Source organism: Bombina bombina, chromosome 2, assembly GCF_027579735.1.
Source record: "Bombina bombina isolate aBomBom1 chromosome 2, aBomBom1.pri, whole genome shotgun sequence".
NCBI lineage: Eukaryota > Metazoa > Chordata > Amphibia > Anura > Bombinatoridae > Bombina > Bombina bombina.
The window spans coordinates 1,103,696,876-1,103,768,964 of NC_069500.1; positions in this window are offsets into that span (position 1 = coordinate 1,103,696,876).

Genomic DNA, 72,089 nt, shown 5'->3' on the forward strand with positions numbered 1-72,089 from the left:
TATTGGGATTCTAGGATATTAAATATGATATCCTAGAATAATCCCTGCACCATTAATTCAGCACTAAAAACTGGAGAGGACTCATATGAAAATGAGCAAAAGGAATTGAGTCCGATGCTGCAGTCATGAGACCTAAAACTTCCATGCATATAGCTACTGAAGGAAATAATAGAGACTGAAGGTTCCGACAAGCTGAACCCAATATAAATTGTCTCTTGTCTGTTAGAGACAAAGACATTGATACAATCTATCTGGAAACCTAAAAAAGGTGACCCTAGTCTGAGGAATCAAGGAACTTTTGGTAAAAAGATCCTCCAACCATGTTTTTGAAGAAACAACAGAAGTTGAATAGTATGAGATGACGCAGAACGAAAAGACTGAGCAAGTACCACGATATTGTCCAAAAAAGGAAACACTGAGAACCTTTGAAAAGATTCCTAAAGCTGTCGCTAGGCCAGAAAGGAAGAGCAACAAATTGGTAATGCTTGTCTAAAAAAGAGAATGTCAGAAAATGAAAATAATCTGAATGAAAACAGAATATGAAGATATGCATCTTGTAAGTCTATTGTGGGCAAATAATGCCCTTGCTGAACAAAAGACAGAATAGACCTTATAATCACCATTCTGAAAGATGGTACTCCTACATGACAATTCAAAAGATTTTCTTTCTTTGGGACAATGAATAGTTCTGAATAAAACCCCAGACCCCGTTCCTGAAACGGAACTGGTATGAATACCCCAGATAACTCCAGGTCTGAAACACACTTCAGGAAAGTCTGAGCCTTTACTGGGATAGCTGGAATATGTGAGAGAGAAAAAGACTTCTCACAGGCGGTCTTACTCTGAATCCTATTCTGTACCCCAATCTAAGAAGTTTGGACCGAATTGAACCAAACAACTTTAGAAATAACTTAACCTGCCCCCTACCAGCTACGCTGGAACATGGGCCGCACCTTCATGCGAATTTGGGGGCTGGCTTTGATCTCTTAAATGGCTTGAATTCATTCCATTTTGAAGAAAGCTTCCAATTAGAAACATATTACTTGGGGAAGAATTAGGTTTCTGTTCCTTATTAAGAACAAAAATGTATATAAGCTTAAGATTTACCCTTAGAACTTAATCTTGAAGCAAAAATAACTCCCTTCCCCACAGTAACAGTTGAAAGTATTGAATCCAACTGTTAACCAAATAATTTATTACCTTGGAAGGAAAGAAAATAGAAATCTGGATTTTAGAAATCAAATCAGCATGCCAAGATTTAAGCCACAAAGTTCTTCTAGCTAAAATAGCTAAAAACATAGATTTAACTTCAATTTTGATAATATCAAAAAATGACATCACAAATGCAATTATTAGCATGTTGAATCAAGTTAACAATGCTAAACAAATCATAATCCGATACTTGTTGCGCTAAAGTTTCCAACCAAAAAAGATGAAACAGCTGCATCATCAGCCAAAGAAATTGCAGGCCTAAGAAAAGGACCTGAAAATAAAATAATTTTCCTTAGATAAGATACAAGTTTCCCATCTGAAGGATCTTTAAAATAAATACTATTTTCCATAGGAATAGTAGTACATTTAGCAAGAGTAGAGAGAGCCCCATTAACTTTGGGGATCTTTTCCCAAAACTCCAAACTAACTGCTGACAAAGGATACAATTTAAAACCTTAAAGAAGGAATAAAAGAAGTACCAGGCCTATTCCATTTCCTAGTATCAGGAACTGGAAAAAAAACCTCTGAAGTAACCACAGGAGGTTACTAAACAGAATTTAAATGTTAGCTAGCCTTAAAATCAAGAGGACTAGTCTCCTCAATATCTAATATAATCAACACTTTTTCAACAAAGAACGAATGTAATCCATTTAAAAATAAAAAAGTAGATTTGTTAGTGTCAATATCTGACGAAGGATATTCTGAATCAGATAAATCCACATCAGAGAAGGATAATTCAGTATGTTGTCGGTCATTTGAAAATTCATCAACTAAATGAGAAGTTTAAAAAAGACCTTTATATTTTATTAGAAGGTGGGATGGCAGACAAAGCCTTCAGAATAGAAACAGAAAAATATTCTTATTAATTCCCAGGTCTATCTTATACATTAAATGTTAAAAGAATAGCAATAGACAATGCATTAATATTGATGGACATTGTCTCTGCATGTAAAAGTTTATCATGATAACTTATTACAAACCATAGCTAAAGATAAAAAATTCATAACATTAAAATAAATTAACTTAGCTTTGGTAGGACTGATATCAGTCAGCAGGAATCCAACAGTGTTTTCTGATACATGAACAGTTTTGAGATATCTTGCAAATGTAAGAGAAAAAACAACATATAAAGCAAAATATCAATTTCCTTATATGACAGTTTCAGGAATGGGAAAGAAATGCAAAAACAAAATAAGCCTCTGGAAACCAGAAGCACAAAGAATTGAATTCTTAAATAATGTCAAAGTTTGGCGCCAAGTATGACGCCCATAACTGTCAAAATATTTTTTGCCGCCAAAAACGTCTGCAACAAACACGGGCGTCATAGATGACACAACCACGTGAAAAAACTCTGTGCCAACTAAGACGCCGGAAATGACGAAATGACGTCAATAAAGTCTTGCGCAAAGAAAGACACAATAAATTATAGCATTTTGCGCTCCCGCAAGCCTAACAGCCCGCAATTTAGAAAAGAAAATACATTTGAAAACTTCAGGTAAGAATTTTTTTTTATGCATTTCCCAAATATGAAACTGACAGTCTGCATAAAGGAAATATACTGATAAACCTGAATCATGGCAAATATAAGTACAAACATATATTTAGAACTTTAAATATAAAGTGCCAAACTATAGCTGAGAGTGTCTTAAATAAAGGAGACATACTTACCCAAAGACACTCATCTACATAAAGTAAATAGCCAAACCAGTACTGAAACGAGAATCAGTAGAGGTAATGGTATATAAGAGTATATTGTCGATCTGAAAAGGTAGGTAGGAGATAAATCTCTACGACCGATAACAGAGAACCTATAAAAAAAAGATCCCCGTTAGGATGACCATTGTATTCAATAGGTAATACTCCCTTCACATCCCTCTGTCATTCACTGCACTCTAAGAGGAACCGGGCTTCAAAAAAGCTGAGAAGCGCATATCAACGTAGAAATCTAGCACAAACTTACTTCACCACCTCCATAGGAGGCAAAGTTTGTAAAACTGAATTGTGGGTGTGGTGAGGGGTGTATTTATAGGCACTTTGAGGTTTGGGAAACTTTGCCCCTCCTGGTAGGATTGTATATCCCATACATCACTAGCTCATGGACTCTTGCCAATATGAAAGAAATTAATTTATCAGGTAAGTTCTTACATAAATTATGTTTTTACTTATCCTACTTGGTCTGTAATCACTACAGATGCATGTCTTTCAGGTTGGGGACTATCTGGGGGTCTCTGAGGGGCACAATGGGTTTGGTTTCTTTAGGAGGTTGCAATACATTTTCTATAACTTTCAAAGCTCTTCAGAGTTGAAAAGGGAGTTTTATCTACATTTTGAGACAGACATTGTTATAGCATTGGCCTACATCAATCATCAGTAAGGAACTCTCTCAGTTCCCTAACCGTGAAGAAAATGTTTAAATTTTTCTTTGGTCAGAAACCAATTGTTGTCTGATTTCTGCAATTCGAATTCCAGGAGATAAAAACAAAAAGGAAGCAGATCTGTCCTTGCACCCAGGGGAATGGTCTCTCCATCTTGATATTTTCAATCAAATAGTCTTAAAGAGTGCCAGGAAAAAACATGATCCATACACCAAGAAATAAAGGCCCTCCAGACCTTATGATAAATCTTGTTGGTCAAAAGCTTACTGGCCTGTATCAAAGCCTTAATAACAGAATCATAAAAAACAGATTCTTATTCTTCTCAATCAAACATCTCTGGAGAGAAATAAAAGTGACGTCACTTAAGGGAGCTGGATCGGGACCAACTTTTATGTTTTACCTAAGGTTCTGTCTTCAGTTAATTGTGTTGATGCACATATCTTGGGAAGGCTACAAAAAATGTTTTGGCTGCATTGAAGGTTCCCAAGAGCACAGTAACCCCATAATACTTAAATGGAATAAGTTTGCAACAACTAGGACTCAACTAGGACTCTTCAAAGAGCCAGCTAGCTGGTCAAACTAAGCAATCAAAGGAGAAGGGTCTTGGTAAGAGAGGTGACCAAGAACCCAATGGTCACTCTGGTTGAGCTCCAGAGATCGTGTGTGGAGATCTGAGAAACTTGCAGAAGGATCTGGGCTTTATGGTAGAGTGGCCAGATGAAAGCCTCTCCTCAGTGCAAGATACGTGAAAGCCTGCTTGGAATTTGCAATAAGAGAGCCTAAAGAACTCTCAGACTGTGAGAAACAAGATTCTCTGGCCTGATTAAATTGAAGACCGAACTGTCTAGCCTCAAATCTAATCATCATGTCTTAAGGAAATCTGCTAATCACCTGTGCAATACCATTACAACAATGAAGCATAGTGGTTGTAGCATCATGCTTTGGTGGCGTTTTTTTTATTGGCAGGGATTAGGGGTCTGGTCAAGGGAAAGATATCATTAATGAAAACCTGGTACAGAGTGCACAGGACCTCATACTGGTCTGAAGGTTCATCATCCAACAAGACAACTACCCTAATCACACAGCCAAAAATAACGCTTAGGCTTAGGGATAACTCTGTGAATATTCTTGAATTGCCCAGCCAAAGCTGAGACTTGAACCCAATCAAACATCTCTGGAGAGACCTGAAAATGACTGTCCACTCGAGGTCCCAATCCAACCTGACAGAGCTTGAGAGGGTCTGCAGAGAAGAATGGCAGAAAATCCTCAAATCCAGTTGTGTAAAGCTTGTATCATACCCAAAAAGACTTGAGGCTATAATCACTGCCAAAGGTGCTTCAACTAAGTACTGAGTTAATGGTATGAATACTTATGTTTATGGAATATTTCAGTTTTTCTTTTTAATAAATTTATCCAAAAAAAATATCAAAAAATCTAATCTTTGCTTTTTCATTATGGGGTAAAGAGTGTAGACTGATGTGATTTTTTTTTTATCCAAACCATTTTAGTATAAGGCTGGAACATAACCAAATGAAAATAAATTAAATTAAGGGGTTTGAATACTTTCTGAATGCACTGTATATGTGTATGTTTATTTTTTATATTTTGTAATTTTTGTTTTTTTAAATGTGCTTAAAATGTAATATATGGAATCATAAACAGTTTACCTTCCCTTACACTGGCATACCTAGATTCCCCAGAGGATTCCAGAGCACTAGCCCACCAGGGACGCGGGGTAAGTGCATTCTCCCGCATTAAGACACATGGTCATCATTTACACTATATACATACATAAGGGGTTAAAATAGTGTGCTCTGTCTGAATCATGTAAGTTTAATTTGACTTTACCTTTAATGTGTTAAAAATGGGAAGAAATATGAAGGAACTAATAATTCCTACTTAAAGGGACAGTTAAGTCTAAAACAAAATGTCATGATTTAAATAGGGCATGTAATTTTAAACAACTTTCCATTTTACTTTTATCACCAATTTTGCTTTGTTCTCTTGGTATTCTTAGTTGAAAGCTAAACCTAGGAGGTTCATATGCTAATTTCTTAGACCTTGAAGGTGTAATGCTCGTGGGATATTTCCCTATCAGAACAAACTTGGCCAGTAGTCTTCTTATCCCGGCTTGAAGTGGAATGAGGTAAGCAGTACTCACGGTAGACAGGTTAGTCCTTCATGGCAATAAGATTAAGGCAGAAAGCCAGTAGAATAGTCTGGAACTGGCAGAGGTCCGCAACAAAAGGTACTCCAGCAGTTTAGCAGTTCAGGGGTAAACCAATAGAATGGTCAGGAACAGGCAGAGTTCAGTAACAATAAGGCAATACAGCAATTCAAGGGTTAAGCAACAGAGGGGTCAGACAAGCAGAGTTCGGTAACAATAAGGCAATCAAAGTAACAGCAGTTCAGAATAATAGCACCCAGGGAAGCACAAGACTAACCTATATTTGGGCACTGGAGGTAAGTAACGCAGGTACTTACATAGGCACAGATTCGCGCCAAGAGGACTCTCAGACCGGCATCAGAGGGGAAATGGCGTGCAGCGATAACTTCATCACCGTGCACCCACAGGAACCGCTGCTTCCATAGCAACAGCCATAGCAACAGGATGGAGTGGCGAGAGGAGCCGAGGAGCAGCGTGACACAAGGCCGCCTTTAATCTAAATACATTTTGACAGTTTTTCACCACTAGAGGGCGTTTGTTCATGTGTTTTTTAAATAGATAAAAACACAAAAAGAAATAAAAGAGAGGGCGCTAGAAAGCAAGAGGTAACAACCACATTTATTCTATAGACATTTAATCAAAAAGGAAGTGTATTATATAAATACCAATATTATAAGAGTTAGCTAATCCTATTAAAATAATGGCTGATATAAGAATGAGGGACGTCTCCCCTAAAATACAAAAATACAAATGTAATAGACAATTTATACAAACGGTTAGAAATGAGATACAATTAAGTAAAACCTATTATACCACCTTATATAAAATAAAATCCATATACATCAATATAAAAAATGACATAAATACAATTGGAGCTGAGCAACTCTTAGCTCAAAAGAATGAAAAAAGTCCCAATGTTGTGAAGTTCGTATCTGAGACAAACCTGAACAAGGTATTTGTTACTGTGGCCACATTGTAACAGATAACCCTGTATGAGAATGATGTTGATTCCTCCTTATAGTTACTTTAAATAACAAAATTATGTCCTTTTACGACAAAAGATAAAAACAGCCCACCGGATCAAAATTCTCTCATAGTTAACACCTACTGTTAGTGGAATGCACGGCTCGCCTTCAGGAGATGATAGGAGCAATCTCACTCACCCCTCTTCCTCCAGAGTACGGCTCCAATTTCTGACTTGATGTTCCCAGTTCCGGTGTATGGAGATTTGTCAAAAAGACCCGGCAGGTGCAATGTCCGTTATCCAATATCCAAAACACCCCGCACTTAGCGTGTATCACGCATGGGTACTAGGTACCTAGTGAAGAAAAAAATTATATATGCAGGACAAACAGCTTAGCTTCAACGCGTTTCACCTGTATCACCAGTCTTTTTCAAGATAGCAGCTGCTCCTGGAAACCATGTTTAAATACCTGCTCTTTCTCTTCCATTGGTTGAAAGTCCATCTTAATTGATTCTTAAGGAGGAATTATATATAAGGTGGTATATTGAAACAAATGGCCTTCTTCTTTAATAGGATAATTGATAACATTGAGCTCATGCACGTGAATTTACAGAGGAGTGAGCACTGATTGGCTAAAATGCAAGTCTGTCAAAAGAACTGAAATAAGGGGGCAGTCTGCAGAGACTTAGGTACAAGGTAATTACACAGGTAAACCGTGTATTATTATAACTGTGTTGGTTATGAAAAACTGGGGAATGGGTAATTAAAGGATTATCTATCTTTTAAAACAACAAAAATTCTGGTGTTGATTGTAGGCGGCAGTGTGTAGGTGTGTCCCTGCTTCAGCACACATTTTTTTTTTCTTTTGGTTTCTGACTTTCTGCCTGCCTGCATATTACGTGGTTGACACATAATTGATACCTAGTGGGTCACAGATAATCTTTACAGGAACTGAAACTATTCCTATTGGCGGCACATTGGCTCCTGACTGCATGTGTAGTCTCCTCAATCTGCTCGTGACTGCACGTGTAGTCAGTGAGTGGTACAGCAGTGTGTTTGCAGCGTGGGCAGTCACAGTCGGACTTGCAGAGCTCTGAGGGCAGCAGCTTTAATGCTGAGCTTTAGTCAGAAGTCAGTGTTTTTATTTTTTGCAGCTAGCTCCCAGTAGTGCATTGCTTCTCCTGCTCTTGATATATGGATAGGAAGTGGAAGCTTAAAAATGCTTGATGATGAAATGCGAGTGTCTTTATCTAATATTCCACCAAATATTCAGAAACTGCGTTCATCCCATCAACCTCATACATCCCATTAAAATAGTAAGTAGCTGTTGGTGTTACTTTTTTTAATTCTTGCACATACTTACTGTTACTTGTAAATACATTTTGTTATCATGTCATTTATGTATGTGTCTGTATCTCTTAAAACAAGTTAGTTTAACCTCCTGTTTGCTAGTACAACTAAATTACTGTGTCGCGAAATGATGTAGGTCTACAAAGTGTGTCACCAACATGAAAAGTTTGGAAAGCTCCGGGGTAAAGCATAAACTTGTGTATAAATAGGTTTCACAGGTGACCTGCAACACCACCTCCATTTGGTGGCCTCACCAGATTACAGGTGTGTGACTGGTTTAGGCAAATTGCAGCATTGCTTAGCTTTTTCCTTTCTGTCTAGGGAATGTCAGACAAACACAATTTTTACACAAAGCAACTTGAGGTTCATTTCTCAAGAAATCCCACTTACAGAAAATATAGCACAGGCCTAGAATCAGGAGTGTAGTCAAAACACTCAAATAATGATATAATTTATGCTTACCCGATAAACACATTCATTTTATGGTGGTGAGAGTCCATGAGCCATTATTCCTGGGAATTCCATTCCTGGCCACTTGGAGGAGGTAAAGATTTCCAAAACTCTAAGAGCACTTAAAAACCCTCCCACCTTTCTGGAACCTAGTCTGATGTATAGCCAAGCAAGAAGAAGAAAGGTAGAAAAGGATAAGAGCAAGAAAAAAAGGTGCATAATTGAACTGCCATCAGAAAAAAAAATACAATGAAAAATAATAAAAAAAATCGGCAGGTCTGGTAACCCCGCTTCCCAAGAAGGCCAATCTTAGAAACTGATGATGATTCCTGTGAATAGGGATATGAAGATAAGCACTATTCAAATCTTTTGTGGGCAAAATCTTTCCTTGTTGATCAAGGAGAAAAATAGACCGAATTATCTCCTTCTTGAAAGAAGAAACCCTGAGAAACTTGTCTTTAAATCTAGAACTGGTCTGTACGTTCCCTCCTGGGGAACAATGGAGAGGTTGGAATAAGACTCCTGACCTTGTTCCAATTTTCAACTGGGACTATTACTACCATAGATTCCAGATCTAAGACTGGCTATAAAAAGGCTCTTGACAGTATTGCAAATATTACCCCTTCCACCAGATAAGGCCAAACAAACAGAGGAGCACTATTTGCCCATTAAATAAAGCAGCGGGAAAGGAGCAATGTACACTAAACTGACACAGCTTTGAAACGCAGAGGGGAAAGACCAACGTGCATATAAAATAAACTAAATGTGCTAAAAAAAGCTGACGCGCATGTAATCACTAGGTCAACTTGCACAACTAAACACAACATGCGAGGCTCACAAAGCCGACACGCTCCAAACAATAGTAACGTGAGTGAAAACTAAACACAGTTCGGCAAGAAACCAATACCCTTAATATAACTCAAATATACTCAAAATAACTGATGTGCGCTAAAAATCATAGGGTGTATATAATAAAAATGTAGCTTCCTGCAGCCCAACTCCAATACAGAAAATATAAGAAAAAATGCCTGTCATAATAGTCACCTGGCTATGATGTACAACACTTAGGGCTTGATTTATCAATCAAGAGTGGACAGGGACATACATATTTGACTATTTTGCTCTTGCGTGCAATCCCGACCCTGCTTGCGCACAGCCAATCACGCACGGGCAGGAGCTGTCAATCTCCCCGGTCAGATGAGACCTAAGAGGTGGAGAAGAAGGTAGGGAAGCCGCGGTCTTGTGAGAACTTGCAGTCATTGGGAGAAGGGCTTGATAACCTACATACTTACCTAATAAGCACCCACACTACTGGACTTACCATCTGCAGAAAAAAACTGCTTGCAGTAGATAGCCAATTCCCTGCTGTACACATGACAGAAGAGGATCTGAATATGTGGAATATAATGATGATCCATCAGGAGGCTAGGGATTGGTCCCCATGGCACCTGTGACAGGCCTGTGACTAATTCCCACTGGGTGTAATTGTGCCACTATTCAATACTCTATAAGCTTTCCTCTGTCCAAACAGTAGCCCTCTGAGGGGAAAATGGACCTCAAATCAGTCTGGGGACACCTCTCACAGAAGAACACCTGGAGCACCTCCATTCTTCACCTTCCTCCTGTGGAGGCAAAATTAAGACTAGTTTCCAGTAAGGTAGGAGGGTTTTTAAGTACTCTTGAAGTTTTGGGAATCTTTGCTTCCTCCTAGTTGCCGGGAGTAGAATTCCCAGTAGTAATGGCTTGAGGATTCACACCACCTTTATGAAAGAAAATGAGGATTAGCAACATTGGTTCTTACTAGTTGCAGATAAAGATAAGACAGTAAGGCACGTGGTGTTGCAGCAGCCTAAAGGAGAACACTCAGACTTGATTGCAGAGATAGTCAAGGTATCAAAATATAATGATACATAATGAGGTGATACTTGGCAGCACACACTCACAATATGGAGTCACAAGCTCAGAATGCTACTTTTGGACAAAAGGAAACAGGTTTTACAATTGGACACAGACATGATTGGACACAGACTAGAATATGCAGGTACGTTTTGCTGTGGGGAACCATCACATAGAGACTAAACCAACACAAAGGCTGCTTTCTGCTGTTAAAAACCTGGACATAGATTAATGTGCTGCTGGATAACATATCACAGGCTGCTTGATAGTGAAGATGTGAAGCTGAGGCTGGTAAACTGAAGCAGACAAACAAAAGTTGTACACTATGCTGAATGGAACATCTAAGTGATTGATATATGCTCAGCTGTATCTTAAAGTGATGGTAAACTTTCCCCTTTTTAAAATCAGATGTGGAATGATAGCCATATTTTAGATGGAGTTTAATTAATCAGTTGTAATGAAGGTGCACTATAACTTAATTTCTCATATAGATATGAAATTCAAATATCCCTTGCTCTGCTGCCCACTTCAAAAGTCAATTTTTCTGTGAGCTAAAGATTTGAATTCTTCTCCAGTCAGCGCTCTAGCTACAAAAAAAGTGCCATATGGGAAGAGCGCTGATTGGACAACAATTCAAACCATTAGCTCACAGAAGAATTGACTTTTGAAGTGGGAAGCAGAGCGTGGGGTATTTGAATTTCATAACTATATGAAAAAGTAACTTATAGCACATCTTCGTTACAACTCTTGAATTAAACTCCATCTAATATATCACTAACATTCCCATCTGTTTTTAAAAAGGGGAGAGTTTACCATCACTTTGAGCTCAGAGTGCTCCTTAAGAGAATTGTACGCAGACTGAAGTCATGTGCATGCATTCCTAAGGGATTCATAGAATAAATTAATAGCAGTAGACTACACCAGCAAGTGCATCATGGGCCAGGCCTCCCCTAGTATGGAAAGCCTAAGTATAAGATATCTAGGGTAAGTCTAGAACTGCTTGTAAGGAAAATATTTCTTGCAAATTTACAGTATTCAAGCAATTTAAAAAATTGTAAGTTTTAAATATGTATAAAGTTTCTATTGTTATTTTTATAAAATTAATTAAATAAAAAAAAGCTGTGGAAAGATTTTCACAGTATTTACTGTCTGTGCTTTTTTTTGGGAGATTTTTAAGGGAGTATTTGGGGTTTGTTATTTAAGTATTTTAAGATAAAGTTTCCTGTCATTGAACTTGCATGGTGTTGCTGCTAAACACAATAAATATTGAGATACAAAACAGTTGTACTGTACATGACTCTGCTTACTCACTTCTGCATTTCAAATTGGTTTGTTAGGTGGAAACTCACAGAGATGTTTTATAGGACGTAGCCTCAGCACCTAAACAAGAGTGTTCTTATCAATAGCTATGTTAATATTCTAGTAAATAGCTAGTAAAGACATTTTTGTTGTCTTGCTATGGAATAACATACCAGCCAAGTCTAGACATTTTTAAAACAAAGTAACATCTTGTTTGCTGCATTAGTTTTTCAATAGTCTAACTCCATTCACCGCTTGCTTTATTTTGATTAGCCAATCAGGACTTGATTCTTCAGCGAACAAGACTTACCACAGTCTTGTTAGTATACAGTGCTTGGTTTTGTAGGTATCATGCGTTAAGGACAATTAGAGAAAGATACAGTATGTAGCAGGGTTAGCCATGAGAACTCAGCAGGGCAGTGGTGGCTCTAGAAAGTAGTTATAAGGGGGCACTTCCCTGAGGCCCACCATTGTTTTAGATGGGGCCATAATGGGAGGGTGGGGCTGGGTGATCAGTGAGTGGTGTCTGGCAGTCCTCGGACAAAGTCAGGGTGGTCCAGGGCAGGATTGGGGTTTGAATTGGAGCTGGGGGAGCCTGGGCAGAATGGAGTGTGAAATTGAGGGACAATCATAGTTGAAGAGACTCATGGGGGCAGCCATTATGCTGGGATGGGTTAGTGCCCCCCTGGCAACGCCACTGCTGCAGGGTTCTTTTCCAGTTCTGAGAATAAACAAAAAACTATTTTCAGACCTAAATTACATGAAAAGGGTGCAGAATGAATAATGAAACTACTGTATATTGCAAAAGTGTTTTACTATTTTACTACTAAAAATGCTATACTGAAATCTCAAGCTGTTTATTGTCCCTTTAATCTTATGCTCTGTGTTTCACTCAATAGTATACAATTTCCTATTACTATAACTAGACGTCCTAGTGTTATAATAGAGGAATGGTTTCCTATTACTGGAGTTTCCCTTTTAAGAGAAGTGGTACTTAGTTTGTGGGTTAGCCGAGGATCTTTGGTGGAAAAAAAAAACACTGTTTGTATTATGTCATAGTTTTACTTTGAAGTGATCCATCCCATCTAGCCTGCAAAACTGTGTTGCTATGGCATGAGATGTTAAAAATGTACAGAGGTCAAGGCAGAGCCAGGGAGGCAAAGCTAGTTAAGAATGGAGTGATAAGATAAAGCAGAGAAAGTAAAATCAAATAATGAGAAAACACAAAAGGGCCAAAAGGTGAATAAGACGTGAAAACAGACTGCTTGGAGTTAAATGTTTTATTTTACTGTAAACTTAATTGATATGAAGTTGAAAAAAACAATACCCTGTATATTAAAGGAAGGCTTTGTGCCAAAACAACTCCTTTTTTGACATGAGAGGGTAAAGAGATGAGACAATTTAACAAATTAAAGGGACATAATACTCATATGCTAAATCACTTGAAACTGATGCAGTATAACTGTAAAAAGCTGACAGGAAAATATCACCTGAGCATCTCTATGTAAAAAAGGAAGATATTTTACCTCACAACTTCCTCAGCTCAGCAGAGTAAGTTCTGCGTAAAAAAAGTTATACTTCACCTGCTCCCAGCTGCAGGTAAAAAAAAAAAAAAATTAAGAAATGAACAGCAGCCAATCAGCATCAGCAGTGCTGAGGTCATGAACTCTTACTGTGATCTCATGAGATTTGACTTAACTCTCATGAGATTTCATAGTAAGCTTCCTTTACCTGATTGGTGAAATAATATGAGAGTTCACAAGGCTCATCCTTTCAGCTGTCCCAGGACAGACATACTAAAATGCTGCTTAGAAATCCTTTACAATGGGAGGTGGCTACTGAGGAACTTTTGAGGTAAAATATCTTTCTTTTTTACATAGAGATGTTCAGGAGATATTTTCTAGTCAGCTTTTTACAGCTATGCTGCATCACTTTCAAGTGTTTAAACATTTGGGTATTATGGCCCTTTAAAGTAGCAAACCCTTTTCAATTGTAAATGTCTTTATAATATTTTAACTTTACCAGGAAATTGCAAGTGTATAGTATATGTTGGCTACCCAGGGGGCAGTGTGCTGCTCAAGCACCACATGTAGCGGAACTGCGGAAGAGAATGAGAGTGTTGGACCTGGATGTCACACAGCATTATAGCCAGGCGGAAATGTGACAAACAATGTTCAAATGCATGTGGCAAAGATGGACATCAAATGTTTGTCAAACCTTGTGGCTCCTTGTTGGCACAGCAATGATGTAAAGCAAAACAGACATGGGGCCGATTTATCAAGCCGTTAATCGGCCCCAATGCATCTGTTTCCGAGCGAGTCTTCAGGCTCGCCTGAAAACAGGAGTTAAGAAGCAGCGGTCTTAACAACAAATTACTCACATTTCCTAGACATCACAAATATCAATACAACTTTTTTTGCAAGATGTTCCTCAAAATTGCTTCAACACCTTAAATGGACATAGAGCACAATTTTTTCTTTCATGGTTCGGATAGAACATACAATTTTTAGAAGTAAATTGGAAAGTTGTTTAGAATTGTGTGTCCTATCTAAATCATGAAAGAAATTTTTGAGGTTTCACTGGTGTCTGCTGATAAGAGTCAGTCGTCACTTTAAAGCTGTGGCTGGAATTTAAAAAATCAAAACAAAACATGGTTTAAAAATTCTATAAACGCTGCAGCTTCCAGACTTTGTATTCATAAGAACATATTTCCAAGCTTGACATTTTTTGCATATGTAAATATATTTTGAATTGCACATTTTCTGCTTGTTCATAATTTGTATGGTGCATGGGAAGGAATTAACATGACTTGTAAGCCTGTTGACCAGTCAGTCTATATTAATTCAGTTAGTTCCTTACTCAATTTTATATGCAATGTTTCTGTGGTATTAAGATGCAGTTTGATTTTAAATGATTTGACAGTTTGTGTATATCCTCAGCTTTTGCTTCTTGCTTGGAACAAATCTGAGATGACCCATTTAATTTGGACCTGAATCTGACTGCATTGTCCTGACATAGATTATTATATTTATTTGTCATATGCTTTAGACCTCAGAAGACATATTCCCCTCTATGGTTTGTTGTGAAAGGCTAGAAGATGGCTAGGCTATACAAAATGTGTGATATATAAAATTATGATATAATAATAATAATAAAGCTGCCACAAGTTAAAATTAAACTTGCATATAATAGACAGATCATGTAATTTTAAGACACTTTTAAATTCCCTTCTATTTCCAAATATGCTTTGTTCAATTAGTTTCCCTTGTTGAAAAAAAAAAATATGCACATATCCTGCACTAGTGGGAGCTAGCTGCTGATTGGTGCCTACATACATTTGTCTCTTGTGATTGGCTAACTAGATGTATTCATCTAGCTGCCAGTAGTGCAATGTTGTTCCTTCAGCAAAGGATAACATGATAATGAAACAAATTTTATTAAAAAAAAAGTAAATTGGAAAGCTGTTTAAAATTGTTCAATCTAAATCATGAAAGACAATTTTGGGGTTTTGTCCCTTTAATCTCCTGGAGGAATGCAGTTGCAGAAGGAAACTGCACATTGTAAAGCTTTGCTGGAAATCTAACACTGTACATATAAACCCCATGGGCTAAATTCATAAATGCTTGAGGGACATCATCATAAAGGAAAGTTCATATTTGAAATGAATTTGATTATCTTTTCCAGTGTTTTGTTAAAAGGTGTTCCTGTTATCAACATCTAACGTTGCATTTAGTGCCCAGTACAGCACGTTCCACACATCAAACAAGAATCTCTAGCAACACAGAGAAACAATAATTACAACAGCAACACGGTGCAAATATGTTTGTAAAACAGGTTTGCAGAATTAAATATTAACAGGTCTGTTTTATTAGGTTAAAAAGCAAGCGAAAGAGGTGTCTTAGAAGCCCTGCAGACCCTGAACGTTCCTGGGGGGATTCTCAGGGCATGATTGTTTTTTTTTCATATTCTTGTATCTAAACCTTAGATAAGCATGCAGTATTAATTAAAGATGAGGGGTTACAAATGTTTATGAAGTCCTCATTTTTTTAGCTGCATGTTTTTTTTTCAGAAAGAGATATTAGTTTCAATAATGAATTTTATTGAATCTAGCACATTTTTTCTGGGCTATCCAACCACTTTCTCAAGTTAAAGGAACAGTCTTTTTAAAGAAAATTTGTTTAAAAAGATAGATAATCCCTTTATTTACCCATTCCCCGGTTTTGCACAACCAACACTGTTATATTAAAATACTTTTTACCTCTGTGAGTACCTTGTATCTAAGCCTCTGCAGACTGCCCACTTATTTCCGTTCTTTTGTCAGACTTGCATTTTAGCCAATCAGTGCCCTCTCATAAGTAACTCCTATATCATGTCCGCCGCACATTGATGCATGCCGACAGCATTGTGAACTGCTTGTGCAATGCCATCCCCTGCAGATTTGCGGCCAATCGGCTGCTAACAGAGGGTGTCAATCAGCAAGATTGTATAGGATCGGGCAGATTGATGTCTGTGGCCTCAGAGCAGGCGGACCAGTTATGGAGCAGCGGTCTTTAGAACGCTGCTTCATAACTGCTGTTTCCGGTCAGCCTGAAGGCTCAAGCGGAAACAGGGGCATCAAGCTCCATTCAGAGCTTGATAATTCGGGACCCATGAGTCTAAGCACAATGCTATCTGTATGGCAAACATGAACACCCTATAGCTGTAACAAAAATGTAAAAAAAATGTAAAAATGCAATCAGATAAGAGGTGACATCCAAGAAATTAGTATATGAGCCTACCAGGTTTAGCTTTCATCAACTAAGAGAACAAAGAAAACGTAATAATAAAAGTAAATGGGTAAATTGTTTAAAATTGCATGCCCTATCTGAATCATGAAAGTTTCATTTTGACTAGAATGGTACAAAGTTGGAGCAGTTAAAAACTTAAGTAAGAGGTGTCTCCAACTAGCAGAAAACTAATGGACTAAGGAATAATGTACTGTAATTTGTTTTACTTTCAATATGTTCCCAACATTCTGTTTTCAGACACTGTTCTTTGAGAAACTGGAGGGGGGCAGAGACAAAGATTTACTACTAAAGGAGGCTAGGTGAAATCTGAAGATGGAGACCTTATTTCCTATTGGTCTCAAGGACCCTGTAGGGGGCGCTAGAGTGTTATTGGATGCTCCAAAAGAATATAACAAAGTTAATGAGATATAGTCACCAATAAATATCACAGTCCTTGGTGGATGAACAGAATAAATATGAAGTAGTGGGAAGTGGAATCCACAGGAATAATCCAAAAGACAAGAGGCAGCACTCAATCTTCACCGTAAAATGGTTGACAGCTCTGAAAACAAGACAAGGAAAGAGGCGCCGTATGTGTGAATCAATCAACAGCAGGAGGGGAGTACAAACAAGTGCAGGGTACTCACATTCTGTAGCGGCACTCCAATGTGCCAATAGATGCAGGCTGGTTTTCACAGCAGACCAGCTAGTTGTACAATGCAGGATCAGGAAACCCTGGAGGCATTTTATGGCAAAGAGGCCCACCCCCCCTTCGCTTACCATTTCTTATGTAGCCTTTTACTAAACATGGCAAGTATAATAATTGTTTAAAGTGACACTAAAGTCAAAATGAAACTTTCATGATTCAGACAGAGCATGCCATTTTAAACAACTTTTATATTTACACTTTTTGGCCTCTAGTTATGAAGCCGTCTACTTACCTGCATTCGCCGGCCCAATACGTTCGCCTAAGCTCGCCTACCATCGCCGCCGCGGACCTGAATACGTTCGCCAAAGTTATCAAAAAAGCTGTCAAGAAGCCGCACACCAAGTACGGAGAGATGAGCAGAGGACTGTTGTTAACTGACAGTCATCGATCTCGCTGCTCATCGGCTTGTTCGCAGCTTTTTTGATAGCCTGTCACTAAGCACCCACACTAAACAACACTGTTTTACCCCCTAAACCGCCGATACCGGAGCCCCCTGCACCTAAATAAAGTTATTACCCCCTAAACCGCCGCTCCTGGACCCCGCAGCATCTATAATAAATGTATTAACCCCTAAACCGCCACTCCTGGACCCCGCCGCCACCTACATTATACCTATTAACCCCTATCCTGCCCCCCACTACACTGCCGCCACCTATATTCAAGTTATTAACCCCTATCCTGCGGATCCCGGACTCCGCCGCAACGAAATAATTGTTTAACCCCTAAACCGCCGCACCCGGAGCCCACCGCCACCTATATTAAAGTTATTAACCCCTATCCTGCCCCCCACTATACCCCCGCAACCTATATTAAACTTATTAACCCCTAAACCTAAGTCTAACACTAACACCCCCTAACTTTAATATTATTTTAATAAATCTAAATAAAACTTACTATTATTAACTAAATTATGCCCATTTAAAACTAAATACTTACCTATAAAATAAACCCTAAGATAGCTACAATATAACTAATAGTTACACTGTAGCTAGCTTAGGGTTTATTTTTATTTTACAGGCAACTTTGTGTTTATTTTAACTAGGTACAATAGTTATTAAATAGTTATTAACTATTTAATAACTACCTAGCTAAAATACTTACAAAATTACCTGTAAAATAAATCCTAACCTAAGTTACAATTAAACCTAACACTACACTATCATTAAATTAATTAAATAAATTAACTACAATTACCTAAAATTAAATTAAATTAAATAAACTAAAATATAGTACAAAAACAAACAAACACTAAATTACAGAAAATAAAAAAGAATTACAAGAAGTTTAAACTAATTACACCTAATCTAAGCCCCCTAATAAAATAATAAAGCCCCCCAAAATAAAAAAATGCCCTACCCTATTCTAAATTACAAAGTAACCAGCTCTTTTACCAGCCCTTAAAAGGGCTTTTTGCGGGGCATTGCCCCAAAGTAATCAGCTCTTTTACCTGTAAAAAAAAATACAACCCCCCCAACATTAAAACCCACCACCCACATACCCCTACTCTAACCCACCCAAACCCCCCTTAAAAAACCTAACACTAACCCCCTTAAGATCTCCCTACCTTGAGTCATCTTCACCCAGCCGAACCGAATTCTTCATCCAAGTGGCGCAGAAGAGGTCCTCCATCCATCAGAGGTCTTCATCCAGGCGGCGTCTTCAATCTACATCCATCTGGAGCGGAGTGGAGCCATCTTCCAAGGAGCCGACACGGAGCCATCCTCTTCAACCGACGACTGAACGACGAATGAAGGTTCCTTTAAGGGACGTCATCCAAGATAGCGTCCCTCGAATTCCGATTGGCTGATAGGATTCTATCAGCCAATCGGAATTAAGGTAGGAAAAATCTGATTGGCTGATTCAATCAGCCAATCAGATTGAAGTTCAATCCGATTGGCTGATCCAATCAGCCAATCTGATTGAGCTTGCATTCTATTGGCTGATCGGAACAGCCAATAGAATGCAAGCTCAATCCAATTGGCTGATTGGATCAGCCAATCGAATTGAACTTCAATCTGATTGGCTGATTGAGTCAGCCAATCAGATTTTTCCTACCTTAATTCTGATTGGCTGATAGAATCCTATCAGCCAATCGGAATTCGAGGGGCGCCATCTTGGATGATGGGTTAGCGAACACCAGACCAGAGACTGCAGCAGCAGGAGACATGGCAAGAGATTCTGTTAACCTGATTCCTAAAACAGAATAAAAATAAGATAAATAGATAGATATACCTTCATCCCCTTAGGTAACATGCACTTCAGTAAAGTTCCCATAGATTAGCTAATCGCCCCAGTGGTGCATTTAGCTTTTGTACTGTGTTAGGCTACTCCCAAAACCCTCAACTGCAACTATTTTACCTCACATTTGCCACATAGATAACAGAACTGGAGGCATGAGGTGCAAAAAAACCCGAAAAACAGGAATCACTGATATGTAAGAAAGAAGAATATTTATACAAACAAATTTCAGAAAACATAGGAACATGAAGCCATAATGTTCTACAACTACCCCTCAAAATGTGCTGCCCCATAAATCCTGTTGACTTAGGCTCAGGCCTAGATAGTCTTGACCAAAATATGCCTCTGCTATAACCAAGCACAAAACAAGTTTTAAACATGTAAAGATCTTTTTCATTTGTTGTTACTCCTTTATTTGATTTCATTATTAATCTTTACCCCATTTGTATTAGAAAATGTACAGTACTTTGTTTCCTTAAAAAAAAGAATCTGTGCTTAATACACATTACATACAGGGGTACCATACACATACAGGGGTAATCATTGTGTGCATATAACTTACATACAGTATTTCTCCCACAGTATATAGCTAAAATACTATGAAACATAAAATGGGTAAAGACACCTACCCCTATTCATCATGCCTGCCTCAACCCACATTCCCAGCTAGCTCTATTTAATGCTTCTGCTGTGTAGGTCTGAAAATGGTTTAGTATAATGCATGGCCATGATGGCCTGTTAACGACTCAGAGCAAGGTCTCTTATGTGGCTGTTCAGATTAAAGTGCTTGGATGTCACTGAATTACACAATACTTACTGACTATTCATTATCAGTGCAAACAAATGATCATGCCAGTAAGATTGCACAATTAATATGATGTATTCATAGAAGTACATACATGGTTATACCGTAACCCAGCTGAACTTACTTTAAAATCACCAGGTCCCAGGGAGCAACAGGAAAGAATCGGAATCCGGTAATAGAGGGAGCGGCAACAAGACAGCTTAAACTATATGCTATCCTGTGCGAAACCGCGTCATGTCACATGACGTCACATGAGTGCTGCACCTAATGAAGCCCGCTATCGACAAAAAGGTTTGAATATGGGCTTTATTAGGTGCAGCACTGAAGCTGTGGCCGCCAAGAAAGAGAGATAATCATACATGCGACCGCTCTGAATGTGACATCGCAAAGACGTGGCTCCGAGTCTGCACACAATGCTTCGTCTACCCTAGAGGTTAAATAACCTCTTGATTGCCGTACGCACATGGGAGGCTGGGAGCCTAAGGGGTAGGGTATGGTGGCCATGGCTGCACTGGGCTGTTATTTTGGGGAAGGTTCAATTCTTGTTGTGCGGCGGTGCCTGTGCAGGGCAGCCGTGGGGCTAAGATAACTGGTCCTGGCCCACCGGGCATTTGCCCGGTTTGCACGACACTCAGTCCGGGCCTGCCTGGAGGAGCGGCGTCCACAGGTAGCATAGAATACTGCACTCAGCAATGAGAGTGTATAGTTAAAAATAAGTTTAATACAAAATTAAAACAGTATTAAAAACAACAATACTGTTTTAATACTGTTTTAATTTTGTATTAAACTTATTTTTAACTATACACTCTCATTGCTGAGTGCATTATTCTACGCTACCTGTGGATTCCGCTCCTCCAGTGTTTCCTGATCCTGCCTTGTACAGCTAGCTGGTCTGCTGTGAAAACCAGCCTGCATCTATTGGCACATTGGAGTGCCGCTACAGAATGTGAGTACCCTGCACTTGTTTGTACTCCCCTCCTGCTGTTGATTGATTCACAAATACGGCACCTCTTTCCTTGTCTTGTTTTCAGAAATAAAGATTAAGAAGTGTATAAGCACACAGAGTTCAATGCATGGCTCCTGTGAGATTGTCTCCTAAAACTGGAAGAAAAATAAAGGATTTTATGCAGGCAAAAAAATACGTAGCTTTTTGGAAATAGGATGTACCCAGTCTTAAAAATATAAGGATATATGTAAAAGCAAATAGTGGCAATTTAAATAAGTTTGCTTATCTTCAGAGAATTTCACAGTATAGAATCAGAGCCCCATGACTGGCCATAAGGCATACAGGGCAAATGCCTGGTGGGCCAGGCTCTTATGTAGGCCATGCTGCTATATGCCACCCTCTCAATATGGGTAACAGTAGGAAAGTTCCTCTCAATATATGGGTAACAGTAGGAAAGTTCCTCTCAATATATGGGTAACAGTAGGCTACTGTTACAATCTGCCTATTTTGTAAAGCAGAAAGTACATTTTCTGTCTGACTGTTTAGTAGAGGTTCTGCAGGACAAGAGATTTGGTCTAAAATGGCGACCTAGCTGACAGAGGTCTAACTGATGTGGGCTGCTCTGTCTTTAAAAGCCTGGGCCTATTTTTAATACCAGTCCAGTCCTGGACCCATGATCTTAAAAATGGTGTATTAGAAAAGTAAAATGTATGAAACCCAGTAGAGAATAATTTATAAATGTACTTTTTGCAATCTCAAAAATTATTTCTTAATTCTAAAGAGAAAAAAAAAAGAGGCTAAATGCAAAAAAGTGTCATTGGGTAAAATTTTAAATAGTAAGACATATATCTAGTTCTGTGTGTGCAGTTATTTTAAACCTTGATACCTGTTATTGAAATAGCTATCAAACTCTGTGCCTTCCTGCTGCTGACTACTGTACCATGGGATAAAAATTGCATGCAGCGGGTGGTTGGTTCAATATGGTTGTTGTTGTTTTTTTCTTGATCTGCTTTATCCTGCTTTAACAAGTATACATTTGACATACATTCTCTAAAAGTGATGGAGTATTTAGCACAGGACTGGTTGCGTTCACCCTTGTCTAGGAGTGTCCCGAGTGGATAATAATCGCTCAATAAAAGTCCCCTGCAAAGATCTATGGTTTAAACAAATAGTCTATGGGACCAAATCTGAATGGTGTGAAAGTAAATATAATCTTGATTGGTGGATTGGAATCCCTGACCTGGCTGTCATTTCACTTGTCCTCTAATGTAAACAAATGTTTGTTACCATAGAAACCTGTAACCATGACTTTAATGAAAGAGTAGAAAATCACATCAATATTTTTCTTGATTTTAAAGTTTGATATGTAAAATCAGGAAAACTTGTTTCAAGATGAAAAGGACAAAACTGCTTGTACTCTTAATTAAATAAAGCAGAATGTCAAGAGAATTAATTAAAAAAAAAAGTTTTTCAATATATACAGCATGGACAGCTCTCAACAAATACTTTCCCAGGACTAAGTAAACTTTGCTAACTTTTGTGCCTGCTGTATTCACAGATTTGTATTTCTATAGCATCCATGGAAAAATGTCCTGTGTTCACACAGATGGTTTGAAAAGGCCTTTTTTATTTCATGAATGAGACTGGAATTCGCTCTTCATAAGTTCAGGCTAGTACTAAATGAAGGTTGATTGTCCACATTATGTAATGTGTTTTTTTTTAAGTTTGTTTCTGGCATAATGCAAAGAGATATTCTTAACATTGCTAAACTGTTGCCTGTTTGTGAGGATACTGTGTCGTACATACCTGAAAATTCCTTTTCGATTAGCATGAACAAGAAAGGATGATGCCCTGCTCATAAAATTTTGATGTTATTGCTAGCTGTTATGTTTGCCTTGTAAACTTATTTTTTATTTGATTAAATGTATAAATATTTCCATAAGTCTCATATTGGCTTTAAAATATATAAATATTTCAATAAAATGTTAGACAAGCCAGTGGGATTAAATGCCCTATTCTGGTGCCGTGGGTGAGAATAACCAATAGCATAACTATAACTTGTTTAAGATAAACTTACAAATTCTTCTGCAACCTTAGAAATAATCACACTTCAACCAGAGTGGGTAAAAGACCCACAGGTCCCGTTTATTGTAGAAAAGAAGAACTCAATGGCAACTTCATAATAACTTAACAGGGGGCAGCAATCAGGTATTATAAAAATCACAGTAACCCCTGTGCCAGCCCTGGGTCATGCCAGTGATGCAGGAGTCAAGCGGAGCTCAGCTACCATGCAAATGATGACTTAGGGAGTTCTCGGCACTAGGCAATATGGACAGCGGATACTCAGACGCACATCTAAGGATATCACCCCTGCCCAAAATTAGTCATCACTCAACCTCTTCTTATCCTGCACCACAGGCCCAGACCAACCGCCTGCACTGAGGTGCTGATCCACCACTCCAGGCCAGTAGGGCCAGGGTCAGCTAGTCGCACAGCATGCTGAATGCCTGGGGACTTGAAAATTACAGTCCTCAGACTCACAGAACTGGGTTGCATAACTCTCATCAAGCCTCGGACTCCTACTGAGGACCACCCTAGTGATGGCTTAGACTAACGATTGCTGCTTGCAAATACAGGGTGGGAAGAAAGGGAAAGCTTCAATGATCCAAACAGAAAGAGAGATTGGACTTTCTGCTCAGCTCGTAAAAAGGTAAGTCTAACCCCTCCTAGATAATAGCAACATTGTTGCACACACACCTCTCCCACTCAATAGTCATGTCCTTATCCCTTATGTACATTTTAGGCAATTTGCCTTACATTATCTAAATGTTTGTTCTTTGGGACACCAATGGCATACTTTTGTAATATTGCAGGGGTTAGATTAATGTAATCTACTGAAATAAAGATTAAGAGAAAGGGTACGGATCCTGTAGGGGGCGCTAGAGTGTTATTGGATGCTCCAAAAGAATATAACAAAGTTAATGAGATATAGTCACCAATAAATATCACAGTCCTTGGTGGATGAACAGAATAAATATGAAGTAGTGGGAAGTGGAATCCACAGGAATAATCCAAAAGACAGGAGGCAGCACTCAATCTTCACCGTAAAATCATCGACAGCTCTGAAAACAAGACAAGGAAAGGGGCGCCGTATGTGTGAATCAATAAACAGCAGGAGGGGAGTACAAACAGTGCAGGGTACTCACTTTCTGTAGCGGCACTCCAATGTGCCAATAGATGCAGGCTGGTTTTCACAGCAGACCAGCTAGTTGTACAATGCAGGATCAGGAAACCCTGGAGGAGCGGCGTCCACAGGTATCGTAGAATAATGCACTCTCAGCAATGAGAGTGTATAGTTAAAAATAAGTTTAATACAGAAATAAAACAGTATTAAAAAAAACAATACTGTTTTAATACTGTTTTATTTTTGTATTAAACTTATTTTTAACTATACACTCTCATTGCTGAGTGCATTATTCTACGCTACCTGTGGATGCCGCTACTCCAGGGTTTCCTGATCCTGCCTTGTACAGCTAGCTGGTCTGCTGTGAAAACCAGCCTGCATCTATTGGCACATTGGAGTGCCGCTACAGAATGTGAGTACCCTGCACTTGTTTGTACTCCACTCCTGCTGTTGATTGATTCACACATACGGCACCTCTTTCCTTGTCTTGTTTTCAGAAATAAAGATTAAGAAGTGTATAAGCACACAGAGTTCAATGGCTCCTGTGAGATTGTCTCCTACAACTGGAAGAAAAATAAAGGATGTTATGCACTCAAAAAAATACGTAGCTTTTTGGAAATAGGATGTACCCAGTCTTAAAAATATAAGGATATATGTAAAAGCAAATAGTGGCAATTTAAATAAGTTTGCTTATCTTCATAGAATTTCACAGTACAGAATCAGAGCCCCATGACTGGCCATAAGGCATACAGGGCAAATGCCTGGTGGGCTAGGCTCTTATGTGGGCCATGCTGCTATATGCCACCCTCTCAATATGGGTAACAGTAGGAAAGTTCCTCTCAATATATGGGTAACAGTAGGTTACGGTTACAATCTGCCTATTTTGTAAAGCAGAAAGTACATTTTCTGTCTGACTGTTTAGTAGAGGTTCTGCAGGACAAGAGAATCGATTTGGTCTAAAATGGCGACCTAGCTGACAGAGGTCTAACTGATGTGGGCTGCTCTGTCTTTAAAAGCCTGGGCCTATTTTTTACTACCAGTCCAGTCCTGGACCCATGATCTTAAAAATGGTGTATTAGAAAAGTAAAATGTATGAAACCCAGTAGAGAATAATTTTTACAAACAAGGGCAAATACATGAGGTCATGAATTTAAATTAATTATAATATGATATTTCTATAATTATAAGATACTTATCTGTCTCTCCTTCTTTGTGAAACATGTACTGTTTTACATTAAACTTTGTGAGGCTTTATCATATTAATAATGGGATATTTAGAGGGTGATTTAAGATTTAAAGGGGTATTCCAAAGTGTTTGACTTTATTTTTGTCAGAGAAATGCACATGTAGATGGTCATGTTATAATATCTGATGGGTCAAAATTATGCTATTTTACATCAACCAGGCCAAATGAAGAGTTATGTGGCCAATCAGTTAAAAGAGAAGGCTATCATCTTTCCTTTGTGTACTCTTGTGTGTGTGTTGGTTTGATGCGCAGACTTTACTCTATCTACTCGAGTAAATATTTGCCATCTGTATGGAGCATCATGTGCTAATCTAATTTGAAAGAGATAATCATTTATCAAATAAGGAATATCATGTTTCTATAGGTTGAAGGTAAGCAGAGTGCACCCGAGATACCTCCCGGAACACTTCTAAAGCACAAAAACTGGATGATCAATGAATACTGCTAATGTGATAAGGTAAATTGTAGTCCTGTGAGATAGGTAAGTAAAATAGGCTCAATATGACATGGTTTAGCCAAACGATACATTTGTATTATTTATTTCATATATATCAATTAAAAACACCATTAACCCCTTCCCCTACCAGGAATTTCAGAGAAGAACTTGCCCAAAATACAAGAGAATTTTTACAATTTTTGCTATTACTCCAATTAAACAGAAATAGAGTGTAGTTGTGTTTTTTTTATATTTACCTAAACAACTATATATTTTTTTAAGGTAGAGAACCCAAGGTATTGATTTAGGCCCATTTTGGTATATTTCACTGCCAAATGCGATCATATAAAAAAAATTGATAACTTTTTCACAAACTTTGGGTTTCTCACTGACATTAACTTACATAACCTTGTGCAATCATGACCTAAATTATTGTAAAAGCTTCTCTGGGATCCCCTTTGTTCAGAAATAGACATATGGTTTTTGCCATTGTTTTTTGGTAATTAGAATGCCACTAATTGCAGCTGTGCACCACATTTTCATTATTCCTGGCAGTAAAAAAGTTAATCAGATAGTTTATAATGTTAATTTTAGCTGTACTGTAAAGATAATAATTATTAGCTGTCTCCAGGCTCACATATCCAGTTGACCGCTGGTAAGCATGTTTTTTGTATAGGGTATTAGCGGACAAGGTCTGCGGTCCATCACAAGCATTTGGTCATCTTGTGGGATTTGTATAACTTTATGTAGAGATCGCTACACTGTTTTATGGGCTGTGTTCTGTTAACCTTATTTTGTAAAGGAGTCACATTTCCTGGGCTGTTCTCTTTTCTTCAATGGGCTTTTCTATCAGTATTGCTATATGTGTATATACTGTATGTCTGTAAATACATAAATACACATACAAATACAAGAATACATATGTACACACATGTAAACATATATACATACATATTTAGACATGTATATGTATGTGTCTCTATGTAAAAGCCCCTTTCCTGCCTTTTTCCTCCCTAATACCTGAGACATCTAACATCTTTGAGCCCTTATAACTTTTTTCTGCAAAATGTTTTAATATTTTTTTAGATAGTGTTATTATGAGTGTAAATGTACTTTTAAATGTATTTTTGATGTGTTTAGTGACACTTTTTTTGTTTCGTGTAACAGTTAACCACAGCTCTGAGGTCACGGTAATCATTCTAGTGCAAATCGCAATTGTGCTCACGTGTTTGCATTTACGTTCAACTTGTAATACAAGCGCTCCTTCCAACGCATGCAAACAGCCGCGATAACCCCGATATCACTCGCGCAAAACAGTTACCACACCAATAATCGTTATCTGGCCCTTTATTGTCAATTTTATATCGGTGCCTAATTGTCCTCAGCAGAAGAGATTAGGGTTGCCCTCCCTTATTTTACTTTGTTGCTCCTGTGTAAAACCCAAGTTACTGATAAAGACAACACACACAAATCTGTGAGTAATTTTAACCTTTCTGCCTTTCTTTTCCTTTGTCTTATCCCACCATGACTTGACAAGTCAGCTGCTGCTTCCAAAGGATAGTGTGAAGTATTATTATTATCATTTATTTGTATAGCGCCGCCAAATTCCATAGCGCTGGGTACAGTGATAGGGGTATACAATGACAAGGATTGTGATAAAATACAAAACATAACGAAACAAATCTAGTACAGAAGGAAGAGGGCCCTGCTCCAGAGAGCTCACAGTCTACAGGTTTAGGGTGTAGAGACATAAGGTTGGGGGTAGCTTGTCACATCGGATGTAGTTGCAGCATGTCCCCTTATATGCTCTGGCACCCCCCTGGGGAGGCCGCCACACACCACTGGTCTAAATCCACTTATATAAGGTAATCACTGAATTATGTATGCCTGAGGTAAAAAGAGTGCATGCCACCTGCTTCCTCCACAGATAGCTTTTCAAGGTGACCCTGTCATACAATCTTATTCGTAGTCCTTTGTTTATTAAAGGAGCATCAATACCTAAAGAGCGAACAAGGGGTATCGCTAATACGAGACATTGGTGCAAATGTCTGATCCTAGAGAAAGCAGTCTACCTTATAACGACACCCACATATTGCTTGAAATTACAAAATCAGACAACCTAAGCTAACTCAGGCACCTGACGATTTAACAAATGGCTTCTGCAATGTCATGACAAGAAATTAATTTGTTATAATCTTTCTTTTAAGTCCAGACCTTTTTTTGCCAATGTTTGCTCCTTAACCAGAGTGGCGTCAGAAAAAGTCTCTCAATGAGATAACAAATCTGTTAAAAGCACTTAAGGTTCATTAATCTGAATAAAGGATTTCTTAAAATCTGTTGTACGTTTTACAGATGATGGGCTAAAATGTTACCTGCGAAGTACTGCGTCTTTATTTTCAAATCCCAAGTACAATACATTTGAACTATAATTAACCTTTGTAAATAAAGTGCCATCTTATTCTGCATAATGATATACAGGACAGCAAAGATACTTTACACTTCAAAGGGACTTTGTAATGAGAAATAAAGCATTTCCTTTTTAAACATAAAAACCCTTAATACCTGATGCAAATTTCTTACACTTGTAAATCGTAATCAGGAATTATGTAAACCAGCAGCAAAAGGAAGCCGACAACTTTTGTCAGTTCCATTTTCCATTTTTCTTTGGCTTGTTGAAGAGACTGAGGTTGGCGGCTTTTTCCAACAAAACACTGGGATATTATAATGAATTTATTTACACAATGCACGGAACAGTATGTCATGTTTTACTGATGGAGGTTTTCATAAATTAATTATAAAGAACTGAGATATTCATTTGCATTGTATCTTAAAGGAACATAAAACCCCATTTTTAAAAATGATTTAAATAGAGCACAAAATTTAAAAGAACTTTCTAATTTACTTCTATTATCAATTTGTCTTAGTTTACTATTATCCTTTGTTGAAAAGCAGGGCTGCAATTTCAGGAGTGTGCACGTGTCTGTAGCACTTTAGCAGCAGTTTTGGGTAAAGAGGTAGTTTAGCATCCTAAATTCAGAAGGTACCACATCCCGCCGTGCGGGGCGGGGGATTGGAACAGAGCGATCTACTCCACATTTACATAAACACATTACCTTTATCCCACCATGGGGGGGGAATGGTTAGGTTCCCAGCGGCAGGTGCGGCGCCCGGGAATGACATTGGAACACAGCGATCAACTCCACATTTACCTAAACATGTTAAATTTTTACTGTTCCAATATCGTTCCCGGGTGCTGCAACCACTACTGGGAACCTATACATGGTCCCCCCCACGGTGGGATGTGGTACCTTCCGAATTTGGGGACGCTAAACTACCCCTTTACCCAGTTTTGCAACAATGTTATACATTAGCAAGAGCACTAGATGGCAGCACTATTTCCTGTCATGTAGTACTTCAGGCATGTACACACTACCTAGCTAGATATATCTTCAACAATGAATAACATAAGAATTAAGCAAATTTGATAATAAAAGTAAATAGGAATTTTTCTGGGTTTCATGTCCCTTTAATTCAGCTCGTTTTTATCACTTCTGCAAATAAAAAGCAAGATGCACACAGCCCTTATTTACTGCAATATTAAAGATGCTAACTATGTTCAAATTGACCTACTAGTAAAGTAGAAGTGCAGTATGTAGTAGTAAATACAATTAAAATGATTCATTCAATTACTGATTATTAGATTGTAACACTAATTGGTAGGACTGAGAAAGAGCTACAACATAATGATATGCACAAACAGGAAGGCAAATATCCAGGTCAGAAATGTTATTTTGTTTATATGTGATAAGATAACATGACTTGATGTGGATAAATAATAGAAACTAATTTTTCATTTGGACAAGTTTTTTTTTTTTTGTGTGAAGAGCTAGCAAAAGCAATCACCTCCATCTTTCAATGGGTTGAAGGAACACACACTCTCCATCAAAGTTTATTTGGAGAAGGAAGGGTGGAATAAAAGTCACACAACCATTAATCATAAACTATTTATACCAACTGTGTCTGGCCTTTTTAAATTGGTAAACACATTTTAGAATTCTGATATTGTACTCAATAAATGTATTATGTATATGAAAGAGTAGCATTTCTGAGCAGCATTTTTATTACTAAAAGCTCATTAAATATACATTCAAATCAATACTACTTTATTAGTTGCATAGTTCCTGATGCTGTTCACTGGCTGATAAAGACACCTCTCACAGCCGTATTAGTGGAGACACCCCTGCAAGTCTGACATGAAAAACATTGGAATGTTGCTTTTAACAATAACATAAACTTCCACATACACTTCTATATACCTATAAACTTCAGACAAGCAATGTTTTAGCAATGCATACAAAATATTTTCTGTGGTAGAAATGGCCCACGGTAAATATCTTCACAAATACAGATATATACTAATAAAACTCTTTAAAAGAAGAAAACAACGAAGTGGCAGCTGATTAAAAAATCGCACAGGAAGAAGTGACACATTATTACAATCAAATGCTTTGTTATAGAATCATACAAGGAAGTGCTGCAAGTGAGGGCCAGTTAAAAGAATGAATTGATATAAAATACTCCTGTTGTTTATTTAATTTCAAATATAAGCGTCATATTTATTAGAGGGAAAAATAATAAAGCTGTCTAATCTGTTTGGTGCATGGTTTGCTACGTCATTTTATTGTACTGAGAGTCAATATCTAATGAATATAGTAGCAACAAGGAATATATAATTTCCGTTACCGTTTACAGGTTGTTGTTTTTTATTCGAATGACAAACAGGCTCTTGAATGACTATATATATATATATATATATATATATATATATATATATATATATATATATATATATATATATATATATATATATATATATATATATATATATATATATATATATATATATAAGAACAAAAGATAACTTGCACTCACTGGACTTTTGACAAAATATTTTTTACTTAGCAAAGATAATTAGTGACGTTTCGAGGACAGTGTGTCCCCTTCCTCAGACAGTGATTGCATCAAACAATAGTGAATTTATACATTTCAACAAACAAACCCTCCCCCCAATTAGCACAAAAAAACGCCAAATTGGTTGTCATGGTGACCTCTGAGTCACAAAATAAACACCATAGTGTTAATCTCATATTAGAGTGTAATGTGAGCCATCCTAGCTCATAAATAACTTGTGACAGTGCAAAACTTAATGAAGACATTATAAAACCAATAAAAGACTTTAGGTAGCACTGGACCCTAATGTGGAGCATACATATCACAGCTAAAAGAAAAGACCTCAAATGCACTTAATCAGAATACTGCTTATTATCAACAGAATATCACACCGAGCGTGCATTAGGTTTAGTTAGTGGTGACAGATACCAACATACCAGACAGGGGATCAGACAGATCGTTGTAAACCGCATCACGGCACTTGTACACAACGCTGGGAGAGGAGAGAAATCCGGAACTGCATCGGCCGCTCACGTGGGAGCCGATGCGCCAATCACCAGGGTTGTGGTCTGTTGCCAAGGTAACGGATCACCACGACCAAGATCTAGAGCAGAGGGAGTCATAAGCAACAATAATTAATAGTGGTATTAGGGACACAGAGTGTCTGCATTAGTTACTACATGACCCTGGCCAATATGTATAAAATAGATCACTTAAGATCTTTACAAAACATCGCGCAAACACATGGGGGTTATCAACCAATAGCAACAATAGTTAATAGTGGTATTAGGGACATAAAGTGTCTGCATTAGTTACTACATGACCCTGGCCAATATATATATATATTAGATCACTTTAGATCTTTACAAAACATCGCGCAATCACATGGGGGTTATCAACCAATAGCAGGTATTATATTATATATCGCCATGGCGACGATAACAAACGGTGATAGGGCAACTTCACCCTACTAATTGTATCACCAAACAATTGATAATCAAAATCTATCGGGCCAACTATAGATCGTATTATAGACATGACTGGAACTAATAGATATAGCACATGTGTTGGGAAAAATAAAGTGGCTCCTGCAAAAAAAGGAAAGAAAAGGGAGAAGAGAATAGACAAACATTGATAGTCAGAATAAAAAGAGAAAAGACAAAAAACACAAAACAAACCAACAACCAAAAAAAGCAAAAAAATCCAAAATAAGACAAAAATAAAATAAAATAAGACAAAAATAAAACAAAAAATAAAACAAAAAATTAAATAGAATAGAACGTGGTAGGATGTCTCTAGTGTTGTGGACTCAAAGTCAAATAGCCTGATACTGTATGTGAGGCTCATAAGGTTAGCCACATAAACAAGGAATAGCAAGTCATTAAAGAAAGCAGTGCCAATCAAACATAGTGTTGAGTCCATGGGGTTGCAGGGTATTCAACCGAAAAATCCATTTGGCCTCGATCTGCAAAAGGAGTGTATCCCTATCACCCCCCCGCCTCAATGGGGGGACGTGATCAATTAGGGTGAATCTCAGATCCTGAAGTCCATGTCCCTTTTCCACAAAATGCCTGGCCACAGGCTGGTCACTAGAGCCCTTTTTCAGTGCAATTCTGATGGATGACCTGTGATTCGCAAAGCGGGTTCTGGCGTCATCAGTGGTTTTACCCACATAAAAACGTCCACAGCTACAATTTAATAGATAGACCACATGAGTAGTAGTGCACGTCAACACATGCCTGATCTTGAATCGTTGATTTCAATGGGGGTGTCCAAAGGTAGCCCCGGGATCATATCATTGCAGGTGGTGCACCCCAAGCATCCCGGTTTCTTTCTCTGTGACAACCAGGTCTCAGGTGTATAACAGTGGGTTGGGTCAGTAAGCATAAGGAGATCCTTCAAATTTTTATCACGTTTATATCCCACTCTGGGATGCTGCCAGCCATTGAATGGAAGTGATGGGTCACCTTGTACAATGTGCCAGTGTTCCCTCAATTATTTACCCAATGCTCTCGTTGATGGACTGTATACGGTAGTGAAAGTCATTCGCTGCTCCTCTTTTTGTCCAGATGGAGTCGGTGTCGGGGTTTCATTTCCCACTGCCGTTCTGCTCTGCTTGATGAGGTGTGGATTGTAGCCTCTTTGGATAAAACGTTGCTGCATTTCGTTAAGTTGTTGATCTCTTCTGGTCACATCACTGTTGTTCCTCACAGCCCGATGCAGTTGTGCTTTCGGGATTGCTTTCAGAAGTGCTGTTGGGTGGTTGCTGGTGGCATGTAGAATAGAATTTCTATCCGTGGGTTTTCTAAACAGAGAGGTACCCAAATTCCCACTCTCTGTTTTGAAGATGTTTAGATCCAAGAACTCAATACTTGCAGAATCATATTTCAGTTTGAATTTTACTGGATTTGTAAGTGAGTTCAAATAATCAAACCATGCTTCTAACTCATCAACTGTACCACTCCAAACGATCAGCAAATCGTCTATATATCGTTTGTAATATAATATTTCAGTTTTCTGATATATCTCCATTATAGATAGTTCATAATGCTCCATATAGATGTTAGCTAATGAGGGGGCCACGTTTGATCCCATGGCCGTACCTGATATTTGTTGATGGTACTTACCCTCAAACCTGAAGTAGTTTAGACATAGGCTCAAATCCAGTAGTTTGATGATGAAGTCCCTAGGGATACTTATCCAAAGCATTAGACACATGCTGTTTCCCCGCCTCATGCGGGATGATTGTATATAGACTGTTCACGTCTGCTGTGGCAAGAGTATAAGGCTCTTCAAACTTGATGGTTTTTAGTTCTTCAATCAGCTGTGTTGAATCCCTTAGGTAGGACCTCATATTTCTCACAATTGGCTGCAAAAGATGATCAACAAAAATTGCTAGCCTGGAGGTAATCGAGTTACGTGCAGAGACAATTGGCCTCCCCGGAGGCTTCTCCAAATCCTTATGAATTTTGGGGAGCGTGTACAGTATTGGACAGATTGGATGTTCAATCTCCAAAAAACCGGCTGTATCTTCATCAATCCACCCCTCATTTAGCCCTTCTTGTACAACCTGATGTATCAAGCTTTGAAAGTTTTTGGTGGGATCTCTGGAGAGTGGCTGGTACGTCTCAATGTCACTCAATTGGTGGTTAATCTAATCACTGTAGTATTTGTAATTCATTACTACAACCGCACCACCCTTATCTGCGGTGCGGATCACAATGTCAGGGTCCTTGGACAATGTTGTAATGGCCGTTCTCTCTTGTGTGGTTAGGTTGGTATGGTATTTGTTAGACTCATATCCTCTCAGATCCTGAGAGACCAATCTCATAAATGTCTTGATACTGGCATTATTGCTGGCAGGATCAAATGAGCTTTTTTTCTTGAACTTATGTCTGTCTCCATCAGCAGTATGCTCTTTAAAGAATTCTTTTAGTCTCATCGACCGCTGAAATTTTTGACAGTCAATATAATTAGAGAACTCATCACCCTTACTCGAAGGCACAAAGCTCAAGCCTCTATTTAACACACTTTTTTTAAGCCATGGATAAAACTCTATCACTGATGTTTACTACTAGGTCCACAGCGGGACCAACAGTGGTTATTGTCTGGTTGGTAGTGGTGGTTTTCTCTCTCCAGCCCCCCCTCCGTACATGGGGCCTCTTCCTCTTCTTCGTTGGCCGGCTCTGGTGGTAACCCCTTGAAAAACCTGTTGACCAGGTAATTGCCCGCCACTTGCTCCACTCTGGCCCTGTGGTGTTTCTGTATCTGATCCAGAGCTACTGTCCACTGTTTGGAGAGACTGTTTCGTATAGAATCTCTGTCTTCTACGTCTCTGGGGGAATGGTCTTCTATTCTCACCACCACTTAACCATCTATATACGGTTTTATCCTTGTGGTCCTCAGTTACTGTTTGTAATTTCCTATTTTTGAATTGCACCAGAGTATCTTTGTATTCCTTGATCTGAGAGGCTAGTTTATAGAGCCATTGTTCAGAAGAGTCTTCAATCATCACAGTTATCTTATCTCTCTCCCATTCCTGGATTTCTCCTTTAATTTTATCAAGTTGACTCCTCACCTCCTCTGTAACCAACAGGATGAGATCAAGGGAACACTATATGTATATGTATATATACAGTATCTCACAAAAGTGAGTACACCCCTCACATTTTTGCAAATATTTTATTATATCTTTTCATGTGACAACACTGAAGAAATGACACTTTGCTACAATGTAAAGTAGTGAGTGTATAGCCTGTATAACAGTGTGAATTTGCTGTCCCCTCAAAATAACTCAACACACAGCCCTTTATGTCTAAATCGTTGGCAACAAAAGTGAGTACACCCCTAAGTGGAAATGACCAAATTGTGCCCAATTAGCCATTTTCCCTCCCCGGTGTCATGTGACTCGTTAGTTAGTGTTAGAAGGTCTCAGGTGTGAATGGGGAGCAGGTGTGAAATTTGGTGTTATCGCTCTCACACTCTCTCATACTGGTCACTGGAAGTTCAACATGGCACCTCATGTCAAATAACTCTCTGAGGATCTGAAAAAAAGAATTGTTACTCTAAATAAACATGGCCTAGGTTATAAGAAGATTTCCAAGACCCTGAAACTGAGCTGCAGCACGGTGGGCAAGACCATATAGCGGTTTCACACGACAGGTTCCACTCAGAACAGGCCTCACCATGGTCAACCAAAGAAGTTGAGTGCACATGCTCAACGTCATATCCAGAGGTTTTCTTTGGGAAATAGACGTATGAGTGCTGCCAGCATTGCTGCAGAGGTTGAAGGGGTGGGGGGTCAGCCTGTCAGTGCTCTGACCATACACCACACACTGCATCAAATTGGTCTGCATGTCTGTCGTCCCAGAAGGAAGCCTCTTCTAAAGATGATGCACAAGAATGCCCGTAAACAGTTTGCTGAAAACAAGAAGACTAAGGACATGGATTACTGGAACCATGTCCTGTGGTCCAATGAGACAAAGATAAACTTATTTGGTTCAGATGGTGTGTGGCGGCAACCAATCCAGGTGAGGAGTACAAAGACAAGTGTGTCTTGCCTACAATCAAGCATGGTGGTGGGAGTGTCATGGTCTGGGACTGCATGCGTGCTGCTGGCACTAGGGAGCTGCAGTTCATTGAGGGAAACATGAATGCCCACATGTACTCTGACATACTGAAGCAGAGAATGATCCCCTCCCTTTGGAGACTGGGCCGCAGGGCAGTATTCCAACATGATAACGACCCCAAACACACCTCCAAGATGACCACTGCCTTGCTAAAGAAGCTGAGGGTAAAGGTGATGGACTGGCCAAGCATGTCTCCGGACATAAACCCTATTTAGCATCTGTGGGGCATCCTCAAATGGAAGGTGGGGGAGCTCAAGATCCACCAGTTCCGTGATCTCGTCATGGAGGAGTGGAAGAGGACTCCAGTGGCAACCTGTGAAGCTCTGGTGAACTCCATGCCCAAGAGGGTTAAGGCAGTGCTGGAAAATAATGGTGGCCACATAAAATATTGACACTTTGGGCCCAATTTGGACATTTCCACTTAGGGGTGTACTCCACTTTTGTTGCCAACGGTTTAGACATTAATGGCTTTGTATTGAGTTATTTTGAGGGGACAGCAAATTTACACTGTTATACAGGCTGTACACTCACTACTTTACATTGTAGCAACGTGTCATTTCTTCAGTGTTGTCACAAGAAAAGATATAATAAAATATTTACAAAAATGTGAGGGGTGTACTCACTTTTGTGAGATACTGTATATATATATACAGTTGTGCTCATAAGTTTACATAACCTGGCAGAATTTATTATTTCTTGGTCATTTTGCAGAGAAAATGAATGATAACACAAAAACTTTTCTTTCACTCATGGTTAGTGTTTGGCTGAACCCATTTATTATCAACCAATTGTGTTTACTCTTTTTAAATCATAATGACAACAGAAACTACCCAAATGACCCTGATCAAAAGTTTACATACCCTGGTGATTTTGGCCTGATAACTTACACACAAGTTGACACAAATGGGTTTGAATGGATATTAAAGGTAACCATCCTCACCTGTGATCTGTTTGCTTGTAATTAGTGTGTGTGTATAAAAGGTCAATACGTTTCTGGACTCCTGACAGACCCTTGCATCTTTCATCCAGTGCTGCACTGACGTTTCTGGATTCTGAGTCATGGGGAAAGCAAAAAAATTGTCAAAGGATCTGCGGGAAAAGTTAGTTGAATTGTATAAAACAGGAGAGGGATATAAAAAGATATCCAAGGAATTGAGAATGCAATCTTCAAACTCTAATCAAGAAGTGGAAAATGAGGGGTTCTGTTGAAACCAAACCATGGTCAGGTAGACCAACTAAAATTTCAGCCACAACTGCCAGGAAAATTGTTCAGGATGCAAAGACAAACCCACAAATAACTTCAGGTGAAATACAGGACTCTCTGAAAACATGTGGTGTGGATGTTTCAAGATGCACAATAGGGAGGCACTTGAAGAAAGATGTGCTGCATGGTTGAGTCACCAGAAGAAAGCCATTACTTCGCAAATGCCACAAAGTATCCCACTTATAATACGCCAAACAGCACAGAGACAAGCCTCAAACCTTCTGGCACAAAGTCATTTGGAGTGATGAGACCAAAATTGAGCTTTTTGGTCACAACCATAAGCGCTACATTTGGAGAGGAGTCAACAAGGCCTATGATGAAAGGTACACCATTCCTACTGTGAAACACGGAGGTAGATCACTGATGTTTTGAGGATGTGTGAGCTACAAAGGCACAGGAAACTTGGTCAGAAATAGATGGCAAGATGAATGCAGTATGTTATCAAACAGAACCCCTCATTTTCCACTTCTTGATTAGAGTTTGAACACTGCTGATTTGCATTCTCAATTCTTTGGATATCTTTTTATATCCCTTTCCTGTTTTATACAGTTCAACTACCTTTTCCCGCGGATCCATTGACAATTCTTTTGCTTTCCCCATGACTCAGAATCCAGAAACGTCAGGGCAGTACTAAATTAAAGATGCAAGGGTCCGTCAGGAGTCCAGAAAGTCATTGACCTTTTATACACACACAATAATTACAAGCAAACAGATCACAGGTGAGGATGGTTAACTTTAATAGCCATTTAAACCCCTTTGTGTCAACTTGTGTGCATGTTATCAGGCCAAAATCACCAGGGTATGTAAACTTTTGATCAGGGTCATTTGGGGAAGTTTCTGCTGTCATTGTGATTTAAAAAGAGTAAACACAGTTGATTGATAATAAATGGCTTCAGCCAAACACTAACCATGAGTGAAAGAAAAGTTTTTGTGTTATCATTCATATTCTCTGAAAAATGGCCAAGAAATCATAAATTCTGCCAGGGTATGTAAACTTATGAGCACAACTGTATATATATATATATATATATATATATATATATATATATATATATATATATATATATATATATATATATATATATATATATATATATATATATATATATATATATGTGTGTGTGTGTGTGTATCTTGATTCACTGCTTAGGACCCTCCAATGAGAAAGATCTATAAATTTAATTTAATTTGTTAAAGGAGCAGCAAAGCACAACAGGAAGCTAACTGAACACATTGGTAAGCAAATAAGAAAAGGCATGTATGTGCAGCAACCAATCAGCAGATAGCTTCCAGCATCTGAGCCTACCTAGGTATGCTTTTCAACAAAATATACCAATAGAATTAAGCAAATTAGATAGAAGCAAGTTGTTTAAAATTGTATGTTTTATCTGAATCATGCAGGAAAAATTTGGCTTTCATGTCCCTTTAATTCATCAGTTGTAATGGAGTTGCATTATAATTTACATTTTAATATTTATATCAAATTCAAGTATCCCGTGCTCTGCCGCCCACTTAAAAAGTAAAATTTTCTGTGAGCTAAAGGTTTGAATTGTTCTTCAATCAGAGCTACAACAGAAGTGCCATATGTGGAGAGCCCTGATTGGACAACAATTCAAACCATTAGCTCACAGAAAAAATTACTTTTGAAGTTGGCGGCGGAGCGTGGAAATTTTTAATTTCATGACTATATTAAAAAGTAGGTTATAGCACATCTTCATTACAAATGATGAATTAAACCCCATCTAAAATACCACTAACACCCCAGATCTGTTTTTATAAAGGGAAAAGTTTACCATCACTTTAAATCCCAGTTTGGTGATTCATTAGTGTTAATGATTGAAGAGCTTTTTCACACATTAAAACATTCCCATGGGATAACAGACATTGAAGATATTTTTCCCTTTAAAGGTTCTTAGTGAATCTAGATTGCCGAATCTAAAACTACTTTGCAGAGAAAGCCAAAAATAATCTAACAGGTTATATGTTCAAACCAAATGTAATGAATAGTCAAAAGATGAAGTGCATGAACTCATATACATGTATGTGATTATAAAATAGTTATCTATCTATTTATCTATCTATGTGGCAAATGAATAGGTTTAAGGCCTGTGCTAATCGGTTCTAAACCTAAGATATTTGCTGGAAGCCCTTACTGAGCGAGATAAGGTAACATATAAATCTGTATGGAATTAGAATATTAATCACAAAGCAAGTGGTTTGACTTTCTGCATGTCTTCTTGTTTATTCGTTTATTTTCTCTGGAACGGATATATTAAGGGCAACATACCTGCTTGTATAGACTTGATTGTTACGGGTGTGCTCACAGGAATAGCAAAAAGTATTTCAGTTAATTGCTGTACCACTCCCTTCAGAGATTTGGCTGAATGTGCATTTGTATGAAACAGCCAACATCAGCAACTGAACATGTACAGTATAGGATGTACCCCTCCCATAACTAATAACTAAAAATATCTTAACACACTGACAGCAAGGCTATATGTACATACACAGACACACTTCATTACAATAAACAGAAATATCAGTCATAAGCCTTACTTCTTCTGTAAGGCTCCCATATTTAGGTAGTTTTCCTGTAAAACTAGCCTGCTGCAGTATAGCACCATATAACCACTAGAAAATACTTAGATACCAAACTTAAAGGAGCAGTAAATACAGTAGTTTTGCATAATCAACACATGCATGATAACAACACAATGTAATAGCACTTTGTCTGAACTTCAAATGAGTAGTATTTTTTTTTCTGACAAATTTCAGTTATGTTTATTCCAATCACAAATGCATATGTCTATATTCAGGACTTCTTGCACATGCTCAGTAGGAGCTGGTGACTCAAAAAATGTAAATATAAAAAGACTTTGCACATTTTGTTAATGGAAGTAAATTGGAAAGTTATTTACAATTGCAGCTCTATCTGAATCATGAAAGTTTAATTTTTAAGTTGAATGTCCATTGAATGCTAAGATGTAGTGAAAATGTTCAGCTCCATTCATCTCAAAGGCTATAAGCATATCCATAACAGTTATAACCAGGCATAGTTTGGAAACATGATGATACGTTTTAGTTTTTAGTCTGACATTCCTTAACCTCTCAGCAATTCTATAACATTGTATTTTGTTGATTGTATATCTGCTAACTTTCAACATGTTTTGAAAGGATGAATGTGTCAGAACATACTCCCAGATGTGGCCATGGTCACTGGAAAAGAGGTGAGAGGGCAGTGACTTTGTATGAAGCACCTTGTGACCCAGTATTGAGCTACAACCCATGATTTGAAGAACCCTGTTTAACGAAATTGAAGAATGTTGTGTACATTACAAACAATTATCAGCAGATTTCTGTAAACTACTGATTCTGGTGATGAAAAATAATCTGTGCATTTGTTTATACAAATTTCAAATTTGCTTTTTTTTTTGTGCTTCCAAACCTAGAAATTGCAAAAATGCAGAGAGCCCAGATACAAGGGGAGGAGGTGGCTGAAGAAACACATGGGAGAGAGTTTGGTGACAACAAGGAGACAGAAATAATTAGAGGGCTTGAGCTGTTGCAGAGAGGTGGCAGATGATCTAATGATGCAGACGTGATAATGTAGAAAAAGTGACAAAAGGCTATTAGAGGTTAGGGTTATATGAAACTGTGTGTAGATAAAGTCTATTCAGATATGATTAATATAGAGAGAGAAGCAACAAGTTCAATGAAACTGTGCCTGTAAATAACAAGACTGTAGAATTCAAGGAGCTACTAACAGGGGGGGGGGGGTTCAAGACCTTGAAAATTTGTGGGTACTAACAAAGGTCACCTAAAGGCTAAGGGACATATTTATCAAGCTCGGTATGGAGCTTTATGCCCCTTGTTTGCGGCGAGCCTTCTAAAGACCGCTGCTCCATAACTTGTCCGCCTGCTCTAAGGCCGCGGACAGAAATCAACCCGATCGAATACGGGTTGATTGACACCCCCTGCTAGCGGACAATTGGCTGCAAATCTGCAGGGGGCGGCACTGCACCAGCAGTTCACAAGAACTGCTGGTGCAATGATAAATGCTGACAGCATATGCTGTCGGCATTTATCGATGTGCGGCGGACATGATACGCTACTTCGTATCATGTCTGCTCGCACAATGATAAATATGCCCCAAAGTATCTGGAATGGTTGGTGGTGCTTGGGGGTGGGTCATCATTTTCAAATATTTTTTTTTTTAACATTTAAAAAAAAAAAAAATTGAATACAAGGAGTCATTTACCTAACAAAACAACATTTGTGACAAAGCAAGGCGTAAAATTGGAAACAAAAAGCACAAATATAAAGTTAATGAAATAGACTTACCTAAGTAACATTGAGGATTTGGGTAGTCCTAAGTATGGCTATATCAAAGTTGTTGTTGAAAAAGTTCCTTCTTTGTGAGAAAGAAAGGATGGGAAGTCCAAACGTCTTGTTTTTTTCTTTTTATTTAAATTCCCACAATTTAAACATCTTCCTCTAGCTACCAGACATGGAAAGAAAAGGCACCATTTTGCACAGTTGTGAAAGTTAACACCTATTAGAATTGGGGATGCTACAGTACTAATTAGGGGATGCTTAGCAACCCCTCAGATCTTCACTGGATAAGGAAAAACAAGATGCTTAAGATGCAGAAAGGTAGACATGTAAGGAATATGTTTATTATTAGGTGACAAAACATTACACAGTTCTATGACATTAGGTATAAAAATTACATAGTACGAGAATTGAAAGACATTAATGGGGTATGAAACATTATCGACTAGATTTAGAGTTTTGTCGGTAAAGACCCGCGTAGCTAAAGCTGCTTTTTTTCCCAGCGCACCCTTTAAACAACGCTGGTATTGAGAGTTGTCTGAGGGGCTGCGTTAGGCTCAGAAAAGGGAGCATTGAGGCTTATTTAGCTCCACTTCAACCCTCAATACCAGCATTGCTTATGGTAGCGGTAAGCTGAAAAAACGTGCTTGTGCACGATTTCCCCATAGGAAACAATGGGGCAGTTTGGGCTGAAAAAAAACCTAACACCTGCAAAAAAGCAGCGTTCAGCTCCTAACGCAGCCCCATTGTTTCCTATGGGGAAACACTCTCCAAGTCTGCACCTAACACTCTAACATGAACCCCGAGTCTAAACACCCCTAACCTTACACTTATTAACCCCTAATCTGCCGCCCCCGCTATCGCTGACACCTGCTGTATATTATTAACCCCTAATCTGCCGCTCCGTACACCGCCGCAACCTACATTATCCCTATGAACCCCTAATCTGCTGCCCCTAACATCGCCGACACCTATATTATATTTATTAAACCCTACTCTGCCCCCCCCAACGTCGCCGCCACCTTTCCTACACTTATTAACCCCTAATCTGCCGACCGGACCTTGTCGCCACTATAATAAATGTATTAACCCCTAAACTGCCCCACTCCCGCCTCGCAAACACTAGAATAAATATTATTAACCCCCTAATCTGCCCTCCCTAATATCGCCGCCACCTACCTACAATTATTAACCCCTAATCTCCTGCCGGCACCATCGCCGCTACTATAATAAAATTAATAACCCCTAAACCTAACTCTAACCCTAACACCCCCCTAACATAAATATAATTTAAAATAAACGAAATAATATTCCTAAAATTAAATAAAATAATCCTATTTAAAACTAAATACTTACCTAGAAAATAAACCCTAATATAGCTACAATATAATTAATAATTACATTGTAGCTATTTTAGGATTTATATTTATTTTACAGGCGACTTTGTATTTATTTTAACTAGGTACATTAGTTATTAAATAGTTAATAACTATTTAATAGCTACCTAGTTAAAATAAGTACAAAATTACCTGTAAAATAAATCCTAACCTAAGTTACAAATACACCTAACACTACACTATCATTAAATTAATTAAATAAATTACCTACAATTAGCTAACTTAAAATACAATAAAATAAACTATTCTATAATACAAAAACAAACAAACACTAAATTACAAAAAATAAAAAAGAATTACAAGAAGTTTAAACTAATTACACCTAATCTAAGCCCCCTAATAAAATAAAAAATCCCCCAAAATAAAAAAATGCCCTACCCTATTCTAAACTACCAAAGTAATCAGCTCTTTTACCAGCCCTTAAAAGGGCTTTTTGCGGGGCATTGCCCCAAAGTAATCAGCTCTTTTACCTGAAAATAAAAATACAATACCCCCCCAACATTACAACCCACCACCCACATACCCCTACTCTAACCCACCCAAACACCCCTTAAAAAACCTATCGCTAACCCCCTGAAGATCATCCTACCTTGAGTCGCCGAATTCTTCATCCAAGGTGCGCAGAGGAGGTCCTTCATCCGGTAGAAGTCTTCATCCAAGCGGGGCAAGAAGAGGTCCTCCATCCGGTAGAAGTGTTCATCCAGGCGGCGTCTTCAATCTTCATCCATCCGGAGCGGAGCCATCTTCAAAGGAGCCGACGCGGAGCCATCCTCTTCAACCGACGACTTCCTGACGAATGAAGGTTCCTTTAAGGGACGTCATCCAAGATGGGGTCCCTTCAATTCCGATTGGCTGATAGGATTCTATCAGCCAATCGGAATTAAGGTAGAAACAAATCTGATTGGCTGATGCAATCAGCCAATCAGATTGAAGTTCAATCCGATTGGCTGATCCAATCAGCCAATTGTATTGAGCTTGCATTCTATTGGCCGATCGGAACAGCCAATGGAATGCAAGCTCAATACGATTGGCTGATTGGATCAGCCAATCGGATTGAACTTCAATCTGATTGGCTGATTGCATCAGCCAATCAGATTTTTTCTACCTTAATTCTGATTGGCTGATAGAATCCTATCAGCCAATCGGAATTGAAGGGACGCCATCTTGGATGACGTCCCTTAAAGGAACCTTCATTCGTCGGGAAGTTGTCGGTTGAAGAGGATGGCTCCGCGTTGGCTCCTTTGAAGATGGCTCTGCTCCGCTCCGGATGGATGAAGATTGAAGACGCCGCCTGGATGAACACTTCTACCGGATGGAGGACCTCTTCTTGCCCCGCTTGGATGAAGACTTCTACCGGATGAAGGACCTCCTCTGCGCACCTTGGATGAAGAATTCGGCTCGGCTGGGTGAAGACAACTCAAGGTTGGATGATCTTCAGGGGGTTAGCGATAGGTTTTTTAAGGGGGGTTTGAAGCCCTTTTAAGGGCTGGTAAAAGAGCTGATTACTTTGGTAGTTTAGAATAGAGTAGGGCATTTTTTTATTTTGGGGGGATTTTTTATTTTATTATGGGGCTTAGATTAGGTGTAATTAGTTTAAACCTCTTGTAATTCTTTTTTATTTTTTGTAATTTAGTGTTTGTTTTTTTTTGTATTATAGAATAGTTTATTTTATTGTATTTTAAGTTAGCTAATTAGGTAATTTATTTAATTAGTTAAATGATAGTGTAGTGTTAGGTGTACTTGTAACTTAGGTTAGGATTTATTTTACAGGTAATTTTGTACTTATTTTAACTAGGTAGCTATTAAATAGTTATTAACTATTTAATAGCTATTGTACCTAGTTAAAATAAATACAAAGTTGCCTGTAAAATAAATATAAATCCTAAAATAGCTACAATGTAATTATTAATTGTATTGTAGCTATATTAGGGTTTATTTTCTAGGTAAGTATTTCGTTTTAAATAGGATTATTTTATTTTAGGAATATTATTTTGTTTATTTTAAATTATATTTATGTTAGGGTTAGAGTTAGGTTTAGGGGTTAATAATTTTATTATAGTAGCGACGACGGTGCGGGCGGGAGATTAGGGGTTAATAATTGTAGGTAGGTGGCGGCGATGTTAGGGAGGGCAGATTAGGGGGTTAATAATATTTATTCTAGTGTTTGTGAGGTGGGAGTTTAGGGGTTAATACATTTATTATAGTGGCGGCGAGGTCCGGTCGGCAGATTAGGGGTTAATAAGTGTAGGTAAGGTGGCCGCGACGTTGGGGGGGCAGATTAGGGGTTAATAAATATAATATAGGTGTCGTCGATGTTAGGGGCAGCAGATTAGGGGTTCATAGGGATAATGTAGGTGGCGGCGGTGTCCGGTCGGCAGATTAGGGGTTTTAAATTTTTTATTAGAGTGGCGACGATGTGGGGGGGCCTCGGTTTAGGGGTACATAGGTAGTTTATGGGTGTTAGTGTACTTTGTAGCACAGTAGTTAAGAGCTTTATATTCTGGCGTTAGCCCATAAAGCTCTTAAAGGGCCACTAAACCCAAAAACTTTCTTTCATGATTCAGATAGAACATACAAATTTAAACAACATTACAATTTACTTCTTCTATTTATTTTGCTTCATTTTTTAGATATCCTTAGTTGAAGAAAAAGCAATGCACTTGGTGAGCCAATCACACGAGGCTTCTATGTGCAGCAACCAATCAGCAGCTACTGAGCATATCTAGATATGCTTTTCAGCAAAGAATATCAAGAGAATAAAACAAATTAGATAATAGAAGTAAATTAGAAAGATGTATAAAACTGCATTCTCTTTCTAAATCATGAAAGAAAAAATGTGGGTTTCATGTCCCTTTAACTACTGACTTTTTTTTTGCGGCTAGAGTCTTGTCGGTAGAGGCTCTACCGCTCCCTTCTTCCAAGACTCCAAATACCAGCGTTAGGCAGATCCCATTGAAAAGATAGGATACGCAATTGGCGTAAGGGGATCTGCGTTAGCCTGGAGTCACGGTGAGGAAGTGAGCGTTAGACCCTTTCCTGGCTGACCAGGGCCGCCACTAGAAATTTTGGGGCCCCTGACTCAACCATTGATCAGGGCCCCCCCCTCCCCTCCTTTGACATGTGCATTTTTTGACCAAGTGACTAAAACGTATATGCACTTTATTCTTAATTGTCAATTTAAACTTGGAAATGTTGTAAAGGTAGTAACATACACACACAGACAGACAAAAAAAGGAGATTTAGAAAACAAAATATGGAGTTCTGATTATCTTTTTGTAAAGGAAGATGACAACTAAATTATGACAACAGCATGCAGTGGCTGAAAGGAAGGGCCCTGAACTGCCTAAACAATAATTTAAAGGTTAAATGGTGGAGTGGTTACTTCCGGAAAGATCTTGTTAGTCTCAAAGTCTCATACTCACCTTGCTGACTTATTATTACTGCATAATTTCTGATATTTATATATATATATATATATATATATATATATATATACATATACAGGTAGCCCTCAGTTTACGCCGGGGTTAGGTTCCAGAAGGAATGGTTGTAAATCGAAACCATTGTAAATTGAAACCCAGTTTATAATAAAAGTCAATGGGAAGTGAGGGAGTTAGGTTCCAGGCCCCTCTCAAAATTGTCATAAGTAACACCTAATACATTATTTTTAAAGCTTTGAAATGAAGACTTTAAATGCTAAACAGCATTATAAACCTAATAAATTAATCACACAACACAGAATATATTATTAAACTAAGTTAAATGAACAAAAACATTTTCTAAACAGCATTATAAACCTAATAAAATAATCACACAACACAGACTTCACTTGCATTTTTCTGCAAACAGTTCTTTCTATGCATTCCAATCTGGACTGATTTATAGACAGGAAGATCTTGTTCCTTTGAAATCTGCTCGATAGCTCAGGTCTGGTTAAACTGATTAATTTCAGCTTGCTTGGCTTTGCTGCAACACAAGCGGACAGCTCCACCTACTGGCTATTTTAATAAATGCACTGCTTCTCAATGCTTTTCAATAGCAGTCACATATGACTGGAAAAAAAGGTTGTTATTCTGAAACGGTGTAAATTGAACGTTTGTAAAACGAGGGCCATCTGTATATATGTATATATATATATTTATGTATTTTTTTTTTACTTTATGGCTAACATTACTCCAATCCCACAGAGGATACTTTTCTCACAGTAGAAATACTTATCCATTACTTGCCTCATCTACTACTTACATCTTGGACCTTTCAGTGGCTTATTGAACTATAATTCTCCCTTCAGTATTATTAACACTCCATTTTTGACCCCAATACTAACAATCCTTATGTATGTTAGGTGTGTCAGTATTTTATTATTTTGTAGATATTTGTTAGTGCTTAGTTCCCAAAATCATTATTTTCTCTTCTACCCTTGACCTAATAGGATTTTAATTCCTCTTTGAGAAAAATATCAACATTAAAGGGATATGACTCTCAAAAAAAATATCGGTGGTAGTTGTCTCTATCAGCTAATGAGCAGTAGAGACTCAGTTGTACGTAATTGTGCACTTCTTGTAAGTTTAAATTGAAACAGATTTTACATAATCTTTTTTTATGCCAATTTTTTTTAACATGTTAAACTGCTGATCTTCAGTATATTTGCATTGAATAGTACATCCATTCAAATGATCTCATTCCACCACCCAGACAGTTATTTAAAATGTTGCACCCATTGGTTTGGCCCACTCAGGTACCACTTGGCACAAAACCAGCAACTAACCACTTTCCATTTTGTGCTCTAATTTGTAGCTTTTATCCTTTATTGACACTCATTTAATAAACTAACCATTTTTTTTAAAATCTACATATAGCCAAAGGCACAATAAAATTACAAATGCATTATGTAGGAAAGGTTTAATCCGTAACAGAGTAACTGAAGAAGATAATATCTCAATAACCCCATTACATGCCTATTCTACAAGAAAAAACGGGGGTCTTTTAAATTCCTGGTAATTGATTACAGTTACAAATAATTTGAACATGGAACTTTGAAAATGCTGGTAGTGGATTAAGGTTACAAATAATTCTAGCAGGGCATTTCAAGGTGATGTTAATGGCTTAGTGTTAAGGAAATAATAGAATTATATAAATACCTTTGTCTGGTTAAAAATAGTTGATGCTTTTGTAATAATGAAAATGACCTGAAGATGGTAATGGAACTAGTGAACATCTTCAGTGCATCCTTATGTGCCACAAGATAAGTGGAATAATAAGTGTGTGTGTATGTATCATATTTGCTAAGTAAATTTAGTGTTTGAAAGAAAAGAGAAATTCACAAAAGAATTTTAACTTGTGCACCTTAAGAATACTGTTTTTTTTATAGTGCATTTGGAAGAGCAGCTTTGAAAAATCTTTTAAAAATACTAAGTAAAACCTGTTTAAAGGGACATAACACCCTAAGATTGTAACATAAAATGTTCAATTACGTGTTGCAAAAAAACACTAAGGGCCCCATTTACACTGCTCATGCAAGGCCAGTGACATGTGTGCAGGGGCTGTCAATAACCTCAGGTGGCCATGTCCGGGGTGATTTTAATCTTTTAAGAACTAGCATACAGGTTATGAAGCAGCAGTCTAATTAAAAAACGTCTTTATGTCACATTAGGCCCATACAAATTACTGCAACATTTCGGGCCTGAATAGCCCTTAATCATGCATTATTAAGGGATTTTCAGGCCTGAAATGTTGCAGTGATTTATATGTGCCTGATAATGAAATAAAGAAGGTTTTTAAATAATAGTACTGCTATGATTTTAGGGGAGTAAGCAGAGCCCCCATTTTACATTGTTACCTGGCTTCCGATAAGCTTCTTTAGAGCTCGCTTACATTGAGCCGTAATTCTGTTTGTGTGCACATGCAAACCGATAAATTTGCTGTCGGAAGCAATGTCGTTCACCTGCCCGTTATAATTCAATTTCAGCAACCGGACTCCAGCTGTTCGAAAACATTATTGTGTCCCATACAAAGTATAGGAAGCCGCTAATCTTTAAATTATACCCGGTTTCCAATGTCTGTGCAAACCGTTACTACACTTTCGGAGGCTGCCGATACACTAAAAAAAATTACACCCAGCTCAGCTAGGTGTAAAACAGGATAAAGGAGCTCTTTGAGACCTTTTTCCCATTGAAATCTAACCCGACACTTTAAAACCCCTCTAATCGCCATCCCCCCCCACATTGCAACTTATAATAAATGTATTAACAACTAAACCGCCATGCCCCCACATTGCAAAGTACCTATTTAAACTATTAACCCCTAATCCGCCATCCCCCCACATCACAATTTATAATAAATGTATTAATCTCTAAACCGCCATGCCCCACAACGCAAACTATCTATTAAATCTATTAACCCCTAATCCGCAATGCCCCCACAATGCAAACTATCTATTAAATCTATTAAGCCCTAATCCGCCATGCCCCCACAATGCAAACTATCTATTAAATCTATCAACCCTCTAATCCGCCATGCCCCCACAACGCAAACTATCTATTAAATCTATTAACCCCTAATAGTTCAAATCAGCCAATAGGATTTCAGTAGCTCTCATCCTTTTGGCTGATTTGAATTTGAAGAATCAAATCAGTCAATAGGAATGCAAGAGACACCATATTTAATCGCGTACCTTAAATTCACTATTCAGTTTACGTTGGCGATCGTACGAAGAGGATCCTCCACACTCCATGGTGCTGCGGTTGCCGATCTTCAGTTCCTGGATGAAGATAGAAGAGGTTGCTGCTTGGAAGAAGACTTCACCGCTTTTTTTTAATTTTTTTTTTTTTTTAGTTTTTAGATTAGGGATTTTGGGCAATTGAAAAAGAACTGAATGCCATTTTAAGGACAGTAAAAGAGCTGATTGCTCTTTCAAGGGCAATGCCCATACAAATGCCCCTTTAGGACCAATAAGTAGTTTAGGAATTTTTAGTATTAGGTTTTTTTTATTTTGGGGGGTTTGGTGGGTTGGGGGTTTTACTGTTGGGGAACTTAGTTTTTTTTAAATGTAAAAGAGCTGTTTAACTTAGGGCAATGCCCTACAAAAGGCCCTTTTAAGGGCTATTGGTAGTTTAGTATTAGATAAGGGGGTGTTTTTATTTTGGGGGGCTTTTTTATTTTCATAGGGATTAGGTTTAATTTTTTTATTTTTGATAATTTTGTTTATTATTTTATGTAATATTAGACTTTTTTTATTTTCTGTAATTTTAGCTTAATTTAAACTAACGGCTAGATTACGAGTTGTGCGTTAGGGAAAAAAGGAAAGCGTTAAGAGGTCCTAACGCTGCTTTTTTATGCCCGCTGGTATTATGAGTCTTGCAGGTTTAGGGGCACCGCACACTTCTTTGACCTTACCGCAAAACGACTTACGTAAACTTTGTAAAGTCTTTTTTCTATGGGACTTCCATAGCGCCGGTATTACGAGTCTGTCCTGGGAGGCCAAAAAGTGAGCGTTATACCCTACCCTGTCAGGATCCCTAACGCATTTAAAAGTCAGTAGTTAAGAGTTTTATGGTACAACGCCATAACATAAAACTCATAACTAAAGTGCTAAAAAGTACACTAACACCCATAAACTACCTATTAACCCCTAAACCGAGGCCCTCCCTCATCGCAAACACTATAATAAAAAAAAAATGTAACCCCTAATCTGTCGCTCCGGACACTGCCGCCACCTACATTATATTTATGAACCCCTAATCTGCTGCCCCCAACATCGCCGACACCTACATTATATTTATTAACCCCTAATCTGCTGCCCAATGTCGCCGCAACCTACCTACACTTTTAACCCCTAATCTGCCGCCCCCAACGTCACCGCCACTATAATAAACATATTAACCCCTAAACCGCCGCACTCTCGCCTCTCAAACATTAGTTAAATATTATTAACCCCTAATCTGCCGGCCCTAACATCTCCGCCACCTACCTACATTTATTAACTCCTAATCTGCCGCCCCCAACGTCGCCGCCACTATATTAAAGTTATTAACCCCTAAACCTAAGTCTAACCCTAAACCTAACACCCACTAACTTAAATATAATTTAAATAAATCTAAATAAATATTCCTATCATTAACTAAATAATTCCTATTTAAAACTAAATACCTACCTATAAAATAAACCCTAAGCTTGCTACAATATAACTAATAGTTACATTGTAGCTATCTTAGGGTTTATTTTTATTTTACAGGCAAGTTTGTATTTATTTTAACTAGGTACAATAGTTATTAAATAGTTATTAACTATTTAATAACTACCTAGTTAAAATAAAGACAAAATTTACCTGTAAAATAAAACCTAACCTAAGTTACACTAACACCTAACACTACAATATAATTAAATAAATTAAATTAAATACAATTACCTAAATTAAATTAAATTAGCTAAAGTACAAAAACAAACAAACACTAAATTACAGAAAATAATAAACAAATTACAGATATTTAAACTAATTACACCTAATCTAATAGCCCTATTAAAATAAAAAAGCCCTCCCAAAATAAAAAAAAACACTAGCCTAAACTAAACTACCAATAGCCCTTAAAATGGCCTTTTGTGGGGCATTGCCCCAAAGTAATCAGCTCTTTTACCTGTAAACCCCCCAAATAAAATACTATCTAAAAAAAACTAAGCTCCCCATTGCCCTGAAAAGGGCATTTGGATGTGCATTGCCCTTAAAAGGGCAGTTAACTATTTTGCCGCCCAAACCCTAACCTAAAAATAAAACCCACCCAATACACCCTTAAAAAACCTAACACTAACCCCCTGAAGATCGACTTACCGGGAGACGTCTTCATCCAAGCTGGGCCGAAGTCCTCAACGAAGCCGGGAGAAGTCTTCATCCAAGCCGGGCGAAGAGGTCCTCCAGATGGGCAGAAGTCTTCATCCAGACGGCATCTTCTATCTTCATCCATCCGACACGGAGCGGGTCCATCTTCAAGACATCCGACGCGGATCATCCTCTTCATCCGGAGTCTTTTTACTGAATGAAGGTACCTTTAAGTGACGTCATCCAAGATGGTGTCCCTTAGATTCCGATTGGCTGATAGAATTCTATCAGCCAATCGGAATTAAGGTAGAAAAAATCCTATTGGTTGATGCAATCAGCCAATAGGATTGAAGTTCAATCCTATTGGCTGATCCAATCAGCCAATAGGATTGAGCTCACATTCTATTGGCTGATTGGAACAGCCAAAAGAATGCGAGCTCAATCCTATTGGCTGATTGGATCAGCCAATAGGATTGAACTTCAATCCTAAATAGGATTTTTTCTACCTTAATTCCGATTGGCTGATAGAATTCTATCAGCCAATCGGAATCTAAGGGACGCCATCTTGGATGACGTCACTTAAAGGTACCTTCATAAAATCAACCCAATGCACCCTTAAAAAAACCTAACACTAACCCCCTGAAGATCGATTTACCGGGAGACGTCTTCATCCAAGCCAGGCCGAAGTCCTCAATGAAGCCGGGAGAAGTCTTCATCCAAGCCGGGCGAAGTGGTCCTCCAGACTGGCAGAAGTCTTCATCCAGAGGGCATCTTCTATCTTCATCCATCCTACTGGCTGATCCAATCAGCCAATAGGATTAAGCTTGCATTTTATTGGCTAATTGGAACAGCCAATAGAATGCGAGCTCAATCCTATTTGCTGATTGGATCAGCCAATAGGATTGAACTTCAATCCTATTGGCTGATTGCATCAGCCAATAGGATTTTTTCTACCTTAATTCCGATTGGCTGATAGAATTCTATCAGCCAATTGGAATCTAAGGGACGCCATATTGGACCTTCATTCAGTAAGAAGACTCCGGATGAAGAGGATGCTCAGTGTCGGATGTCTTGAAGATGGACCCGCACCGCGCCGGATGGATGAAGATCGAAGATGCCGTCTGGATGAAGACTTCTGCCCGTCTGGAGGACCACTTCGCCCGGCTTGGATGAAGACTTCTCCCGGCTTCATTGAGGACTTCAGCCCGGCTTGGATGAAGACGTCTCCTAGTAAGTCGATCTTCAGGGGGTTAGTGTTAGGTTTTTTTTAAGGGTGTATTGGGTGGGTTTTATTTTTAGGTTAGGGTTTGGGTGGCAAAAGAGCTAACTGCCCTTTTAAGGGCAATGCCCATCCAAATGCCCTTTTCAGGGCAATGGGGAGCTTAGGTTTTTTTGATAGTATTTTATTTGGGGAGTTGGTTGTGTGGGTGGTGGGTTTTACTGTTGGGGGGTTGTTTGTATTTTTTTTACAGGTAAAATAGCTGATTACTTTGGGGCAATGCCCAGCAAAAGGCAATTTTAAGGGCTATTGGTAGTTTAGTTTAGGCTAGGGTTTTTTTTTTTTTTTTTTTTTTGGGGGGGGGCTTTTTTATTTTAATAGGGCTATTAGATTAGGTGTAATTAATTTTAATATCTGTTATTTGTTTATTATTTTCTGTAATTTAGTGGGGGTTTTTGTACTTTATTTAGGTAATTGTATTTAATTTAGTTAATTTATTTAATTATATTGTAGTGTTAGGTGTTAGTGTAACTTAGGTTAGGTTTTATTTTACAGGTAAATTTATCTTTATTTTAACTAAGTAGTTATTAAATAGTTAATAACTATTTAATAACTATTGTACCTAGTTAAAATAAATACAAACTTGCCTGTAAAATAAAAAATAAACCCTAAAATACTGTAGCTACACTGTAACTATTAGTTATATTGTAGCTAGCTTAGGGTTTATTTTATAGGTAAGTATTTAGTTTTAAATAGGAATTATTTAGTTAATGATAGGAATATTTATTTAGATTTATTTAAATTATATTTGTTAGTGGGTGTTAGGTTTAGGGTTAGACTTAGGTTTAGGGGTTAATAACTTTAATATAGTGGTGGCGGCGTTGGGGGCGGCAGATTAGGGGTTAATAAATGTAGGTAGGTGGCTGCGATGTTAGGGCCGGCAGATTAGGGGTTAATAATATTTAACTAATGTTTGCGAGGCGGGAGTGCAGCGGTTTATGGGTTAATATGTTTATTATAGTGGCGGCGAAGTTGGGGGCGGCAGATTAGGGGTTAAAAAGTGTAGGTAGGTTGCGGCGACATTGGGGGAGGCAGATTAGGGGTTAATAAATATAATGTAGGTATCGGCGATGTTGGGGGCAGCAGATTAGGGGTTCATAACTATAATGTAGGTGGCGGCGGTGTCCGGAGCGGCAGATTAGGGGTTAATAAATATAATGCAGGTGTCGGCGATGTCGGGGGTGGCAGATTAGGGGTTAATAAGTGTAAGATTAGGGGTGTTTAGACTCAGAGTTCATGTTAGGGTGTTAGGTGTAGACATAACTTTTATTTCCCCATAGGAATCAATGGGGCTGCGTTACTGAGTTTTACGCTGCTTTTTTGCAGGTGTTAGACTTTTTCTCAGCCTGCTCTCCCCGTTGATTCCTATGGGGAAATTGTGCACGAGCACGTACGACCAGCTCACCGCTGAGTTAAGCAGCGCTGGTATTGGAGTGCGGTAATGAGCAAAATTTTGCTCAACGCTCACTTCTTGTCTTTTAACAACGGGTTTCTGAAAACTCGTAATACCAGCGCTGCAGGTAAGTGAGCGGTGAGACAAAACTGCTCGTTAGCACCGCATAGCCTCTAATGCAAAACTCGTAATCTAGGTGTTAGTTTTTTTTAAATTAAGTAATGTTAGGTTTTTTATTTTAATTGTAATTTAGGATTATTTTAATTTATGTAATGGGGTTAATTTAGGGGGTGTTAGGTTAGAAGGATTATTTTTTACTTATTTGCGTTGTGGGGTTTGGCGGTTTAGGGGTTTATAGATGTATTAGGTTAATTGAGATGTGGGTTAATGGCGGGTTAGGGGTTAATAGTTTAAATAGATAGTTTGTGTTGTGGGGGCATTGCGGATTAGGGGTTAGTAGTTTAAATAGCTAGATTGCGTTGTGGGGGGTGGCGGTTTAGGGGTTAATAACATTGATAGATACTTTGCGGTATGGGGGATGGTGGATTAGGGGTTAATACATTAGTTATTGCGGTGGGGGGGTTGCAGTTGGGAGGTAGATATTGCGCATGCATTAGGTGTTTGATTTTATTTTAACAGCGAGCGACGGGTAAAATATACGGCGCCGCACTTATATGCGGCGCCGTATATGCAATCAAGTGTAGTGTAAGGTCGGGTTACCATAGTAGCCTATTATTGTTTTAGAAATCCGGATAGAAGCGTTAGCACAATGCTAACTTACACCTACATGAAAAGAGCGACCGCTCGCAAAGCGGAAACCTTTTCAATGGAATCCTGGTACTAAAATGGAGCCGTAAATTACTTTTAGCTGTCGGTCACTTCGGTAGAAAATGGACAACAGAATATCAGTGGCGCCGGAGGCTGACTGTATGTGCAATAGTCGGAAAGTGTGTGAATAACTCGTTATTTAACTATAATAAATGTAAAAGATAGGAAGAGTTTATATCAGCCAATCAAGAGATAATATATTACTCTAGGGTGATAGTACTAGTAATCCATAATGGCTAGCTAGTGAAAATTATTGAATGTACTTGATACAGATGTTTATGCAATAACGTATAAATCAATATATTCATAATATATAAACATTTAATAAATGGTTCACAATAAATTTAAAATAAGCATTCACAATAAATTTAAAATAAGCATTCACACCGGTGTCAATAAAAAATTGGCTCAATATAAATAAAATAAAATAAATATATCAGCAAATAAAAATGCTTAAAGTAATTCTTGTTGTTGTTACAATTGATTAAAGACTCTGCTACGAATTTGTTGCAAACTCAGTTGCGGTTAGTAAAATGTCCCAATGATTGAATTCAGCAACATAAATTGGGATTCAATACTGTCTCACAAATCTGTGAATTTCTTGAGTGAGCTTGTTGCAGTCATTCAAATGTCTCTTTAAATCCAATGGAAACTTTTAAGTTAGGAGAGGTTTACTTGATAAAAAATTGTGCAAGTTTAAGTCTGTGTCAAACTTTTAGCCGTGTAAAATAAAATGTGTAATCTTCGGTATATACACCAATTAGCTGTGTATTGCTTGCTTCATCTGTTTGTTACAAAGTGGCACTGCTTATGATATGAATCAGTGTGCATGCGCATTGTCACTTCTTTCAGGCGATGACCATAATTGTGAAGGATTAAAGCTTCAGTGGAACATGTGAAAAAAATGCTCCACAGAACAAATTAGTATCACTACCTGCACAAAATCATTGCTCTGTATGGTGCAAAAGGGGATAAAGAAATCATTGCTACACCTTCTGACACACATGGGGGCATATTTAACAATGTGCGAGCGGATATGATACGAAGTAGAGTATCATGTCCGCTGCACATCGATAAATGCCGACAGCATACGCTGTCGACATTTATCATTGCACCATCAGTTCTTGGGAACTGCTGGTGCAATGCCACCCCCTGCAGATTGGCCGCTAGGCTAGCAGGGGGTGTCAATCAACCCGATTGTATTTGATCGGGTTGATTTCTGTCCGCCGCCTCAGAACAGGCATACAAGTTATGGAGCTGAGGTCTTTAGACCGCTGCTTCATAACTTCTGTTTTCGGCAAGCCCAGAAACAAAGGGCCTCAAGCGCCATACCGAGCTTGATAAATATGCCCCATGGGCTCAAATGATTGTTCTATGTGTGATTAGCGTAACAAAATTATTGTTGTATCTAATACTGTCACTAAAGGGAATAAATCACTGATTTGTGTTACTGTTGTAAAGGGTTATATGACTGCTCTTTTAGCTATCAGGTGAGTGTGAATAACTAACAATTTCACTAGACAATACACCTATTTAATTATGATCAGCAAAAAGGGATAAGGCAGCGACAAAGACAAAAAGACAGGTAGAGAGAAAGACACAGAAGCCAAAAAGAGAAATAGATAAGACTGGCAAATACTTATATAGAAACATTTTTTTGTTTTTAAAAAAAGCATAGGGGCTAATCACAATGCTGTGCTTATTTTCATTAGATGACAATTTCTGAGCATCAAGCGGTATAGTCACTGTGTTCCTCCAGTGATCACAATCATAAAATGCTTCTGCCATTAATAGACCTGTAGCTCCAGATTGTTACCTCTCAAACACAACACAAAATCATTACCTGCATAATTAATCTCCCAATTTCAGATTCCAAATATCAAATCTACATGATTAATGGCAAACAAAATGGCAGTTTGGGGGTTGTGATTACATCACAGGTTGAAAGGCCCGTGTGTTGAATGATCCCTTTAAATAGAGTGAAGTGATGCTAATGGGTAATGTGTGCAAGTAACCAAAACCATAGAGTTGTGTGTATTTTTAAGAGAAAAGAAGCATTATCGATTGCTGGGTTATGGATTTGGCTATTTTTTATCAGTGAAAAAGTGATTATTATTACATTTTCAAAAGGACATTAAACACCTTGTAATTACAAGACATTTCTGTTGTGTTCATATAAAATAACATATCAGCCAAGTCTAAAACAAATTAACATAATTTTTTGCTACAATTATTTTTCAATAGCCAAACTGGCACATGTCAACTATAGGACTGTGATTGGCACATGCGACGTATAGGACTGTGATTGGCACATGTGATGTATAGGATTGTGACTGGCACATGTGAAGTATAGGACTGTGACTGGCACATGTGAATTATAGGATTGTGACTGGCACATGTGAATTATAGGATTGTGACTGGCACATGTGAAGTACAGGATTGCAGTGATGTGCAGTCACTAAAGGCAGGTGAGGCAGGGCTTCACCTCTCATGGGCAAAAATATATTTTTTTTTATTGGCTTTTAAAAAAAAAAAATGCAATTTTTTTTCCCCAGCATTTTTTTTTCACAGCTACATGTTGTGCAATGGAGAGGCACAAGCAGGTCTGCCCACCATTACACAACATGGTGTGCCACCTACTGGATAAAAGTGGTTAAGATCATTGCATGGCCCATAAGTGCTTATTTGAGGCAGTCCTATTTGGGCTGACCCAATCCAGTGAGAGGCATTAGTAAGTGGAACTTAGGGATGGGGCTGGATGTTAAATCAAATAAAACAAAACAAAAACGGAAAAAAACAACTTTAATTTATTTTGTGGCTGTCATGTGAAGCTGCCATCTTTGCTAAAGTGAAAAAGAGAGTTCAGTACTTCCCCTCCAAGTGCAGTGGAATGTGCCACTGTCACTTCCTTACAGAGCAGGAAGAGATGCAGACTTGCAGTGTTTTAGCCACATTTTATTGAAGTAAGTGCTGCAGCCTTAGATTTTACTGAAAGGGATTCTGTTAGTGAAAATTATAATTTAATTAATGTGGTTTAGTGTTTTTTTGTTTTTTTTACTCTTTTACAGCAGTTTAAGGATCGTTTTTGTATTTTGTTTACTCAAACTTTACACCTTAGCAGCTTGCCTCTGTACTCCACACTAGTTTATAGTCTCACTTTCTGAACTCTCTGTAGCTCTGCTGTTTTATTACTTAAAAATGCAGTGGTTCCTCTCCCCTCCCCCCTTGTGTGTGTGTCTCTCTCTCTCTCTCTCTCTCTCTCTATCTATCTATCCATCTCTCTCCTTATGTGTCGTTCTCCCCCATGGTCTCTTTCTCTCTCTGTCTCTCTTCCTCCCCCTCTGACTCTCTCATCCCTTATGTGTCTCTCTAACCCTCTGTGTGTGATTGTGTCTCTCTCTCTTTCTCTAACCCTCTGTGTGTGATTGTGTCTCTCTCTCTTTCTCTAACCATCTGTGTGTGATTGTGTCTCTCTCTCTTTCTCTCTCTCTAACCCTCTGTGTGTGATTGTGTGTCTCTCTCTCTCTTTCTCTCTCTCTCTAACCCTCTGTGTGTGATTGTCTCTCTCTCTCTCTTTCTCTAACCCTCTGTGTGTGATTGTGTCTCTCTCTCTTTCTCGCTCTCTCTCTCTAACCCTCTGTGTCTGATTGTGTCTCTCTCTCTTTCTCTCTCTCTAACCCTATGTGTGTGATTGTGTCTCTCTCTCTCTTTCTCTCTCTCTCTCTAACCCTCTGTGTGTGATTGTGTTTCTCTCTCTCTCTCTCCCTCTCTCTCTCTCTCTCTCTGTCTCTCTCTCTCTCTAACCCTCTGTGTATGACTGTGTCTCTCTCTCTCTCTTTCTCTCTCTTTAACCCTCTGTGTGTGATTATGTCTCTCTCTCTCTCTTTCTCTAACCCTCTGTGTGTGATTGTGTCTCTCTCTCTTTCTCTAACTTTCTGTGTGTGATTGTGTCTCTCTCTTTCTCTCTCTAACCCTCTGTGTGTGATTGTGTGTCTCTCTCTCTTTCTCTCTCTCTCTCTCTCTAACCCTCTGTGTGTGATTGTGTGTCTCTCTCTCTCTCTCTAACCCTCTGTGTGTGATTCTGTCTCTCTCTCTTTCTCTCTCTCTCTAACCCACTGTGTGTGATTGTGTTTCTCTCTCTTTCTCTCTCTCTCTAACCCTATGTTTGTGATTGTGTCTCTCTCTTTCTCTCTCTCTCTAACCCTCTGTGTGTAATTGTTTCTCTCTCTCTCTCTCTCTCTCGAACCCTCTGTGTATGATTGTGTCTCTCTCTCTTTCTCTCTCTCTCTAACCCTCTGTGTGTGATTGTGTCTCTCTCTCTTTATCTCTCTCTCTAACCATCTGTGTGGGATTGTGTCTCTCTCTTTCTCTCTCTCTCTAACCCTCTGTGTGTGATTGTCTCTCTCTCTTTCTCTCTCTAACCCTCGGTGTGTGATTGTGTCTCTCTCTCTTTCTCTCTCTCTCTAACCCTCTGTGTATGATTGTGTCTCTCTCTCTCTTTCTCTCTCTTTAACTCTCTGTGTGTGATTATGTCTCTCTCTCTCTTTCTCTCTCTCTCTCTCTAACCCTCTGTGTGTGATTGTGTCTCTCTCTCTTTCTCTCTCACCCTCTGTGTATGATTGTGTCTCTCTCTCTCTCGCTCTCTTTCTCTCACTAACCCTCTGTGTGTGATTGTGTCTCTCTTTCTCTCTCTCTAACCCTTTGTGTGTGGTTGTGTCTCTCTTTCTCTAACCCTCTGTATGTGATTGTGTCTCTCTCTCTCTCTTTCTAACCCTGTGTGTGATTGTGTCTCTCTCTCTCTTTCTCTCTCTCTAACCCTCTGTGTATGATTGTGTCTCTCTCTCTTTCTCTCTCTCTAACCCTCTGTGTGTGATTGTGTCTCTCTCTCTCTCTTTCTCTCTCTCTCTCTCTCTCTCTCTCTCTCTCTCTCTCTCTAACCCTCTGTGTATGATTGTGTGTCTCTCTCTCTTTCTCTCTCTTTCTCTAACCCTCTGTATGTGATTGTGTCTATTTCTCTCTTTCTCTCTCTCTAACCCTCTGTGTGTGATTGTGTCTCTCTCCCTTTCTCTCTCTCTAACCCTCTGTGTGTGATTGTGTCTATCTCTCTCTCTTTCTCTCTCTCTCTAACCCTCTGTGTGTGATTGTGTCTCTTTCTCTCACTCTAACCCTCTGTGTATGATTGTCTCTCTCTCTCTCTCTCTCTCTCTCTCTCTCTCTCTTTCTATCTCTCTCTAACCCTGTGTGTGTGATTGTGTCTCTCTTTCTCTCTCTCTAACCCTCTGTGTGTGATTGTGTCTCTCTTTCTCTCTCTCTCTAACCCTCTGTGTGTGATTGTGTCTCTCTCTCTTTCTCTCTCTCTAACCCTCTGTGTGTGATTGTGTGTCTCTCTCTAACCCTCTGTGTGTGATTCTGTCTCTCTCTCTCTTTCTCTCTCTCTCTAACCCACTGTGTGTGATTGTGTTTCTCTCTCTTTCTCTCTCTCTCTAACCCTATGTTTGTGATTGTGTCTCTCTCTTTCTCTCTCTCTCTAACCCTCTGTGTGTGATTCTCTCTCTCTCTCTCTCTCGAACCCTCTGTGTATGATTGTGTCTCTCTCTCTTTCTCTCTCTCTCTAACCCTCTGTGTGTGATTGTGTCTCTCTCTCTTTATCTCTCTCTCTAACCCTCTGTGTGGGATTGTGTCTCTCTCTTTCTCTCTCTCTCTAACCCTCTGTGTGTGATTGTCTCTCTCTCTTTCTCTCTCTCTCTCTCTAACCCTCTGTGTGTGATTGTGTCTCTCTCTCTTTCTCTCTCTTTAACTCTCTGTGTGTGATTATGTCTCTCTCTCTCTTTCTCTCTCTCTCTCTAACCCTCTGTGTGTGATTGTGTCTCTCTCTCTTTCTCTCTCACCCTCTGTGTATGATTGTGTCTCTCTCTCTCTCTCTCTCTTTCTCTCACTAACCCTCTGTGTGTGATTGTGTCTCTCTTTCTCTCTCTCTAACCCTTTGTGTGTGATTGTGTCTCTCTTTCTCTAACCCTCTGTATGTGATTGTGTCTCTCTCTCTCTTTCTAACCCTGTGTGTGATTGTGTCTCTCTCTCTCTTTCTCTCTCTCTAACCCTCTGTGTATGATTGTGTCTCTCTCTCTTTCTCTCTCTCTAACCCTCTGTGTGTGATTGTGTCTCTCTCTCTCTCTCTCTCTTTCTCTATCTCTCTCTCTAACCCTCTGTGTGTGATTGTGTCTCTTTTTCTCTCTCTCTAACCCTCTGTGTATGATTGTGTCTCTCTCTCTCTTTCTCTCTCTTTCTCTAACCCTCTGTATGTGATTGTGTCTATTTCTCTCTTTCTCTCTCTCTAACCCTCTGTGTGTGATTGTGTCTCTCTCTTTTTCTCTCTCTCTAACCCTCTGTGTGTGATTGTGTCTCTCTCTCTCTTTCTCTCTCTCTCTAACCCTCTGTGTGTGATTGTGTCTCTTTCTCTCACTCTAACCCTCTGTGTATGATTGTGTCTCTCTCTCTCTCTCTCTCTCTCTCTATCTCTCTCTAACCCTCTATGTGTGATTGTGTCTCTCTTTCTCTCTCTCTAACCCTCTGTGTGTGATTGTGTCTCTCTTTCTCTCTCTCTAACCCTCTGTGTGTGATTGTGTCTCTCTCTCTTTCTCTCTCTCTAACCCTCTGTGTGTGATTGTGTCTCTCTCTCTTTCTCTCTAACCCTCTGTGTCTCTCTCCCCCGTCTCTCTCTCCCTCTCCCCTGAGTGCTTTTCTGTGTTTCTGTCTACCTTTTATTTATTTAATTAATGAATTGGTAGTGCCATCCGATGGTGTGGCTTTATTTAAAGGGGTGGGGTCAAGCTCCCCACCATCTTTAAATTTCACCAGCCGCCACTGGATCAAGACATTTTTATATTTACTGAATAATGAAAGAATCTATAAGCATAATTTGCAGCATTAAAGTAAAAAGTATGTTTTAAACATATTTTAATGGGCATGGATTTCTAGATCTCATAATCAGAGCAAGCATTTTGTTATCTGGCAAGAGTTTCTGTTACAATTCTTTAGACTAAAATCAGATGTTTACTAAGTTGACCAGATTTCGAAGACACCATTTAAAGGGACATGAAACCCATATGTTTTCTTTCATGATTTATAAAGAGCATGCAATTTTAAATAACTTTTCAATTTACATCTAATATCTAATTTTCTTCATTCTTGTGATATCCTTTGTTGAAAATCATATCTAAATATGCTCAGTAGCTGCCGATTGGTGGCTGCCCATAGATACCTCATGTGATTGGCTCACCCATGTGCATTGCTATTTCTTCAACAAAGGATATCTAAAGAATGAAGGCGTATCCTAGCCACTGCCTCACCAGCCTCTGACGTCACCGCACATCACTGCAGGATTGTGATTGGCACATGTGACGTATAGGACTGTGATTGGCACATGTGATGTATAGGATTGTGACTGGAACATGTGAAGTATAGGACCGTGATTGGCACATGTGACATATAGAATTGTGACTGGCACATGTGAAGTATAGGACTGTGGCTGGTACATGTGAATTATAGGATTCTGACTGGGACATGTGAATTATAGGACTGTGACTGGCACATGTGAAGTAAAGGATTGTGAATGGGACATGTGAAGTATAGGATTGTGACTGGTACATGCAGGGGCATATTTAGATTTTGTGCTGCCCTAGGCACTCAAAATTCTGCCCCCCCCCCCCCCACTCAGATTTTATTCTGTTTTTCAGCCACAATATTTTTTGGTCAGGGTATTGTGACTTTTTCTTAGGAAATGTTCACCAGGACTTGCATGTGTGTATGTGTGTGTATATATATATATATATATATATATATATATATATATATATATATATATATATATATATATATATATATATATATATATATATATATATATATATATATATATATATATATATATATATATATATACACACATATACATACACACTAATTTCTAAACAACTTCTGCCTTTCTGAGCAGCCACAGTGTAAATTAAAAAGTATTTATTACTTATCTGAGAGCCATTATTATGTAATAAATTACAGCAATTTATATGAAAGTTTTGCTTTATGTGCTTTGAGGAATACTTGAACACACTTATATACAGTCGTATGCAAAAGTTTAGGCACCCCTGACAATTTCCACGATTTTCATTTATAAATAATTGGGTGTTTGGATCAGCAATTTCATTTTGATCTATCAAATAACTGAAGGACACAGTAATATTTCAGTAGTGAAATGAGGTTTATTGGATTAACAGAAAATGTGCAATATGCATCAAAACGAAATTAGATAGGTGCATAAATTTGGGCACCCCAACAGAATTATTGCATCAATATTTAGTAGAGCCTCCTTTAGCAGAAATAACAGCCTCCTGACGCTCCCTTTAGCCTGTAATGAGTGTCTGGATTCTGGATAAAGGTATTTTGGACCATTCCTCCTTGCACAACATCTCCAGTTCAGTTAGGTTTGATGGTTGCCGAGCATGGACAGCTCGCTTCAAATCACCCCACAGATTTTCAATGATATTCAGGTCTGGGGACTGGGATGGCCATTCCAGAACATTGTACTTGTCCCTCTGCATAAATGCCAGAGTAGATTTTGAGCGGTGTTTTGGGTCGTTGTCTTGTTAAAATATCCAGCTCTGGCGTAACTTCAACTTTGTGACTGATTCCTCAACATTATTCTCAAGTATCTGCTGATATTGAGTGGAATCCATGCGACCCTCAACTTTAACAAGATTCCCAGTGCCGGCACTGGCCACACAGCCCCACAGCATGATGGAACATCCACCAAATTTTACTGTGGCTAGCAAGTGTTTGTCTTGGAACGATGTGTTCTTATGCCGCCATGCATAACGCCCCTTGTTATGACCGAATAACTCAATCTTTGTTTCATCAGTCCACAGCACCTTCTTCCAAAATGAAGCTGGCTTGTCCAAATGTGCGTTTGCATACCTCAAGCTACTGTTTGTGGCGTGTGTGCAGAAAAGGTTTCTTCCACATCACTCTCACTGAATTGTTGAACGATGCACAGTGACACCATCTGCAGCAAGATGATGTTGTAGGTCTTTGGAGGTGGTCTTTGGGCTGTTTTTGACCGTTCTCACCATCCTTTGCCTTTGCCTCTCCAATATTTTACTTCTGGCCTTAACAAGAACTATGCCTGTGGTCATCCATTTCCTCACTGTGTTCCTCACAGTGGACACTGACAGCTTAAATCACTGCTATAGCTTTTTGTAGTCTTCCCCTAAACCACAATGTTGAACAATCTTTGTTTTCAGGTCATTTGAGAGTTGTTTTAAGGCCCCCATGTTGCCACTCTTCAGAGGAGAGTCAAAGAGAACAACAACTTGCAATTGGCAACCTTAAATACTTTTTCTCATGATTGGATGCAACTTTCTATGAAGTTCAAGGCTTAATGGGCTCACCAAACCACTTGTGTGTTCCAATTAATCAGTGCTAGGTAGTTACAGGTAATCAAATCAACAAAATGACAAGGGTGCCCAAATGTATGCACCTGTCTAATTTCATTTTGATGCATATTGCACATTTTCTGCTAATCCAATAAACCTAATTTCACTACTGAAATATTACTGTGTCCTTTAGTTATTTGATAGATCAAAATGAAATTGTTGATCCAAACACCCAATTATTTATAAATGGAAATCATGGAAATTATCAGGGGTGCTTTATAAATGGAAATCATGGAAATTATCAGGGGTGCCTAAACTTTTGCATACGACTCTAGCTATTAAGATGTATTAGATGTTTGTAAGGGAGCTCCCAGCTGTAAAATAAATATTGGTAGATTTCATAACTAAAAAAAGGAAATCTAAATACATAATATTGAGAACATTGAAGTGTGTACAAGTATTCCTCAAAGCACATAAAGCAAAACTTTCATATAAATTTCTGTAATTTATTACATAAATATGGATCGCAGTCCTATCTAGTAACCAAGGTTATAGGTTAGGTGAATGGGAGATGTGAAGTATTGAATTGTGACTGGTACTTGTGAATTATAGGATTGTGACAGACACATGTGAATTATAGGATTGTGACTGGTACATGTGAATTATAGGATTGTGACTGGCACATGTGAAGTATAAGATTGTGACTGGCACATGTGAAGAATAGAACTGTGATTGGAACATGTGAAGTATAGGAACGTGACTGGCACATAGGAAGTATAGGACTATAACTGGCACATGTGAAGCATAGGACCATGACTGGTACATGTGAATTATAGAACTGTGACTGGCACATGTGAAGTATAGGACCCTGACTGGCACATGTGAAGTATAGGACCGTGACTGGCACATGTGAAGTGTAGGACTGCGACTGGCACATGTGAAGTATAGCATTGCGACTGGCACATGTGAAGTATAGGACCGTGACTGGCACATGTGAAGTATAAAACCATAACTGGTACATGTGAAGTATAGGATTGTGACTGGCACATGTGAAGTATAGAACCATGACTGGTACATGTGAAGTATAGGATTGCGTCTGGCACATGTGAAGTATAGAACCATGACTGGTACATGTGAAGTATAGGATTGTGACTGGCACATGTGAAGTATAGGATTGAGACTGGCACATGTGAAGTATAGGACCCTGACTGGCACATGTGAGGTATAGGACCATGACTGGCACATGTGAAGTATAGGACCATGACAGAAACATGTGAAGTATAGGACCGTGACTGGCACATGTGAAGTATAGGACCGTGACAGGAACATGGGAAATATAGGACAGTGACTGGCACATGTGAAGTATAGGACCGTGACTGGAACATGTGAAGTATAGGACAGTGACTGGCACATGTGAAGTATAGGACCATGACAGGAACATGTGAAGTATAATACTGTGACTGACACATGTTAAAAATAGGATAGTCACTGGCACATGTGAAGAATAGGATAGTGAATGGCAAATGTGAAGTATATGATAGTGATTGGCACATGTGAAGTATCTGATTGTGACTGACACATGTGAAGTATAGGACTGTGACTGGCACATGTGAAGTATAGGACTGTGACTGGCACATGTGAAGTATAGGACTGTGACTGGCACATGTGAAGTATAGGATAGTGACTGGCCCATGTGAAGTATAGGACCGTGACTGGCACATGTGAAGTATAGGACCGTGACTGGCACATGTGAAGTATAGGACCATGACAGGAACATGTAAAGTATAGGACTGTGACTGGCACATGTGAAGTATAGGACTGTGACTGGCACATGTGAAGTATAGGATAGTGGCTGACACATGTGAAGTATCTGATTGTGACTGGCACATGTGAAGTATAGGACCGTGACTGGCACATGTGAAGTATAGGACTGTGACTGGCACATGTGAAGTATAGGATAGTGACTGGCACATGTGAAGTGTAGGACCATGACTGGAACATGTGAAGCATAGGACTGTGACTGGCACATGTGAAATATAGGATAGTGACTGGCACTGGCACATGTGAAGTACAGGATAGTGACTGGCACATGTGAAGTGTAGGACCATGACTGGAACATGTGATGTGTAGGACTGTGACTGGCACATGTGAAGTATAGGACAGTGACTGGCACATGGGACATATAGGATTGTGACTGGCACATGTGAAGTGTAAGACCGTGACTAGCACATGTGAATTATAATATTGTGACTGGCACATGTGAAGTGTAGGACCGTGACTGGCACATGTGAGCTATAGGATTGTGACTGACACATATGAAGTGTAGGACTGTGACTGGCACATGTGAAGTGTAGGACCGTGACTGGCACATGTGAATTATAGGACTGTGACTGGCACATTTGACGTATAGGATTGTGACTGGCACATCATGTGAAGTATAGGATAGTGACTGGCACATGTGATGTATAGGATTGTGACTTGCACATATGAAGTGTAGGACTGTAACTGGCACATGTGAATTATAGGACTGTGACTGGCACATGTGAAGTATAGGATTGTGACTGGCACATGTGAAGTGTAGGACCGTGACTGGCACATGTGAATTATAGGACTGTGAATGGCACATTTGACGTGTAGGTTTGTGACTAGTACATCATGTGAAGTATAGGACAGTGACTGGCACATGTGATGTATAGGATTGTGACTGGCACATATGAAGTGTAGGACTGTGATTTGCACATGTGAATTATAGGACTGTGACTGGCACATATGAAGTATAGAATTGTGACTGGCACATGTGAAGTGTAGAATTGTTACTGGCACATGTGAAGTGTAGGACCGTCACTAGCACATGTGAAGCATAGGACTGTGACTAGCACATGTGAAGTGTAGGACTGGGACTGGCACATGTGAAGTATAGGATTGTGATTGGCACATGTGAAGTATAGGACAGTGACTGGCACATGTGAAATATAGGATGGTGACTGGCGCATGTGAAGTGTAGGAGCGTGACTGGCACATGTGAAGTATAGGATGGTGACTGGCACATGTGAAGTGTAGGAACGTGACTGGCACATGTGAAGTATAGGATGGTGACTGGCACATGTGAAGTGTAGGAACGTGACTGGCACATGTGAAGTGTAGGATAGTGACTGGCACATGTGAAGTGAAGTATAGGACTGTGAGTGGCACATGTGAAGTGTAGGAACATGACTGGCACATGTAAAGTATAGGACCGTGAGTGGTACATGTGAAGTGTAGGACCCTGACTGGCACATGTGAAGTATAGGACCGTGACTGGCACATGTGAAGTATAGGACCATTTCTCACTGAATAAATATAGAAAAAAGTGCTTTGAGTAAACAGTGGATTGGGATCCACCCTATAATGCAGATAGAAACATAAAGGGAGACACCAGGGTGCAGACAAGTAGAACACTTTTTCATCTCACATTTTAATAATAAATCTACATGTATAGCTTAGAATATCTCAGACTTTAACAATCAGTGATGTATAGGGTTTTGAGTGTAATTTGAGCAATGTCTGTTTACAATGAGATAATTGGCACCGGATATAAAAACAAATAGGAACAAAGCAGAGATTAGGATTTGCAGATGTGATACCTTCACAAGTACGTAAACTTCTTATTATCTAACATATGGAGTATAGTACCATGACTGGCACATGCAATGTATAGGACCGTGACTGGCACATGCGAAGTATAGTATAGTGACTGGCATATGTGAAGTGTAGGACCTGACTAGAACATGTGAAGTATAGGACTGTGAGTGGCACATGTGAAGTATAGGACTGTGACTGGCACATGTGAAGTGTAGGGACGTGACTGACACATGTGAAGTGTAGGACCATGACTGGCACATGTGAAGTATAGGACCATTTCTCACTGAACCAATATAGGAAAAAGTGCTATGAGTAAACAGTAGATTGTGATCCACCGTATAATGAAGAAAGAAACATAAAGGGAGACACCAGGGTGCAGACAAGTAGAACACTTTTTTATCTGACATTTTAATAATAAATCTACATGTATAGCTTAGAATATCTCAGACTTTAACAATCAGTGATGTATAGGGGTTCGAGTGTAATTTGAGCAATGTCTGTTTACAATGAGATAATTGGCACCGGATATAAAAACAAATAGGAACAAAGCAGAGATTAGGATTTGCAGATGTGATACCTTCACAAGAACGTAAACTTCTTATTATCTAACATGTGGAGTATAGTACCGTGACTGGCACATGTAAAGTATAGGACCGGGACTGGCACATGTGAAGTATAGGACCATGACTGGCACTTGTGAAGTATAGGAGCATGACTGGCACTTGTGAAGTATAGGACCGTGACTGGCACTTGTGAAGTATAGGACCGTGACTGGCACTTGTGAAGTATAGGAGCATGACTGGCACTTGTGAAGTATAGGACCGTGACTGGCACTTGTGAAGTATAGGACCATGACTGGCACTTGTGAAGTATAGGACCGTGACTGGCACTTGTGAAGTATAGGACCGTGACTGGCACTTGTGAAGTATAGGACCGTGACTGGCACTTGTGAAGTATAGGACCATGACTGGCACTTGTGAAGTATAGGACCGTGACTGGCACTTGTGAAGTATAGGACCATGACTGGCACTTGTGAAGTATAGGAGCATGACTGGCACTTGTGAAGTATAGGACCGTGACTGGCACTTGTGAAGTATAGGACCGTGACTGGCACTTGTGAAGTATAGGACCGTGACTGGCACTTGTGAAGTATAGGACCGTGACTGGCACTTGTGAAGTATAGGACCGTGACTGGCACTTGTGAAGTATAGGACCGTGACTGGCACATGTGAAGTATAGGACCGTGACTGGCACATGTGAAGTATAGGACCGTGACTGGCACATGTGAAGTATAGGACTGTGACTGGCACATGTGAAGTATAGGACTGTGACTGGCACATGTGAAGTATAAACACAAGAAGATGAAGCAGCACTTGGTCAAAATATTAATTAGAATAATAATTAGCACAACAATGCAGGGCAAGCTTGTCTTTACAGTTCAACGGTTCCCATTGTGTGTATAGGTAGATACAGAAAGACACTAAAACAGCAGAATGTGTTCAAAGCGCTCCTTAAAGCTCCTTGTGACTCCCGATGCAGCTGATCTCTTTACCGGTGTGTTCCTCCTCACACAGGTCAGTAGGGTAGAAGCAGACTGAAAGAAAATAGAAGACTGCGCAAAACAGACCGGATTCAAGGTAGTATTTTATTCAAGCAGGCAACACGCCATAAAAACAGATTCTACTTACAAGATGTAAGTTAATAGCAAGCATTTCACAAATTATGTTGTGAACAATTAAAGTCCCTCTCTGGAGTTACAAAGTTTCACTGCCAACAGGAAGGGTTTCCTCTCCCACATAGGTAGAATCTCCTCCGGTGTGTCAGATGGGACCAGGTAAGCTCAACGCGTTTCCCCCGGTGTACGCCCGGGCTTTTTCAAGAGCAGGTGAAAAAACTACACAGCCTGTTGCTATTTCTACAACTAGACTGATCCTTATTGGTTAATCAAGGTACCAATCGGCTAGATTATGAGTTTTGCGGTAAGAGCGGTGCGGTATTAACTTGCAAGTTATTGTCACCGCTCACTTCCCTACAGTGCTGGTATTAGAGGTTTTCATAAACCCGGCATTAACAGGCAAGAAGTGAGCGTAGAGCAAAATTGAGCTTCATACCGCACTCCAATACCAGCGTTGCTGAAAGCTGCGGTGAGCTGGTTTTATGTGCTCGTGCACGATTTCCCCATAGACATCAATGGGGAGAGCTGGCTGAAAAAAAGTCTAATACCTGCAATAAAGCAGCGTAAAGCTCAGTAACGCAGCCCCATTGATTCCTATGGGGAAACAAAATTTATGTTTACACCTAACACCCTAACATGAACTCTGAGTCTAAACACCCCTAATCTTACACTTATTAACCCCTAATCCGCCGCTCCGGACATCGCCGACACTATAATAAACATATGAACCCCTAAACCGCCGCACTCCCGCATCACAAACACTAGTTAAATATTATTAACCCCTAATCTGCCGCCCCTAACATCGCCACCACCTACCTACATTTATTAACCCCTAATCTGCCACCCCCACTGTCGCCGCCACTATACTAAATTTATTACCCCCTAAACCTAAGTCTAACCCTAACCCTAACACCCCCTAACTTAAATATAATTAAAATAAATCTAAATAAAACCTATTATCATTACCTAAATTATTCCTATTTAAAACTAAATACTTACCTATAAAATAAACCCTAAGCTAGCTACAATATAACTAATAGTTACATTGTAGCTATCTTAGGTTTTATTTTTATTTCACAGGCAAGTTTGTAACATACATAGTAACATAGTAGATAAGGTTGAAAAAAGACTGAAGTCCATCGAGTTCAACCTATACAAATCTAAAATACTTACAAAAAGCTCCAGTTAAGCTTAAATAACCCCATTAAAATGTGACCCATTTAATACTAGCAATCATATCCATGAATTTTGTTTATATACAGAAATTTATCCAGACTATTTTTAAATGTATCTATGGTATTGGCATTCACTACCTCCTTTGGTAATGAGTTCCACAATTTTATTGCTCTTACAGTGAAAAAACGTTTCCGTTGCAGGAGATTAAATCTCCTTTCCTCCAACCTTAAATTATGACCTCTTGTCAGAACCAATTTTCTTGGAATAAAAAGAGCTTCTGCCATCTCTGTATATGGGCCTTGAATATATTTATATAAAGTAATCATGTCACCTCTCAAGCGCCTTTTTTCTAAAGAGAACAGACCCAGTTTGGCTAGCCTCTCCTCATAGGTTAATTTCTCCAATCCCCTTATTAGCTTTGTGGCCCTTCTCTGAACTTTTTCTAGTTCTGCAATATCTTTTTTAGCAATCGGTCCCCAGAACTGCACTCCAAACTCAAGGCGAGGTCTTACCAGGGCTTTATATAATGACAGAATTATGCTTTCCTCCCTTGAATCAATGCCTCTTTTAATACATGCTAGTATCTTATTAGCCTTTGAAGCCGCTGCCCTGCATTGTGCACTCATCTTTAGCTTGTTATCTATTACTACTCCCAAATCCCTTTCCTCCTGTGTTTGGCTAAGTCTTGTCCCATTTAAAAAATACATAGCCTGCTTATTTTTACTTCCAAAATGTAGAACCTTACATTTTTCCGTATTAAATCTC